General features: G+C 43.1%; 2 protein-coding genes across 8 annotated transcripts in view; one reads left to right on the top strand and one right to left on the bottom strand.

Annotated features, from left to right (window-relative positions):
• mgat3b (beta-1,4-mannosyl-glycoprotein 4-beta-N-acetylglucosaminyltransferase b) overlaps positions 1-14071 on the top strand; it is a 64585-nt gene extending 50514 nt beyond the window's left edge. For all 6 annotated transcript variants that reach the window (XM_080303189.1, XM_080303190.1, XM_080303188.1 and 3 more), the window contains 3 exons: positions 429-1066; positions 3219-3501; positions 3664-14071. In XM_080303189.1, the coding sequence (XP_080159315.1) occupies positions 429-1066; positions 3219-3501; positions 3664-4161 (1419 nt within the window). In that variant the 3' untranslated portion in view covers positions 4162-14071. The remainder of the gene's footprint in view (positions 1-428; positions 1067-3218; positions 3502-3663) is intronic.
• Positions 14072-43706: 29635 nt separating this feature from the next.
• Positions 43707-60172, bottom strand: c1qtnf6b (C1q and TNF related 6b). 2 transcript variants are annotated; one of them, XM_026171823.2, is made up of 3 exons: positions 59950-60172; positions 54593-54785; positions 43707-46097 (listed from the first exon to the last, which is right to left on the bottom strand). In XM_026171823.2, the coding sequence occupies exons 2-3, from the start codon at positions 54771-54773 to the stop codon at positions 45550-45552; spliced, it is 729 nt and encodes a 242-aa protein (XP_026027608.1). In that variant the 5' UTR covers positions 54774-54785; positions 59950-60172; the 3' UTR covers positions 43707-45549. The 2 variants fall into 2 exon arrangements, with proteins under 2 accessions (XP_026027608.1, XP_080159313.1); XM_080303187.1 differs by lacking the exon at positions 59950-60172 and adding an exon at positions 57149-57222.
• Positions 60173-61598: the final 1426 nt, after the last annotated feature.

Here is a 61598-nt window from a genome sequence, read left to right as displayed (position 1 = left end):
AGACTTTAAGACTTGGGTCTCTGAAGTTTAAATTGTACCTGCTGTTCCCAGGCACCTGGACACAAATGGTGCTGTCAAAAAAGAATGACTCATATTAGTCTTTGAGTTTTCCTAGATGCTATGGAGAGCATGTAATTCGGACTCACTATCACTGTGGATCTTTTTTGGTTGCCAAAATGGACAGACTGGGTGTAAATCAGGCAGGAAAACCTGAAATACACCGCACTACACAATTTGCGTAACCACCAAAATTAGAAGAAACTAATTAGTCTCCTGCTTGTACCTGACAGGACACGGGTTTGTCGTGTTTGTTAAATACAATTTCGCTTTAATGTGAATCTTACAGTGAAGAGTATAATGAGTAAAGCTGGTGTTTTTATTTCAAGGCAGAGTTGTGTAACTGTTTCCCGTTACTCTCTTTTATCCAGATTAGAGCTGAGGACCGCTTAAAGCGGTGGAATCCCGCCCACCCTGCACCGCCCGATAGGCTAGACCCTCCACAGGAACCAGCAAGAAAAGAGCATCATTTCAGGGATCCCATAGAATCCATGGGAGACCTCCATACTCGCACTTTCCAGCTTCAAGATGACAAAACCCCTTACTTTGTGCGCACCAAAGCTGGAGCCCTTTGCTTCAGGCAGGGGACAGAGGTAGCTACTCCTAAAGAGTACTATGGAAAATCAGGGGGGTCTGCGGCTAACGGAGCAGTTGGTCGGGCTGTTGCTGCCGGGCAACGGAAACCTCTGGAGCTCCAGCAGCAGCCCACCATTGTGCCAAAGGTCAAAGCTCGGGCCAAGGGCAACGGGAAGCGGCTGGTCAAGTGCGTTTGTCGGCCTGGGTGGCACGGACCTTACTGCGGGGTTCCCACAATGGTGTACCACTCCAATCTGCCAACTAAGGAGCGGCTGACGCCCAGAGAAACCCCGCGGAGGGTGATCAACGCCATCAACGTCAACCACGAGTTTGATCTGCTGCACGCACGCTTTCATGAGCTCTCAGAGGCCGTGGATTTGTTCCTCGTGTGCGAATCGAACTTCACCGCCTACGGAGAGAAACGGCCTCTCAGGTATGATTCAAAGTTGTTTTTTGGACAGGTGCATGTGAAGGGATTATAAAAACCGCCCAACCCCCCCGCGGTCAAGGTGTATTTGTGTGAGATGTGTAGTCCTCTGTGGCCTTCAGTTTATGACTCTGTAGTGCCCGACAGTACGCATTGTGAAATAAAGTGCAAACTCGGCAAACTTTAAACTGGATTAAGTCACAAGAACAGTGTGTATATGTTACAAAGGCCATGTTATGTCATCTTTATGTCTTTATAATGATAAATGAGCTCACATGAGGACACACTGCTAAACAATAGAAGCTCCATTTGTGCTCATTTTTTTTTTCTCCCAGCTGCTTGGTTACAAACACACACACACATACTTCCCCCTTTTTTTTTTCTCCTTTATCCAAGTTGTGACGGCGCCGTTTCAATGAGTCGTTATTGTTTGCAGCTTACCCTCTTTGTTTACAGCCAGCCCTACTCGTGCTCCTCGAGTATCCGCGTGCGGAATAACAATTACAGTTAGCTTCCTGTGGCGACGACATGAAACGCCTCGAGGGCAAATTTTACAGCAGATTATGACAAGAGCAGCATGATTGACTCTGCGTGTAGCCTTGAAGGGAGAGATCGGTGTGTTCAATCATCGGATGTGACACTGCATGAAAGCGGCTATGTTCTGCGATCGCCGTCTTTCGCTATGCATATCAACAGGTTAATTGAGTTGTTCTTCTGGACAGTTTGGCGTGAGGAGAACGGCTTTTCTCTGCTGAAAGGTGCCATTTGTCAAACAAGTGCCTTTCTGAACTGTTTCTTTATCTCTTCTGCCACATTTTGACAACCTTTTATAAATGGGCCACAGCTGGAATGTATTTTGTTGACCGTTTAATGCGATATTGGTTTGCAATTTTTTATTTTTTTTTTTCTTCAGAGGGGCAAAAAATTATAATTATAAGCCTTTTAAATTTGTGAAATCCATTACAGGGAACGTCACATTATGGATGCATGATACTGCAGTTCTGTTGGTGTGTTTCCCACCAGAAGGCATCGTGTAATAAATGCAGTGAATCAGTTTCCTTCATTAATTTTGTTTCTTGGCACAGTCACCTAATGCCACTCAGAGATGGGGAAACTCGGCACAACTGTAGACTGTGTCAGCAACATGCTAATACACAAATGATTAGTACCCCTATGAAATTTAAAGTTTTTGTCCAAATCTTCCCAAGACAGCATACTAAGTTTCTGTAGAGATCAAATTATTTCAGAAAAAAGACCAGAGTCATTATTAGAAACTGAAAAACTGTCTTTTTGTTTTTTTGTTTTTTTTTAGCTGTAGCATATTTATTTTTAATGTTCATAGCTTGTAAAATCTAAAACGGAGGACAACCTTACAATTTACAAACCGTGAAAACTCTTTAGCTGTCACTGGAGAAAGCATCACACTAAAAAAAACATCTGTTTAGAGTAGAGAATAACGGTTTTCAATCACAAAAACAGGAGATGGATATACAAATTTAAAATAGTGTTTCAAGTGTCAAGAACTGGAGTAAGAAGTATCATCAAGAAATTTAAAACTGCTATTCACTTCTCAGTTCAATAATAGTTTTAAAAGGGAAATTTTCACAGGGGGACTAATTGTTGAATAATTATTAATAATTCTAAATAATAAGCATTTGTGTTACCCTTTAACACAATCCTAACGTCACAGACGGACATGTCTTGTAACTTTTGCTGCTCTTGTTAATAACATTACCGACATTGTTAGCCTTATTAATATTAGCCATAGCTAATAATAGCTACCCTTATAATAGCAGATTGGCTAATGTGGCTAACGGGTAACTGCTAATAGTCAAGCTAACTTTGGTGTGCACTTGCTAGCTCAAAATGTAGAAAGTGTAAGTAGGTGTTATTGAAACTGAAAATTCTCAGTGTTCGAAGTTTAGGAAAACTAAAATTGCAAGTGGCAGCCTTACTTTGACAAGAAGAATCTACGCTCTTGCTAACTTATGTCTGCTACATGTCAGTAAAGGAAAGCAATGGCTGCCTGGAACAGTAGGTAAAATTAATCTAAATGCAACTGTGTTACTTAAAATGCTGAGCTTAAAAAAAAAATCCTGTTAATTTTCGTTTGGATCAAAGTATCCACGTAATTACATTTTTGTAATCCCTCCCTCAGTTTCCTGCGGCTCCTTCTAAACGGTACCTATGACTACATACGTCACAAGATCCTGTACGTGTTCCTCAACCACTTTCCGGATGGGGGTCGGCAGGATGGCTGGATCGCCGATGACTACCTGCGTACCTTCCTGACGCGCAATGGCATGTCCAGGGTGGTCGGTGCGCGATCAGACGATGTTTTCGTCATCAACGATGCCGACGAAATCCCAGCACACGAAGGACTACTTTTCCTCAAGCTGTTCGACGGGTGGACAGAGCCTTTCGCCATCCACATGCGCAAGGTAACAGAAGTATCTCAGCTTTCGTGTGTTTTCTACAAGCAGCCAGTTTGTTACGTGAAATTAAGATCTTTTTCACCATGTAAGATTAAGGGAAGAATAAATGTGGTAACAGTATCTCATTCTTCTTGCAATTCTCCTGTACTCTTTTCTCTGTGTGTGCAGTCGTTGTATGGCTTTTTCTGGAAGCAGTTCGGGTCTCTGGAGGTGGTGTCGGGCTGCACGTTGAGGATGCTGCACGACGTGTACGATGGCGACGGCATCAAACTGCGTCGTCGCGAATATTACACTATGCCGGGTTTCCGCAAATACGAGAATGACACCGGCCACATCCTGGTGCAGTGGTCGGTGGGAAGCCCGTTCCACTTCGCAGGGTGGCACTGCTCCTGGTGCTTCACACCCGAGGGGATCTACTTTAAGCTGGTGTCGGCGCAGAACGGAGACTTCCCGCGGTGGGGCGACTACGAGGACAAACGCGACCTCAACTACATCCGCGATCTCATCCGGACTGGCGGCTGGTTTGACGGCTCGCTGCAGGAGTATCCCCCAGTGGACCCCAAAGAGCACATGTACGCCCCCAAGTACATGCTGGAGAACTACGACAGGTATCGCTACCTCTTGGAAAACCCTTACAGAAAAGAGTCCAGAGCGAATGAAGGCTAGGTGTCAGGTGGCCAAAAAAATTTAAATGAAAAACATATGTGAAAAAAAAAAACAAAACGCTCGTAGGGCCCAAGTGATTTTGGGGGGTGGAACGATACTGATGAACTGCTTCTCTCATTGGAGTGAAACTAAATGTATCTCCACCAGGCAGCACTGATGCTGCTCTTTAAAGTCATTACATTGGGGTCAGAAAAAAGGGAACACTGAATCACATCCATGGATTTTGAGAGGGAGCTTTGAGATGAGAGGATAATAACCACTGAATCTTAGATTTCCTCATTCCTCCCCTTTTCCGGGAGGCCCCGCGCTATCTCTCTATTTGTCACCCGTCCTTCCTTTTGTCACCCACCGATTCGACGCGCCTGTTCTCTGAGAGAAAATGGCAGCAAGAAAAAGCCAGGGGTCTATCGCCGGCAGGTGAAACCCCTCCATGGATCTGACAAACTCTGAAGGGAAGGACCGTTTTGGTTTTGTCTGTGTTTACTGAAGTTTACAGATTGACCGATGTTCCCACTTCACTCTCCACCTCCAGATGTCTTCCTGTCATATTTGGTGACCTCCTTCCAGACATAAACTCCTGCTCAGATACTTTCATTGCTCCCGAGTGTCGGTAGGACATTACAGAAACCCCCCCCCCCCCCCCCTCTCACTGGAGCACCGACAGCCAAATGAAAGGGAATGACTCAGTAGAGATGTTTCAGCTCATACATATGCTCACGTTCATCTACATGCGCCTTAGAGTTGTCTGTGTGTGCTTGAAAAAGGAAGCGCGGGATTGGGGGTGGGCTATATGGGGTTTTTATTTGTATCATATTTTGAGAAAATGGAAAGGAAGAAAGAAACTGATGGGAACAGGAAAGGAGGATGAAACTGGGATGAGAACCTGAGAGAGAAGGCAGGAGAGAGTGTGAGGGGAGTATAATGAGTGAGGAGAGAGAGTGTGTGTGTGTGTGTGAGAGCGAGCAAGAGAGTGCGTTTCCCAGAGCTTACAGGCAGCTCTGAATAAATCATGCCCCGTCTATGGCATCTACGGCAGTTACTGCCATTATTGTTCGTCCAGTCCGATAGCAGCTGGAAGAATATCACCCTTCAGTTTTTCATCTCTCTCTCTCCCTCTCTTTCTCTCTCCATCTAGCGCCTCAGATAACTTTGTTTCCTTGGAAACTATGTGGAAAAGAGGAAATGGGGATGGGTGTTGTTAAGACGAGTGGGTGGGTTCATATCAGGCAAGGAGCTGCAGCATTCGGATGAGGTCGACCCCGACGTTGAGTCCCTTCGGTTAGATACTCAGCTTTCTGCTCAGCTGCCAATCACAGATCGTCTTTTTCTTTCACTTATCCTGATTTTTTTTTTTCCTCCCCCTCCTCAAGTCTGTGTTTTCAGCTTTCTCTATTTTGCAAAATCTCCCAAGTCATCCTCCAACACACACACACACACACACACACACACACACACACACACACACACACACACACACTGTGGATCCTATCTATTCTGTGTGTTTTCTGTTATCCTCACAGGAATGCACCATTTCAATAACAGGGGTCTGTTTATCTTCTCTCTGCCTCGTTTCTTTCCCTTTGTTTTGGGGCAGCAGTTGCCATGGCGATGCCTTTTCTGATGCCCTACAGATGATTATCATCATAAACATTTAGGCAGGAGCGCTCATGCCTCTTGCCTTCTTTCTGTCGTAAACAGCTGTCGATGTGGAATGGATGCCTAGATCACCCCCACCCCAACACACACAGACACAGACACCCACCCATCCGCCCAAGTTGTCTGGCAGAAGTTGATGATGATGTAGAGCCTTGGTATGAGTACATGGGTAGCCCAGTGGGACAAGGATTAGTTCTTGTTGAGGGCGTGGAAGTCGTAGCTGGAATATTTACCGTGCTGCGGAGCAGTTAAAGATGTGCGCCGGGCAGACGAGCAGCGATCAAGAAATTATGAGCACATTGATTTTTGTTTTAACTGCAGATTGACCATATCCACCATCTACTCTTCAAACCTGTCTGGGCTTTACTTTAGCTTCTGGCTTCTTTCGAGGTTAAGACCTCTAGAGGTATAAAAACCACTTTTCTTGTAGTAAACACCGCCTGTCGCTGACGCCGCCTGAGATCATATCAAACATTATTTTGTAGCTTTAATTTCATCAGACGCTGACACAGCCATGCATCGAATGCCTCAAATGCTTTTTGTCCCCATTATTTTCACCTCCAAACTCCTCAATCATTAAAACGCTGCTCTTCCCTTACAGTTCCAATGCCATTAATATGTTTTTGGGGACTTATTTCCATAAATTGGTTCCCTTCTCAGAGCTGGGAGACCACTTGGTGGGGAAAATTAGATTAGCCAGCAGGCCGCCGACAGTTGTGTCAGGGCCCGTGTCGCTGCCTCAATGGCAGCGCGGTCTGTGCCGGCATCTGTTAGGGTTTTGGTTTTGATGCTGGGAGCCAAATCCTGATCCAAACCCAGAGGGGCTGCGGCGAGAAAAAGAGCTTTAAGCAGGATTTGATGGGAGAGGAAGCGACGATAATGCGAGATTCAACGCCCTTTGTCTCAAAATGAGATTTATTTATTTTTATTTATTTTTTAAATAGAACGTGGGTAACATACTCATGGTACGACTCTAGGTCAAGTAATGAATGAGGTGTCACATTTTTGTACTAAAGCTCTCATTTTCTTCAGTCTTCTTGCAAAAAGCACTGACTGATGTTTTCATTTGAGACTAGATCTGACTAAAGTTTCTAATGTGACTCACTTTAAACAAACAAAACCTGCCAGCCTCTGATTTCAGGGCCTCAGACTGCACTCATAGGAAGACTCACTGCTGCAATCACTTTGCACATCTTGCATATCTGCGTGTCGGCTGACAGATAAGGATGTGTGGACTGCTGAAAGACGAGTCAGGTTTACCTCGCTTGGCCTGTTGAACTGTTATCACTTAGGTCGCCACGACACGCTCCTGAGATCTACAACAGGCTGAGGTCACCGGCCAAGATGGCCGGCCGGCCAGTGTAATAACAGGTGAGGGAATGCGCATGCAGTTTTCCCCTTAATTCCTCATGCAGAACCAGACGTGAGTAAGAAAGAAAAATGCAGAGCCTCTCATCACTCAATCCTTATCACTAAATGTCACAGCGCTGCAGAGCTGGGCACAGTGTCACACACACACACACACTCACCATTACCCAGCACACACCCGTGGGTTTTCTTTTATATCTTTTGTGTTTTCCCTGGTTCATCAAAGTATGCCAGTTTGCATGAGAGGCAGAAATGTCCCTAAATTAATCAGTTTGTGTTTTTTGTAAGTACAAGCCAGAGAAGAACCAAGAAGGGAAACATATTTCAGACTGAGCAGAAACAGGAAAATATAAAAAAGACAAAGAAACGAAGAAGCAGCAGCAGTGGGTTTTTCCCAGTATACAAAGTCGAAGCTTGATGAATGGAGACTGGAATCCAGAAAGAGACATTTTGGAAATAATCCTTCCGCTGCTGTTCCCAGTGACGGACTCATTGGATGAGTGCGGAGGAGGGAGGTAATACGCTTGACGGAACGGCTTCGGTTTTTCCACTTTGATGAGGGAGAGGGAGTCATCATGGCGATGAAATAAAAACCATTCCAAATGAAGGGAGCGCCTCATCCTCCCCGTAAAAAGACAAATCTATAAAGCAGTGACAGTTTAAGTGAAGATGAGGCTGACTGGCTCGTGTGTTGTCCACGCTGCCTCCCGGGACTTGCGGTGATTTTTAAAGAGGCTGGCAGGAGTGCCAAATAGGGGTGTCTTTCTTGCTCAAGGACACTTGATTGTGACCACTCAGCAGGCATTAAAGCACTGAGGCACTTATGTTTTTGGACAGCTCTGGCCTGTTGCTTTCTCTTGGGTTTTTTTAGACACCGTCAAACGTAAAGCCTTTAAAGCAGTAACAGCGGCTGTAGTTGAAGTGCAGACTCGTATAAAAGAACGGGCACAGCCATTGTGGCCTCAGCCTTTGACGTAGTGTGCTTTTGAAGCCATCTTTTTAGACATAGTTGTTACTTGGTTAGTTAAATAACTGCACAGCAAGCTTATTTCTCTGGAAATGACATTTAAAAATGTTCCCACAGAAACCTCCAATATAAATACAGTGGAGGTCCAGTTCACTGGCTTGGATTAGATGAGATGAAGCCCAGTCAGCACTCACCTTTCCACTCAAAGCAGCCACACTTAAAAGCCTTAATGATAAATTTATGTGTCACACTTGTTTATTTCGGCTCTAAAGTTTTTAACCCTCAACCCCTCCCTCAGTTTTTCTTTTTTTTCCTTTTCTATAAATGAGAGAACTGGATCCTTGCCATTTGTTTTTTCTTTTCCATTGTTGTTAGCTTGTTTTTGGCCCACAGGCTGCCCTTTTCCTGCCTTGGATGTTGTGCGCTTACGTTATTATTTTTGGAATAGCCGATCTATAACTCCCAATCTCGCCTGACCTTAAGAATGTGAACATTTTCAATATCTGTGACGGGCGTTTTACCAAAGATAAAAAGTTTGAATTTTACTCTGATCAGGTTTTTGTTTTTTGGCAGTCTGACAACAAATAACCTGCAGTAACACCGCAGCACTGTTCAGTCCGCTTTGGGGTTATTAGTAGGAGAGAGCTCGGTGTCATCTCTTTTTTTGCTTTCAGTTATTGATATTAATGACAGGAAATAACCACTGAGAAAAACTCTGTTTTGAACTGGAGAAGTCTGAACATTGGCTGTAAGTGCTGTCAGGGCTGTTTGCTGAGGGTGTGTGTGTGTGTGTGTGTGTGTGTGTGTGTGTGCTCTGCACTTCCACCGCTTCCTTTCCCGTACACACGACTGCTGTTGGAGGTGTTGAGATAGCCTCCAAGCTTACAGATCCTACATTTCCCATAACGCACCTCTGTGACTTCTTTTTGCTTCCATGTTAAATATTCATGTCTTTCACATTCAGTGCTGCCAGTTTACACCACAACCTTGTTAAAAGACATCTCCAAGGCCCGGGTTAAGAGAGGTGATGATCCTGTTACCGTGACATCGCCAGAGTAAACGTGTCGGCTCCGCCCTCTTTTCAGTGCATGTATGCTAATCATCCACATATGTTTTGTAGCATTTGGCTTTCGTGTGTATCGTGCACAGATGTGTTTCTGCACCACCCACACCCATCTGCTGTTGTGCTCACAGAGTAGCCGACCGACTGCCCGAACGGGCTAACATGCCATCATGGCTCTGGCCCCCCGCCAGGCCCGTGGCCCCCACCGATTGATGTTTTCCGAGAAACATTAGCAGGAAGTAGGCCAGAAAGAGAGGAGGGGTAAGTGGGGAAAGTAGTGCTCCTTTTAGAGAGGTCTTTTTTTTTTTTTTTTTTAAGTCAAACTTTATTCATGTCTCATTAATGCCTCCTACACAAATCTGGGAAGCATGGATGGAATGTATGGAAACACGTGTGCTCTGTAGAGAGAGGAACATGCCTGCCATCGAGCTGCTGTCGTCTCGGCTGTAAACACATAATTATTCTCCCCATGTAATAGACGGAAGCGTTCACATTCCACAAACTGAGCAATCGGATTCACTCTGGCAGCTGCACTTCGATGTGTCGCTAATTGGAAAGAACTCTGTGTTAAACCACAAGCGCTACAGGGAAACCAGTCTCTACCCCAGTGTTTCTGCAGTTAGCTTTGATTTGTCAGTGATGCACCAATTTGTAATCCAAACCAATAAATGGCCGGCTCACTCAAACAAGAAAAAAAGGAGCTTTTTCCACTTCTATGCGACGATGCTGTGTTTTAAATATGGTTTTATTTGCCCACATTTCGTGACGTGAGATTTCTGCCGCCCCCTTAATGCGGGATTAGCTGTGAACGGGATTTCATGTATCGTTTTTGGTGCTTACAGCATTTAAAGATTAGTGTCACTTCAGTTTTGCTTGGAAATACCAAAGAACCGGTCCTTACGACAACTATTGACAGTGAGTCCTGTGGATTAGCTGGAGCAAGCACTGATTTCTGATGGAGAATCAACAGCAATCTCTATTTTTACGATATCCCACACACGCAACGACAACGGAAACTAGTTGCAAGCAAGACTATTTCAGTGAACGAGTCCTTTAAAGCATTCGAACGTTGCATTCACTGTCAAGTAAAAGCTCCCTTTTTTTTGTTTACAGTTCATCAAGTGGACGCACTCGCTGCAGTTAAGCAGAGCAGCCGACTGGTGTAAAAGAAAATAAATTGCTCTGTCACACAATGTCACATCAACAAAGAAGCACATTAACATATTAACCAGCAGTTTAGAAGCTCTGTTGAATGTGAAATAGTGGAATTGGCTGGCAAATTCAACCTCTGTAAACATAACGGGCTTTATCAAAGGAATGTGCCTGGAATTTATAGGACAGGTGAGCGTGTCTGGGTGTGTGTATGTGCGGGTGCGCGAGTGTACATGCTTGTAAGTCAGGAGTCATAACACTTGTGAATATGTTCCAGGACAGATTGTTGGCAAGTCCAGGCGTCCATATGTTGTGACACTGCAGATCAAAAAGATGAAAGTCAGCGGAGCACCGCGGAGACAGATGGACGCGGTGACACATACTGTACGTGCGAGAAAAGTCGGGCAAGCAGACAGGCCGACACCTGGCTGCAGATCAAACGCCGTCAGAAACTGAGGCGGAGGTTGGCGCGTACGCGTTTGTGTGCCATTGACGACACTCTGTGGCCAAAAGTACGACGACATCCCCTCGTCAGTGCGTTTATGCGTTTATGCTTGCTGCTCGCAGGGAGGTTTTTCTCGCAGCCTGGTTTTGGAAATAAATAAATTAAATACCTGGGACTAGAATACTAAAATTAAAAGCACTATTTATTCCGAGTTTACAACAAAAATAACTCCGGGTTTGGTTTAACTGGAGTCCGTCTTAAAAGAGCCTCTTTGCTTTTCAGCAATGCTGCCACACTGAAAATGGCTGCAGTTCACCTCGAGGGCGCTCATGGGAGCTTTGGTGGAGTAGCGGTGTATGCCGCTAAAACAAGAACGAGGGAAAGAGAGAGCCTTACAATCAGACACATCATTTCCACATTAACACCCCCCCCCTCCCCCTTCATGTGAAGTCAATCAGTGTGTTTGTCCTTGTGGAGTTTTTGCTTTTTAAGTTCTTATATTGTTTTCGGGGGTTTTGTGAACATCTGAGAAATGCAGAGATGACGAGTGTCTCTGTTTTTCTATTTGACTTTGTTTTTGTACTTTTTTTTTTTGTAATTTCATCCTCTTGGCAGCTTGATATTTAATGTCTTTTAAAGGCTGTGTGTGTGTGTGTGCGTGTGTGTGTGTGTCTGCTCAATAGCACTGTCTTAGTCTACTGCTAGATTCTAGATTAACTTCCCTCTCAACCTCACAGATCTTTTACCTCTTTTGATGCCATAAAGGGGACGTCGCACTGTGGCGGCCATCTTTTTTTTGTTGTTGTTTTCTCTGGGATTGTTTATTTTTTGGGCTTTTTTAAAATTTTATGACATCATCCTTTCCTTGTGACAGCACAACATAACCACCTGATTCATGTATGTGTGTTTAAATCTTTTTTTCCTTACTATGTTGATTTATGTTCCCATAGTAGGACCGACACACTCGCACTCATTCACACACACTCACAGTCTACGTACATGCTCACAGAGACGCACACAGTCCAGCCTCTGTTTTTTTGTTGTATTCTTACTGTGCTCTGATTGTGTCCGAGTCCTCTGCTGGTCGAACAGTCAGACTACTGTAGGCGCTCTGTTTGTGCCCTCGCTTTTATGCGATCGCTATGAAGGCTCGCCATTGTGTGACCAAAAAGCATTTTTGTCGTTGCTCAGCCACTCAGAACCGGTTTGGGCCAGAGTCTTGACCCAAGAACAACCCAAATGCCATTTATCTCCTCATGTTTGGTGTTCCTGTGTCTGTCACACAGCAGTGTGGTGCTGATTTGATGCTTTCCTTCCTGCTTTGTGTGTGGTGTTTGCTTTTTTTTTTGCTTTTTTTTTGCTTTTTCCTTCAAACAGACAAAGATGTCAAAAATGATCAAAACATATTTGGAAAAATAGCTTTTTTAAATTTTGAATTGCATGCTGAAACACAGAGACTACTTCTGCCTACAAAACTATGAATTGCACCTTAACTGGAGGGATGTGTTTTTCTTTTAGGTGTTTTTTTGTTTTTTTGTTTTTTTTGTTTTTTTGCATACACACAAATAAATGCATGGGGGGGGGAGCGTGAACTGTTTGTGTACTTCTGAGATAAAACACGTAATTGTCAGCGTGTCAGGAAATCTGTATATCGTAAAACAGGGTTGTTTTGTTGTGCTTATCAATGCCAGATTTCACTGTAATTGATTCAGTCACCGGTGTTTGGGGCACGATGGCTTCAATAAGCAGCTTCAGAACATGCTTTTTTCAAACAAAACAATAATCAGTGCTTACGGGTTTTTATAAAAATTGATTTTATTCAAAAAAACAGACTGTATTTAAAAGATGATTCTTTTTGCTGCCAGATGGTTCGCCCCCTGCTGGCCATCAGAAGAAATGTGGCTATCCATCTTCTATATACAGTCAGTGGCCTAAAAACTTAACACAGCATTAATCCAACAAGTTATCAACAAAGTAACATCTGCATCTGCTTTCATTGGCCTGGCCTCACACGGTGACCGTTAAGAGGTTTTCTGCTCATCCCTGTCATAAAGCACATCTACCTGCCGTCCATCTTGTCCTTGTGAAAATTTAAAAATGACGCTAGCATACACAACACACACGTGCACATATCTACAGTGGAGCGTCAGCAGATGATTGGCACTCACCACGGCGTTGCCACCCGGCCTCGTGTCCCCAGGGGCAGAGTCATGTCTGCAGCCAATTAATCAACAGGGCAGTCAGCCACATCCATACCCATCTGATGCTCACCAACCTCCTGCCAGTGTGCCAGATTTAGCTTTCCCCTGTTTACACAGACTGCGTTTGGTTAATAAGAAAGGAATTTAAAACGCTACATGACAGGGATACTGAAAATGTTTTTGAGGGGTGTTTTTGTTGGAAAGATCCCAGTGAAATGTCTGGGTTTCAGCACTTTGTTTTGTTTTTTTGGGGTTTTTTTGTTTTGTTTCTTTTTTTTAATATTATTATTAGTCTTTTGCTAAATGATTGCATTGTTTAAGAACTCAAAACATGTTTGCAGAGACTGTAAGGTTTTTCTTTGTTGTGCAGTGGCATCATATGACTTTACCACCTGGGACGTATGTAATATAATTACAGAATTACTGCCGCCCCTGCCTCTTCCTGTCCCCGAGCACTGATGATTGTAAATGTTCACATAGTTTTATTTTTTATATCATTGTTGGGGCTTAAATTTAGTTTCTTCTTTTTATCTTTTTGTTTTAGAACAGTTAATGGGTGTCTGTGGGGAATGTGTGTGTGTGTGTGTGTGTGTGTGTGTGTGTGCGTGCGTGTAGTTACGTGTCTTACTGTATGCGTGCGAGGGATGATGCAGGGTGTACGTTGTTTCGTGGCTCCCGCTGCACATCGGCCCCTTTGCCCGTGTTCATCATCGTTCCAGTGTGTTCAGGTGTTCCCACGCCTCTGCGTCCATTCATCCAAAAGAAGAGCGAGGGAGAGAACAGGAGATGGAGGATGTGGAAGAGGAGAGTGCAGAGGGGCTTTTCCCCTCAGAAAGGGGGGGAAAAAACAACCAAGAGAACATACTTTTGAGAGAAAAAAAAAAGATATTTTTCTCCTCTGCTGGGTCACAATGAAGAGTGTAAATTTTTAAATTAACTGAAAATGATGAATAAAAAAAAAATCATTTGTTCTCTATATGAATGACTATGTTAACCATGAACAAAAAGTAATGACTTCTATGACAAAGACATATAATAAATTAATTTTAAAATTTTAACTCTGAGTTCTTCGAGGCTTTGGTTGAAGGTGTTTGGCTGATGGGAAGTGTGTTTAATAAATTACGGCGACTTGCATCATCTCACTAGAGGGCAGCACTGCAACACACATCATTACATCTCATTAGGATGCATCACTTTAGAGGCTCTGGACACATTTTAATAGCAAACTTTTAATGATGAGAAATTCTAAGTGCTGCAGACTGAACATTTGTGCACCTCTGCAACGATCATTAACAAATCTATCATTTAAAGTGTTCCGGTTACTTTTAACTATAAGTCTTAAATCACAAAGATTTTGACAGAGTAAACACTTTAGGGTTGGAGCTCAAGGAACAATGCAGGTTATTTGGCATCTTTAGTTTAAATGTGCAAATGATTGCATCATAACATGTAATAAATAGGGAGCTCTGATCAGACATAACATTATGACCACCTGCCTAATATTGTGTTGCCCCCCTTTTTTGCTGCCAAAACAGCCCGGACCTGCTGAAGACTCCGCTGGACCCCTGAAGGTGTGCTGTGGTATCTGCACCAAGACGCTAGCAGCAGATCCTATATGTAGTGGATGTTTTGAAGTGGGGCCTCCATGCATTGGAATTGTTTGTCCAGCACATCCCACAGATCCACAACTAGGTTGATATATGGGGAGTTTCACCAAGTCAACACCTCAAACTTGTTGTGATCCTCAAATGATTCCTGAACCTTTGTTTTGTTCAGCATTATCCTGCTGAAAGAGGCCACAGCCATCAGGGAATACGGTTTCCATGACAGGGAAAGCTGCAGGTTTGGAGATGACCCAGTCATCTAGCCATCACAGACTGGGTCATCATCAAACTAGCTGTTATCCTCATGCTTGCCCAGTTTTCTGCTTCTAACTCACCAACTTTAAAGACAAAACGTTCTCTTGTTCCCTAATATATCCCACCCACTAACAGGTGCCATGATGAAGAGATACTATTAGTACCTGACCGATGAAGTGTTCACTTCACCAAGTTATTGATGGGTTACTGCCAGCTCCCTTTTATAGCGGGGTGAGGGTCGTTTGCTAGTTTCTATAAATGCAGAGAGGCCTGACAGTTTTAAGGAGAGGGATTAACCTGTGCTACGCTGCAACATAGTCGTTTGGCACTATATTTATATTTGTATCACCTGTTGGTTCATTTTTGCTCCACTTCTAATAGTCTCACACCTCCACTGGGATTATGACCTGCTCCGAAAACAGAACAGAACCCACAAAACTCATTTTCATGTGTAAAAAGTTCAAAGTTATAAAACAAAAACAACAACAGCAATAAAAGGCTGGCAAACTACTCAAAGCCCTAAACCTCTACCACATCAGTTAAGGGTGTTCATTTTTGAAAACAAAAGAGACGAAAACAAAAAGCTTTGAGGTCACGATGCATTCAGCTGGACAGAGGGAGCCACTTTATGTCTAAATCTTTGGTTAATGTTGAGTTTAAGTGCCAGATCAGCCACAGTGGACCAGGGTGTAACGGCTCCCAGCCCAACCACACACACCAAGGAATGTACTGCTGCTGTTTTTCTCAATCTGAAGTGGAGGCAACCACAAACAAAAGGTCTTTAAATATCTGAAGACACTCACACACACGCAGGCACACTGACGCCAACAGCTGCAGGCACAGTACGGACATAAAATAAACATTAATACTTTCAGCCAGCAGGATGCATGAAAACACACACTGACATCAACAACCGTGGATGTGCTGCACGAGAGTAATCGAGAACAACAAATGTCACTGTAAAACAAATAGGACATTCAAATCAAAGGCACAAACCACTGGCTGTTACACAGCCTCCAAGAACATATCCACAGTTTCTAATATGGTGCTATGAACTTTTCCCTCCTTAAAGCTATATATATATATATATATATATATTGTAACGTTCACAAGAACCAGACGGTTGGGGTCTCAGTTTGTCCGTTTATTCGGCACATAAGCCAGCGGGTTGTTAACTCAGGGGGAAGCGCTCTCGAACTACACCTCTCTTCAGCCTGGCACACACACAGAACAACCAGGTCCCCCCACCCCTTCCTGTACACCACCCTCACTACTTCCTGCAGCCCAACCAAACATGAATCTTAAAGGAACAACAACAGTGTGCAGAGAAAACCAACATGTCACTGTCCAGTAACACTTAACCATCGTTACACTGCCCCCCCAGCAACAAGTTCCTCGTCCCCGAGGGAACGACACAGTCTCTGAGGCGGGGCGGTAGCCTACGTTCCCTCCTTGACCTCCTGAGCCCCTGAGGAGGACGCGGAGCTTCGGGGCTTTGGGGTGAAGAGTCCGAGGGGGGGGAACGCAGCCCCGGTCGGGGGCCCCTCTGAGCAGGGTCATGGACGCTCTGTACACGTCCCTCTGGAAAGGAGGGGAGGGACTGTCCTCTGTAGGGGGCCATCCGGTCTCTGTGCAGCGCTACTATCCTCCCCCTAGGAGGCAACTGCACCCTGTAAACAACCTCCCCCACTCGCTCTAGGACGCTGCAAGGCCCCACCCAGCTGCTATCCAGTTTAGGACACCGTCCCTTCTTCCTCTTTGGGCTGTAGACCCACACCAGCTCCCCAGCACGGAAGTGCCTCCCTTTAGTGGTGATGTCGTAATTCCTCTTTTGGCGCAGGCCTGCCTTCGCCAGCTGCTCTCGGGCGTAGGAATGTGCAGAATCCAGCCGGTCCTGCAGCTTCCTTGCGTAGTCCCGGCCCGGTGGTGCCTCTGGTGCGTCCGGGGGTTTCCCAAAAGCCAACTCTGCAGGAGTTCTCAGCTCTCTCCCTAACATGAGCAGGGCAGGCGTACATTGGGTGGAGTCCTGTACTGCCGACCTGTAGGCCATGAGGGTAAGGGGAAGATGGTAATCCCAGTCCCGTTGGTGTTCTGAGGTAAGGATGGCTAGCTGCTGGGCCAGCGTCCTGTTAAACCTTTCCACCAGCCCATCGCTTTGGGGGTGAAGTGGGGTGGTGCGGGTTTTCTTAGTCCCAAGGCGTTCACACATGGCAGCAAATACCTTGGACTCAAAGTTACGCCCCTGGTCACTGTGGAGGGTCTCTGCTGTTCCAAAGCGGCTGAACATCCCCTCCACTAATACATCAGCGACCGTCTCAGCCTCCTGATCTGGGATGGCGTATGCTTCCGGCCACTTGGTAAAATAGTCCATGGCCACAAGAACATAGCGGTTTCCTCTGTCTGTGCGAGGAAATGGGCCCATGACGTCCACAGCTACTCGCTCCATTGGGGCTCCTGCTGGTTGCTGCTGAAGCTGAGCCCGGGACTGGTCTTGTGGCCCTTTGTGTGAGGAACATGCATCACAGCTGCGGCAAAAGTCCTCCACATCCCTCCGCTGTTGACCCCAGTAATAGCCCTGGCGGAGGCGGCGAAGAGTCTTGGAGACCCCAAAGTGGCCAGAGCCAGTGCTCCCATGGCAGGCTTCCAGCACAGCTGACCTCAGCGACCTTGGCACCACAACCTGCCACCTCTCCTCCCCCGTGGCAGGATCCTTCCAGGCACGCTCCAACACCCCCTCCTTCAGCCTGAGAGCTGCAAACTTGGCCCACAGCCCCCTGGTACAGATGGAAAACCCAGTGACCTCATCCCAAAGGGGTTGCTCCCCCTTCTCCAGCCACTGCAGGACCGGCAGCAGGTCTGTGTCTTGTTCCTGCCGTGCCCTCCACTCCGCTGCATCCACCACCAGAAGAACCCTGCAGGCGAGCTGTGCTGCTCCGTCTATTGTCGTGAGTTCCCGCTCTATTTCCTCTCGCTTCTCACAGTAACGGCAGCCAGCTGCAGCACATGGGCAGCGAGAGAGGGCGTCTGCGTTAGAATGGTGCGTCCCTGCTCTGTGCTCCACGGTGAAATTGAAGGCTTGGAGCTCCTCCAGCCAGCGAGCCACCTGTCCCTCTGGCTCCCTGAAAGACATCAGCCACTGAAGGGCAGCATGATCAGTTCTGACAACAAATGCTGTGCCGCACAGGTAGTATTTAAAGTGTCTCACCCCCGCCACCACAGCCAACAGCTCTCGTCGTGTGACACAGTAGCGCCGCTCGCTCCTGTTCAGGACCCGGCTGAAGTACGCCACCACCTTCTCCCCTTCCGGTCCAACCTGCGACAACACCGCTCCCAGCCCCACATTACTTGCGTCAGTGTCCAGGACAAAAGGCAGGGCGGGGTCAGGGGGGGCAAGGACTGGGGACTCTGTCAGCGATCTGCGGAGGGTGTCGAACGCCTGCTGACAGTCCTGGGTCCAGATGAAGTCACGGTCCTTCTGCAGCAGGTGGAAGAGTGGTGCGGCTATGGAGGAAAAGCCCTTCACAAACCTCCTGTAATAAGACGCCAGTCCTAGGAAGCTTTTGAGCTGTTTCTGGTCTGCTGGTGTGGGCCACTCGGTAATGGTGTGAATTTTTTCCTCCAAAGTGCTGATGCCCTCACGACCCAGCTTGTGGCCCAGAAACTCCACCTCCCTCCTCATGAAGTGGCACTTGTCGGGATGCAGCTTCAGGCCTGCAGCCGCCACCCTCTCCAACACTTGTCTCAGGGCATCCAGGGCAGCATCAAAGGAGCTCCCGTGCACTAGAAGATCATCCAGGTAAACCAGACACCGTTGCCGTGGGACGCCAGCCAGCACACTGTCCATGAGCCTCTCGAAGGTCGCAGGAGCGTTGCAAAGGCCAAAACTCAGGACTTTGAACTGCCATAGTCCCCTGTTAGTGCAGAAGGCTGTCTTCGGTCTGGATTCCGGGGACAGTGGCACCTGCCAGTAGCCACTCCGCAGGTCCAGGGTGGAAAACCAGGAGGACCCGGCTACTAAGTCGAGGGACTCATCAATCCTGGGAAGGGGGTAAGAGTCTTTCTTCGTCACTTTGTTGAGTGGTCTGTAGTCCACACAGAAACGCATCCTAGGACTTTTTTTCTTAGGCACCATCACCACCGCGGAGGCCCACGGGCTATCAGATGGTTCTATGATGCCCGCCTTCATCATTTCACACAGCTCCCTGTCTGCAGCCTCCTGATGAGCCAGGGGCAGGCGGCGGGGGCGCACTTTAATAGGCTGGGCATCCCCGGTCTCAATGACGTGCTCTACCAAGTGTGTCAAGCCAACATCACTTTCTTTCAGGGCAAAAATGTCACTAAACTCTTTTAGTACCTGCCATAGACTCTCTTGCTGCTGTGGAGTCAGCCCCTCACAGTTCTTTGACCAGATACTCCTCACTGCTGAGAGCCTCTCCTCCTCCTCCTCCGCTCGCTGTTCTGCTGGCGGGTCTGCAGGGGTCTCTGCGGTGGAGGTGGACGCCGCGGCAGATGCTGTGCAGACCGGGGGAGGAATAAGCGGCACCTTCTTCCCATCAGGGAGTACGAGGAGGCCTTTGCCTAAGTCCAGTACACCACCAATGGCTCGTAAAAAATCCAGCCCAAGGATGCAGGCGTCCTGCACGTCAGCCACCCAGGCAGCATAAGACACACCGAGGTCCCCCACCTTGAACTGGAACACTCCCTTCCCTCTCATTGGGGCCAGATCACCGGTCACAGTCTTAAGTTGCACGTTAGTCGGTTGTACAGCAGCTCCGGTTGGGACAATATCGGGTCGGACCAGCGTTGCATTGGATCCCGTGTCCAGCAGGGCCGTACAGGACACCCCCGCAATCGTCACTGGAACATGGCAAAAGCCGCCAACCTGGGTCCAGCCCACAGTGATGGCCGCACCGGGTGGAGGTGGCGGTGGTGTGGGGATGTCGTTCTCCCAGGCCCGTGTACTCCCGCCTACACGGGCCCGTGGGCGTTTCCCTGAACCGCTGCAAGCTTGGGGCACTGCCTGATGAGGTGTCCGACTTGTCCACATCCCCAGCAGCTCTGAGGTCGGCGGTGTGGGCCAGCCCGAGGGGAAGGCGACTGCAGCGAAGCTGTCTGCACCAAACTGCACAGGCCCGCTGGCGTCTCCATCTGTTCCACAGGTGCTGACACAGCCCTCACCACGTGTGCGTCGTCAGCGCCCCCAGAGGATCCTGCAAGCATCTCCCTCTCCAACGCTAGCTCCAGGGCTGCACTGAGTGTGGCCGGCCGAGCAAGCTGAGTTTGCATGCGGAGCTCTTTAGGGCTCAGGGCCTGCAGGAACTGGTCCCGAGCTAACTCCGTCTGCACTGATGGTGGCATGCTGTCATACGCCCTCCGGCAAAGGCACTCGACTTCATGGGCCAAAATGCGGAGGGGCTCACCTGGCAATCTGCGTCTGTTGTGGAACTCCGACCTCAGCAGCACTGGTTGGTTATACTGCCCGAAGCGCCTCTGAAGTGCTCCGACCAGAGCATTATAATCTCCCCTCTGCTCCTCGGTCAGCAGCAGCAGGCATGCAGCTGCATCCTCACACAGGCACAAAGCCAATTGGAGAGCTTTATGTTCCTCAGACCAGCCAGCTGCAACAGCTAACAGCTCGAACTGTGCGATAAACACTTCCCATGGCGTCTTGCCGCTGAACTTAGGCGTTTTTATATTCGCTGCAGCTTGCTGGGCGCCGCCATGTTTGTTTACATCACGTGACGGCGCGCCAAGCGAGGTCGACTCCTTCCCGCCGGAATCGCGGCCGCTGTGCGAACAGTTCCCGAGCCTAGTCAAACCTGGAGAAAATCCAGCCTCGGCAGACAGCCGCAGCGCCGTTTCCCTCACTCCATGGGCGGGCGAGCGCGGACGAACCTCCCTCTCCTCCCTCTCCTCCGTCTCCTTCTTAATCCTGCCCGGCAACATCCTCGTCTCGTAACGGCAAGCGTCGCCGGCAACAGGGTCTCGGGCGTTCTGGGGTTCTTTTTTCTTTCTTCACTTCTGACACCAATGTAACGTTCACAAGAACCAGACGGTTGGGGTCTCAGTTTGTCCGTTTATTCGGCACATAAGCCAGCGGGTTGTTAACTCAGGGGGAAGCGCTCTCGAACTACACCTCTCTTCAGCCTGGCACACACACAGAACAACCAGGTCCCCCCACCCCTTCCTGTACACCACCCTCACTACTTCCTGCAGCCCAACCAAACATGAATCTTAAAGGAACAACAACAGTGTGCAGAGAAAACCAACATGTCACTGTCCAGTAACACTTAACCATCGTTACAATATATATATATATATATATATATATATATATATATATATACAGTGGGGCAAAAAAGTATTTAGTCAGCCACCGATTGTGCAAGTTCCCCCACTTAAAATGATGACAGAGGTCAGTAATTTGCACCAGAGCTACACTCCAACTGTGAGAGACAGAATGTGAAAAAAAAATCCATGAATTCACATGGTAGGATTTGTAAAGAATTTATTCGTAAATCAGGGTGGAAAATAAGTATTTGGTCACCTCAAACAAGGAAAATCTCTGGCTCTCACAGACCTGTAACGTCTTCTGTAAGAAGCTTTTCTGTCCCCCACTCGTTACCTGTATGAATGGCACCTGTTTGAACTCATCATCTGTATAAAAGACACCTGTCCACAGCCTCAAACAGTCAGACTCCAAACTCCGCCATGGCCAAGACCAAAGCTTTCGAAGGACACCAGGAAAAGTATTGTAGACCTGCACCAGACTGGGAAGAGTGCATCTACAATAGGCAAGCAGCTTGGTGTGAAAAAATCAACTGTGGGAGCAATCATCAGAAAATGGAAGACATACAAGACCACTGATAATCTCCCTCGATCTGGGGCTCCACGCAAGATCTCATCCCGTGGGGTCAAAATGATCATGAGAACGGTGAGCAAAGATCCCAGAACCACACGGGGGGACCTGGTGAATGACCTGCAGAGAGCTGGGACCAAAGTAACAAAGGTCACCATCAGTAACACACTACAACGGCAGGGAATCAAATCCCGCAGTGCCAGACGTGTTCCGCTGCTGAAGCCAGTGCATGTCCAGGCCCGTCTGAAGTTTGCCAGAGAGCACATGGATGATACAGCAGAGGATTGGGAGAATGTCATGTGGTCAGATGAAACCAAAGTAGAACTTTTTGGTATAAACTCAACTCGTCGTGTTTGGAGGAAGAAGAATACTGAGTTGCATCCCAAGAACACCATACCTACTGTGAAGCATGGGGGTGGAAACATCATGCTATGGGGCTGTTTTTCTGCCAAGGGGACAGGACGACTGATCCGTGTTAAGGACAGAATGAATGGGGCCATGTATGGTGAGATTTTGAGCCAAAACCTCCTTCCATCAGTGAGAACTTTGAAGATGAAACGAAGCTGGGTCTTCCAACATGACAATGATCCAAAACACACCGCCCGGGCAACAAAGGAGTGGCTCCGTAAGAAGCATTTGAAAGTCCTGGAGTGGCCTAGCCAGTCTCCAGACCTCAACCCCATAGAAAATCTGTGGCGGGAGTTGAAAGTCCGTGTTGCTCGGCGACAGCCCCAAAACATCACTGCTCTCGAGAAGATCTGCATGGAGGAATGGGCCAAAATACCAGCTACTGTGTGTGCAAACCTGGTAAAGACCTATAGTAAACGTTTGACCTCTGTTATTGTCAACAAAGGTAATGTTACAAAGTATTGAGTTGTATTTTTGTTATTGACCAAATACTTATTTTCCACCCTGATTTATGAATAAATTCTTTACAAATCCTACCATGTGGATTCATGGATTTTTTTTTCACATTCTGTCTCTCACAGTTGAAGTGTACCTCTGGTGCAAATTACTGACCTCTGTCATCATTTTAGGTGGGGGAACTTGCACAATCGGTGGCTGACTAAATACTTTTTTGCCCCACTGTATATATATATATATATATGTATATATATATATATATATATATATATATATATATATATATATATATATATATACTGTGAGGTAAAGGCCCTACAATAATAATAAGCAAGCACTTGACAACAGTGGAAAGGAAAAACTCTCGTTTAACAGGAAGAAATCTCTGGCAGAACCAGGGTTGGGGGTAAATATGTGATTTTTTTTATGTGTAATATGATAGAAGTCAGAGGATGAGTCAGCTTTGTGTTTCTCTTTCAGCTTTCTGAAGCACTTTGGGGCCAGAACAGCCGCTGATCTATCAGCTATTATATTTATCATGTTAATGTGGACGAGACACAGAGGTGAAAGGGCAGCACATGCTGGCCTTACTTTTTTCATCTGGACTTTAAACAGTTTACTTGATGTCTAGTGTTGTGTTTGCAGCGTGTTTCCACTAAAACATTACCTAAACTGTTTGTAGTAGTATTATCTTATACCAACAGTATTCTCTGCATCCCAAATGAATACATCAGTTCAAAGCTGAAGAAGGTAACATATTTTTCTGTATTATTACACATTCAGAACTGTCAGCGTGTTGTATTTAAAGTGGTCTGACAGAAGCTGACCTCACCAGGGATTTTTCCAGTCCCAATGAGCTGATCAGGAATCTCTATAGATAGGTATCTGTATATGAATATGCAGCATTATTCAGAAAGCTTTCCTATTTCCACTGTAGCCCTGAAAATTCAAAATATCAAGTGATTCAAACACTTTCTTGATGTTACCAAGATTTACACTTTCAGACAAACGTTCTGACAACCTGAACTTTCCTAGCAGTCTGTGAAGGAACAAATGAGGGAACAGATTCATGAAGCACAAACTCAAAGCCATCAGCTATCAGTTGACAAGGACTTTTATTAGGTTTATAGAGAAAAACATTTTTTTAAGCAGCACAGGATACAAATATCTGTTAGGGTGTATAATAATTTTCTGAGTCATCACCCAAAACATCCGTCCGAGATCGCCAGTTTTACTGTAGCCAGAGTTTAGGTACCTGTATGCAGGGTTGGTTGAACACTGTATAAGCTTGATGGCGGTGTTTGGCTCAAATCACGAAAAACTGCACTTGCACTCACATAAGTTATATTACAACTGTACACGCACAGCACACTCAGTGCCCTGGATTTTCATATGCGTATGTTTATTTCTTGACCTGTTGTTTCAAGTGAAGCAAAATGATTGTAAAATAACTCAATTTAGACATACATAGCTGTGCCTTTATCATTTATTACTACAATGCAACTTAAAAATGGAACTCGAATCATAGTAAACTCCTGAATATGACTTGGTCCACAAAAATCTCATACTGGGAAAGTAAAATAATTTCACATAGAAGTTGGAATATGGTCCAGTGAGGAACCAAAAGTCAGCAGGGAGTTTAATTTTTTTTTAATCCATTTAAGAGGCATATAGCATGGTTTGCTTAGTGGGCGGGGCTAAGAACTGCAGGAGAGGCAGACCCAGGCTTTCCTGGATTTTTGCCTGCTGTAGGCCTAAGTGATGAAGATCAAAAAGATGCACGATGAGACACAGAGCTCAGCCTCAGGGGAGTCACAAGCTACTGTGATAACACTCAGAGCCCAGATAAATAAGAGGAGCGCCAAATCAAATATGTGAATCCATCCACTGTGGTGAGCCCTAAGAAATAAGGGAGCCCTACCTGGGTCAACACAACTGATGAAACCTTCATTTTTATTTCATTTTTTAACAATCTTCTCAATTAAGATTTGGTATTTGATTAGAAGTCCGAGTTTTCTCTTTACTTCTGCACTTAACAGATCTCTGTTTGTGCAGCATGTCAGGTGTACTGTATAAACAAAAGTCAGATTGCAGTCTTTAAATCTAAGCTGGGCCTTTATTGTGAAACCCCCTCCTCCACATCTGGTCTCCTGACAGACATGGTCATCGGTCCAAAGCTATAATCCATCTTCCATTATTGATACGGGCTACATGCTGAGGTGGTGTTCCTGTCAGGGGAGAACTTCTCTGCGGTTTCCTTCACAGGTTGCATTTGAATAATAGCAGAAATCAGCAGAGGTACATTATTAAAATTGAAATCTGAATAATAACTCACAGAGGTAATTCACATCTGAATAGCCATAGGCACAGCGCTGTGTCATAACTCACACAAAGCACAGCTCTGCTCCCATTTTGCCTTCAAATCATTAGTGATCCACAGTTAAAGCTCTTAATCTTTGACTATCAGAGAGAAACAATGGACGCCACACTTCACTAAACATAAAAACACAGGATTTGAGTCATATCCTTACAAGGTTTGCGTTTCTGTTTATTGGTCCTTTGTTGTCTTTATTTACCACATCCCTCATTTTCCAAGCGATAAAGTTCCACTCATCATCTTGTAATATCCTTTTGTGTTTTCCCTAATTGCTAATGACTTGCACTTCTGTCCCAGCACTTAATGACCTTTCAATTAAATAGCTCTTTCTCCAGAATTACAGTAGACACGCTATATATCTGGAGCCAAGATGGATAATTAAATGTCCTGTAGTGCGAAAATGAATTATGAAGCAGGAAATGCACGGCCCCAAGTGCAAGAAAAAAGAAGGTAAAAAAATCAACAGGAAAAACGGTGATTTTTCCCACAGAAACGATGAAGCAGAACAGCAAATATTTAAAAGCCTTGTTAGATTCTACATCGTTTATCTGTTATGTGTGTTTTGCTTTGCAATACCAAGCACCGGATAATCACAGAAATGAACGTTTTAAAGGAATGAAAACAATTTGCAAGGAAATGTATTATGACTCAAGTCTGCTGCCTCACAGTGTTTACATGTAGAGAATAGGAAAGAAAAAAATGACACATAGAAACCAGCTTTGCTGAAAACAATACAGAATTATAACCAGGATACTTAAAACTAGAGTACGTGCACATGTTCTGCTTAATAATCAGGCTGCTTCATAGGCTCTATTGTTTAGTGGCAATTGCACATTGCCTTTGTTCTACTTAAGGACCAAAGCACAAACAGTGTAAGTACACACGGTTAGACACCACACAATTACCAAAAAGTAATATGTCAAAATATGCAGAAAACACGATGAATATTTCAATCATATTTCTTGCAAAAGAAACTCAAGACATGCCTGAAAAGAGTAGCTGAGTAACTGAAGATATTTGCAGGAACAGCAGAAGAAAAGCCCCACTAGCAGAGGTGGGAAGTAACTGTAATCCGATGACTTTTTTCAAGTAACGAGTAAAGTAAGCGATTACTGATGCAAAAAAGTAATTAGATTACTGTTACTTTCCCGTAAGCACGCTGCGTTACTGTGTTACTAAACAGTCATGTTGTTTGTGAGAGTGTCTCATGACAATTGATGTACGAGCTGATCAATTCTGTAAAAAGTGACTAAAACATTAGCGTCCACTGTTCACTCTGTATGGGAAACAACTTCTTTCCACAGCGAAAATTACACTTCAAATCTGAAATTCACAGAGAAACCCCCGGAGCCCCCCACTGACATGACTGCTGTGGCAAACCTCCACCCGCCCCACTCCTGCTAAACAGGTAAAAATAGATTTAAGAGCGACAGGACTCTTTGATTTTATTTATTTTTTGTTGTGTTTTACTTGCAACTATTTGAAAGAGTGAGTGTAAACACTAAAAAAATGTTTTATTTGATATGCTGGAATAGGCGGAAACTAGGTTTAAATGTTAAATAATTTTTTTCAAGTCAAAGACTGTTGCACTTTTGCTTAATGCAATGTGCATAAAGTTAAAAGATTAAAACTAATAAACTAAATAAGTGAGGCAACTAATCCTAACTCCAGTTCAGTTGTGGTTTTAGAACAGAATCTGAACAGAATCTCAAAAAGCTCCCTATTGTTCACATCTTACTGCAGATCAGGTGCAGGAACAAGTTTATCATGATCCCACAAATTGTACGCGAGCAGGACCAAAGTGTGCTTGACTGGCAAAGCTCACTGTGCAAGTGACTCCAAGCAAATCCCCACTTGTCCAGATTCTGCAGTTCTACCCATAAAAACCAAAACCCTGATTTGTTCACATCTTCACCTCACTTGCAACATTCACAGAGCTCCTGATTCATTTCCGAAGGACTTTGGGATTCCATACAGTTTTTGTGGTTTTCAGCAACTCTCAAAAATGTATCAACAATATCAACAATCGATCTCTTCACAGTCACCTTTGGGATGATTTCTCTGTGTGGAACCCCATAAATGCTTAGAAAGCACCTGGTTAGACTCCTGACCTGATGTGCTGCTTTTCAAACTTGGACTGAGTGAACTTGTTGACTAGTCGTCTCTTTTTTTTGCTTTATGGGTGGATCTTCAGGAATCTAATATTTCTTGTTTTTTTCTAACAACAAAGCACAAATTCCTTTTGAAATTTTAGTTTTTCACCAAGTTAAAATTAGAACAAATATTTCTGTTGCTTCAATATATCACTCAGCCACAGTTTCACTTGTTGCTAGGTTTAGAAACATGTAGTATGTATCCCTTCAGCGATGGACCCACACACACATCCTCCACAGCATTCAGCGGGTTACATTTAGTGTATATTATGTAGTCCCTCAGTCCTGCAGTACTTTTCCTGAAATTCTCGACAGTGTACTACATTAAGTGGAAAAGTCACAATAATTACAGGAAAATCAAGCAGACTAGAGCCAGAGGGCCCTGTGCGTGTCAGCATTTATGACAGTAACTTCTATAAACCTCCTGCAGATGGAAGACTCTAGATAGCTGCTGCAGCACCGGATGACAGAAATTACAGAAGGCCTGAGGCTGAATGAATCTGTATTGCGCCTGTATTGCATGGTGGTGGCAGTGGAGGCATGTTTGTGTGTGTGTGTGTGTGTGTGTGTGTGTGTGTGTGTGTGTGTGTGTGTGTGTGTGTGTGTGTGTGTGTGTGTGTGCAGCTTCTCAGAAAAGAACAGGGTGGAGTCAGGCAAGTAGGGCAAGCGAAAGTCTTTAATTCGGAACCCAAAACTGAAGCCAGACAGCCCGTCATTTTGTGTGAGCGTGTGTGTGTGTGTGTGTGAGTGCGCGCACGTGCATGACTGAAGGAGTACCTGCAGACTACTGTGTATACGTGTACTGTATGTGTTTGTGTCTTTGCTGACTTCGTATGCAGCTGTTGTTATGGTTGTTTAGGTTTGTAAGATAATGAGGACATTTTGAGCACATTATTAGGTTTTCAGAGAAACTTTGCATGATTTCTAAAGAGCGTCTTACTAACTTTAACTATAAAAACTACAGGTTGTAAAGAAAACGTGTGAAAAGAAGAAAAAGGCTTTGTGCTCAGCAACTTCCATCCATCCTTTTTTATCCAATTCAGGATCAGGTGGGGGCCTATCGCAGCTGCTATTAGAGAAGAGGCTGGATACATCATGGATAGGTCAGTCATACAGCAAACTAGAGAGACAGACATCCATTCACAATCACTTTTACACCTACTGGTAATCTGGAATCCCCAATTAACCTAGCTCTGCTAACTCCATGTCCTTGGAAGGTGGGAGGAATCAGAGTACCTCGAGAGAGTCAATACAGACACATGCAGAACAAGGCTTAGGGTCAGCCTTGCGTACAACTCAACAACAGGATAGATGTACGGTGGCTCTGAAAGGTCAAATGAACTGCATCTTAAGAAAACACTGGGAAAATGGGGGGGAAAAGCACACAAAGCACAACTGAAGTTGAAAAAAACAAAATCGCACAAAACGTGATGCAGCACGTGATGCTGCGGAAATAATGTGGAGATTTCATGAGTGTTTTGAGGCAGACAACGATGCAGGTTAGTGTCCGTGTTAATCACCTTTGTAGCTATTTTTTATTTGCTGGTGTTTTCTTGAGCTGATAGTGCTATCTGTCTTCTAGGGCAGGTCTACAGTTGATCCTTCTTTGTGTGTCTGTGTTTCTGTTCATCTGTGTTTTTGTTTAGCAATTCAGAGCAACAAATAACATTTATTTCATTGTTCACATAACTGTATCTGTATCATGGCGAAATCAGAAATCTGGTAGTTGTCAGCACGTCGCTGACTGATCTCTACACTTCTGTAAATGAGGACTACAAAAGCAAACAAACTTTATCTAAAATGCACATGTAATTGCAGGTGGTGCTGCAGAAAGAAGGAGCTACAACGGCAGCTGCAGCCACAAAACCTATTTAAAAACAACAACAACGTAAAATGGTAGTTAAGACTGCACTACTGACATGTTTTAAATGTTGGTATAAAAATAAACTATTACTGAAGATGCCAAGTCTGTTTTGGTAAGCTGATCCAGTATCTGGGAGGTGAAGCTGTCAGTACTGATGGAGACCTTGGGAAAAACCAGGTGTCATCTTACAGATGACAAGTTCCAACTACAAACTGCCTTTAAAGTTTGCATCATAACTTTAAAATCAAAGCAGCTGTTGGGGCGTGTCTCAGGCATCAAGGATTTATGGCCAAAGTCAGACATTGATATTGTGTCGTCGGTTTTAAGCTGTTCTTTATACTCCACACCAGCCTCCAGCCCTCAAGCAACAGCAGCAGGGAGATGGTTTGTTAGCGGCCTGTCATGGTTGCAAATTGCTCGGCTGCGATCGACATGTAGCCGCCTGAGGCTCACTGGGCTACCTGAAAGAGAAAAGCTGCTTATTATTGTTTTTACTATGAAACCTTTAGTTTGCATTCAGTATTTAGATGAATGCACACGAGAGTAATCAACACAGAAACTTAACGAGTAGCCTATTTTAAAGCAGAACCTGAGATTTCATTTGACTTACCTCTAATAAAGACTGTTTATATTTACCCCCTCGTTACAGCTATGAACCAAACTGTTTATTGCTGCAGAAATAGCATTCAGGAGAAGCTGCTCTATTGCTCCTTCATGTATAGCCTGCTGAGACAGTTCAGGCATCTGATCATTCCTTTAAACGTAGGGGAAGACCCAAAACATGCCAGGGCCTCAGAAGACCTCAGGATGTTCTCAGATGAATAAAATCTGTGATTGAAAGGGAGTTCTTGACTTCAAATGAACACCTGGTTAAGACCTTCCTGTGCAAAGCATTCTTTTAGTCTTTGACAAATGAGACATATCTTCTTTTCAAGCATAGATAACCTTTACATGCACTGGAGCTCTTTGGCAGCGCAACATACACATACCTCCCAAATGCACTGACACAGAAGTATCTATACTGACCCAGAGAATCTGTTTTCTCTTTCCCAGCTCAACACCAGACACTGTGTAGGTAGCAGATAAGAGCTCTGACCTGGGGCAGATGTTTAGGACAAGAGAGATGGATCTGGATCAGAGGGGGAACCTTATCTGTCGCCTCTAGGATCCCCCTGTCAGTTGGCTTCCCTGGCTTAGACAACCAAACGATTAAATTAGCCTCTGATAAAAAGATGAGTCAAACACAGACGCACTTTTTTCTGCCTCTACAAATGCAGCAGAGAAAGCACCGTTGGTTTTACTGGGATGATATTTTACAAACTTCAGAAACTCAGAGTGTGGGATTGTGAAAAAGTAAAAGATTTTTAGTAGAACTCATACTTGTAGGATCATACCCTAACATACAAAAAAGTATTTACATAAATATGTTTTAAAAAAATCCATGTATGTCTTAAAAACTACAGCTGCTGAATGCGTTTTGTTGTCAGAGGACACAAAACATTTTAGCACGTTGTGACTGAACAACGTGTGAGGCTTTAGAGCATCAAGCCTACAATCACAGGCCTTTTGAATCCCACATGACGTTAGCATTGATCAATATCTAGCAATGTCTATGCACCTCCAGGAGGTTTTTTTGCAACACTTTATAACTCAGGGTGTAATTCCACTATAATTAAATTGAGAGAGATAGATGAGATGAGATAGCCTTTATTAGCAGTTGCAGGTCTTTTGCCCACAACTGTGATGACAGACCTTGCCGACAGTACATACAATACACAAACATCACATTGGGGAGACAGGTCAGGCTAGGTAGTGAGGAAAAAAACATCGAAATGTGCAACACAGAAGGATAATACAGGAATGCACAGATATCATCACACCATAACACAATAAACACAGACAGCAACATGGGAAAGTGTTCCAGTGTGTACATCTGATCTGGGACCGCTGCAATCTTTCGACTGCGCCTCCAGCTGACCCGGTGTCCACATCAGAGGGGAGGTAAGCGTTGGAGGTGGCGTTGGATCCGGGGTAGGGAGGGTGATGCGTCAGTGAGTGCTTATCAGTATCAGTATATGTATGTGTGTGCGTGTCCATAGTTCAGCTGAGACAGTGTCCTTCGCCCTGCCAGGCTAAGTAAACAGTCTCCCAGCCAACCCAGGTGGCCTTGCATGGAATGGGAAGGAACAGACTCAACACAGTCGTTATCAGGGAGTTTTTGTTCGGCTCCGGCCTTGAGCTCACAGCTGGCGCCGAAGGGGTAGCCGCATTATGATGGTGATTTTTCTTTTACAAACAACTCATGAGAATTTCAAGCTGTTTTTAACACTCCGACAGCGACACTGGTCTCTCAATCTCCTGTTAACAGCTGCGAGTCTCTCCATGATGTTATTTACCTTCAATTCTGTGGTCTTTTCAGGCTTTTGCTCACAGAGCAGATTCTGAGACCTCACGACCGCAGCCAACTGATCCGCGATGTAATCCAGCTTCCGCCCAGAGGCGTTGCTCCGAGTGGATTCTTTCCTGATGTAATCCAACATACATACGCTCAGAGGTGTTATTCTGAGCATTCACTGCAGTTGTAAGCGCCTCCAAGCTCTTAACCATGCTGCCTTCAGTGAGCCCTTTCTGAGAAGTCGCACTTGTCGTTCCAATCCCAGCGGGCAGCCTTGTGGGGGGTTGAACAGCCGGTTCTGCTCTCTTAATTCTCCGATAAGCCAGGGCCAAGCCAGCTCCGATCAGCAAGAACCCTGTTATCATGGTTCCGAATGGGTAGATATCTTCAGAGTCCTCGATCGACAATCCCGCCAGGCACACGATCCTCTGCCACCCGTCCATCGTGTATCCGGCAGGGAAAGTCCCTCCAGGACGCTTGGGCTCTCCCGAGCCCAGACTTCTCGTTAAAGGGTGTCAATAGCATTCAGAGACCAGTTGATCAAATCCATAATTCTCTTTTAGGTTTTAGACACAGACTGTGAGAGACTGTTCCAGGGAAAGCAATACAAAAAAGACACGAGACTAGACAAGGACAGAAGAACTAAGCAGGGAAGATAAGGGAGAGGAGAAAAAGTGCGTCCACCTCCTCCGAGAGCCAAAGAAAGAAGTGTTTATTTTGAGTTTATTTTAAGTTACAATGTAATTATATTTACTTACAAATTCAGCAAGAAGGTCCTGAGTTCAATTCCACCATCAGGCTGAGGTCTTGCTATGTGGAGTTTGCCTGTTCTCCATGTGTGGGTACTCCGACTTCCTCCCACAGTCCAACGACATGTGGTTAGTGGGGTAAGTCTAAATTGGTGTGAATGTCTGTCTCTATGTGTTGGCCCTGCGACAGACTGGTGACCTGTCCAGGGTGTACCGTACCCTGCCTCTCGCCCTAAGACAGCTGGATCCTTGAAAGTTATTTCTAAAACCTCGCCACATACCAAGGTTTGTGAGGTAATGAAAAAACTAATATTTTTGCATACAAAATACAATAAAGGTATAGAATTTCAGACAAACTCTAGAGTTCTACCTGGTGAAGCATTTTCTTTGGCACTGATCAGTGTTGCCTTTTTAGCTATAACACTTTACTTCCTAGTAAATGTTCAAAGGAAAACATTAAAATTTACAAGGACTGAAAACAAATGTTATTTCAGCTCCGGTACTGTGCTCTTCCTGATGATACCATTAGTATTCTACACATGCAACCCACCAGCAGTTGGAAAAGGGAACTTACAGAAGCCTATTTTCATCAACAAAAACATGCACACAGTCAAATGGCTCTGTTGACTTCCTTGCAATCTTTCTGCTAAATGTCCCCCACATGAACCGAATGGCACCAACTTCTCAGACTTAAACTGAGTGTGCATAGACGCTGGAGTTTGTCATTAAAAGTTTAAATGGCGTTTTGAAGAACTCCTGCTGCCGCTGTCCTCACTTGACTCGCCAGCTCAGTTGAACAAGACTTTACCTCATTTGCACAGACCTGAATCTGCTTGTCTTTGCTCAACTCATGACCTTCACAGCAAGATAAAATAAAGCCAGCGGAGCCTGTCTGGCAGTGCCATATACCCCCCTCCCCTGTCTCGTATCTGACTCATGCAGCAGCGCTCTGGCAGTGCTCTCCTAAGAGCCATTACCCAATTATTAAGAAGTGATGCTTTTACAAGCTGAATGGAGAGGAGTGAGGGATGATGGAAGGACAGACAGAAAATATATAATGGAGACAGCGAGACGGCAGTTAGAGCCTGAAAAACTTTAGTCAGTCTTGCGTCTTAATGGCTAAATTCACTTTAAGTTAAATGTAAGTGGACGCTTGTTTGATTAGTCAGAAACAATAATGCAGTTTGACTGCAGTCTTTCTTTTAAACAAAACCAATAAACTACAGAAAGAGGCCATCTTTAAAAGACTAGAGAATCAGTGGAACTGTAGCCTCTACAGTCATTTCCTATAACGCTTGAACGGTTAATGTTTATTCCCGACAACACTTGGAAAATCCCAACATCAACTAATATTCCAAACTTTACCTTAACTGTGTAAGAATCCAGACTCTGTAGCTGACTGGAGCAATTTCGCATGCATTATGCATGGAGTATAATGCACATCAAGAGTTTCTGTGAACCCTCACGGTGCACTGTGGTGTCTCTTGATAACAATCAAGTATGATCAACATCCATAAAAGTTTGAAACCATGAGCTCAAGCATCACTCAACCCACTACCTTAAAGCGTCTTTAATATTTTCACATAAAAGGTTACAAGGTGCTTGAGCTTCCAGACTTCCACTTTTAATGCTTTTGTTTTCAAGGCTCTGAATTTTATTGTGGTTTTACTACCAGTAAACACTGTGATGGTCTTATCCTTCTCTGTCATACAATAACACAAGAAGCCAAGTCATAGCAGTGAATAACAAACTGGGAACCACTGAAAGGAAGCAAATACATGACAGTAAGGCTTAAACATTAGGCTAGTGACAGATGATCTTCTTTATTATTCTTTCTGAATATGTTACCATGTGTTATTGTCACAGTACAGTGTTCTGCCTCCATGTTTAGTCTAGTTGGTTCCCAAGACTAACTGTCCTGTCATTACAGGCCCTGTCGCTCCCACCCTCCTCGCTAGTAACATCACGTGGGGCACATTGAGTCTGAAACCTCAGGGCAATTTGTTGCATTTTACAGTCGAACAGCATATTTCCAAGAAACTGTGTCCATTAGGGTTTGAAATGCATTTTCTCTCATTTGGCAGGTATGTCAGAAGAGTTATCCTGTCTGCAGTGATGTGTATATAAGCCCTGCTGTATTAAAAAGCCAGTGCACTCAATAAATGAGCTGTCAGAGGGGTGAGCCTTGGTTAACACAACTGGGTGTGCAATACGTCACTGTTTCTATTTTTGAAGGGGGAAAAAATCTGCTATATTTTACTGCAGCTGAGCAAAGCAACGATCCTTCTCCATTCAGCTGCATCCATCACTCTCAATTTCTTGCCAACATTTTTCCCTTTACTCTCACTACTTTCTTGATTTGAGATTTTATGGAGTTTCTCAGAAGTTAGCTGACAGTATTTAGGTCTGTGCTGTAGAGAGCAATACATTTGAGAATTGTGGAAGCTTTCTGCTAGATCAACACTGAGCAGGCCACTTGCAAACAATTGCACTTTTAAGTCTTGCTCAGACTGCGGCTCTATGAGGATGACTGTCATCTCATTCCAGGGTGTTGAATACTGTTCTGGGAGATCAGTCATCAGTTTCAATCACTGACAAGTTTTCTTGTCATTGGCTGCTTGGCTGGGTTTAAGTACCTCAGCTGGTTAAGGTTAGGGAGAGATGATTTTAGTTAAAATACACTACATCATTAACTTTCTGTATTTTAGGACTCTAGAATCCCAGAGATCCCACTTGCACGCATGCTTTTTCCTTCTTGTCTTTGTGTAATGGGGAAGTCTTTAGGACCCAGGGGACCCAATGGAGGGTATAAAAGAGGAAGTAGCAGCAGGTGCTCTTCATTTCCACTGACGAGCGGCTGTGAACAATGGTTGTGTGAGTAGGTGAAGAGCCTGAGAAGTTTTAATTGTCTGCTACACAAACAGTTGTTTTAAACCTCTACAGCAGAGGTTTGAGGTACAGGCTGTTTTTCTTTTAGTGTTTTTTTTAAATTTGTTGAAATGTATTTGATGTTTATTGTATTTTATGTTTTAGTAGTGATTTTTACAAGATAAGCCAAGATAAGCCAGGTGTGCAGCAAACACAGTTGTCTGCTGGAGGGCAGGCTGCACATGTGAATTTGTCACTGTTTTCTCCTCCTTCTCCTTGTTGTTGTGTTTTTGGTTTTGGTAGGGTCACCTTTTAAAACTGTTTTTTTTTATGCCGGGTTTGTTTTTATTTCTACTGGGCTGGTGCAATATTAGTCGGGCAATGTGCAATCCCTGAGTGGGGCTCTTACCTTAGGGGAATTAGGATCTTTAGAGGTGCTCTGTGTGGATTTGCAGTGAATAAGTTTTTATTAAGAGTGATTTTTAGTGCCACCGATTATTGCCTGAACTAGCACTTAGTGCATGCGATAAGTGTTCTGTTGGGCTCGTATTTATTTGGGGTGGATTTGTTTCTTTTAAAGCAACGAGCATCTGGGACCGCCAAGGGAGAGCAAGCCCTCAGGTGATAGTTGCATTGCTGGCAGGTTGCACCAATAACACTATCTTGTGGTCGTTAGTGACCTTTACCATTTTGATGTTTTAGGCCTTTTGCAAACCCTTTGTGTTCTTTTAAAATAATAAATTTTAACATATCTGACTGATATTGACCCTCTTGTCCTGTTTATTCTGGGCTCGTTCCTGTGAGAGCTTTGGGCCTGAAAGTTTGCACAAGTAGTATAGAGGCCCTTAGCGGTTACTCGGTGGCTTTCGCACGCTACATTTGTGACGGTGTGTGTTCGAGGTACTTAAACTTCTAGCTTGTGCCGCAGAAAAGTGAGAACATTCAGTGTAATTTTATAGAAATGCGAGGCAAATTCAATGTTTCAAGTAGCTCAATATAAATGGCACACAAACCATATCCTGTGCCACTGGGCACAACATTTCTTTGCTAGTTAAGGATATTGCGGCTGTATGTCCCTAAAAAAGGGAATTCTGCTCTCTGAGATGTCTAACGATGTAAAAAGAGGAAGATGAGAGTATTTTTCTAAGGTAGATGCTCATCATGTGCCATCAGATAAACTAGAAAATTAAAGCGTACATTCGTATTGTGCCGCTAGAGGTGAAATTCTTGGACCGGCGCAAGACGGACGAAAGCGAAAGCATTTGCCAAGAATGTTTTCATTAATCAAGTTCGGCGCAAGACGAACTTAATTAATGTTCGTGTTAATTATTTGATTTGAAATCTGCTCTGGTGGTTGCCAAAGTTGGAACAAAAGTTGGTGAAATGACTCCTGTTTCCATGTACACGCCCCGCAAATCTGGGGCGATCGTGGCTCAAGAGTTGGGAGTTTGCCTTGTAATCGGAAGGTTGCTTGTTCGAGCCCCGGCTCGGACAGTCTTCGTCATTGTGTCCTTGGGCAAGACACTTCACCTACCGCCTACTGGTGTTGGCCAGAAGGGCCAATGACGCGATATGGCAGCCTTGCTTCTGTCAGTCTGCCCCAGGGCAGCTGTGGCTACAACTGTAGCTTGCCTCTACCTGTGGGTGGATGACTGAGTGTGTAAAGCGCTTTGGGGGACTAGTAAAAGCGCTAAACAAATACAGGTCATTTACATGTAATGTTAAAAATTCATTTTAGAGTAAAAATTGGATCTATGTATGACTGCTTACTGAAGTGTCGTGCATGGTGAGAAGAGGGAAGGAGATTGGACCCAAAATCCAGACTCATCAGGCAGAACTGAACTAAAAACTCAGCTTTAGTGATGGATGGAGGAATAGAAAACTACACTGGGAATACTAACTAAGACTAGAAACACTGGATGAACACAAGAGTGTAAGCAAACTAAACTGGGAAATGTAAGATACACAGAGAACAAAATGAAGACAAGACACCAAAACACAGTAAACACAAAACACTGGAACCCTGACATGAAGTCATCTCAGTGTTTACATTAAAAATTATAAAATGTTTTTGAAAGCAATTTTGACAGCAAATTAAACCGCATGTTATTCAAAGGTTGCAGTGTTGTGGTTCAGTTTCCTGATTTCTTATTTTTTTGTATGTTTTTCACAGATCATCAAACAAACGTAAATATTCAACAAACAATAACACAAGTAAACACAAAATGCAGTTTCTAACTGAAGGTGTTTATTATTAATGTGGTGTATCGCATCTTTGGAAAGCTGAGTTCAATTTCTGCAGCCACATCCCGGACTGATTACTGCCACACCTGTTCTCAGTCAAGAAATCACTTAAATGCAACCTGCCTGACAAAGTAGAGTAGACCAAAAGATCCTCCAAAGCCAGACATCATGCCGTCAGCCAAGGAAATTCAGGTACAAATGAGAAAGAAGGTAATTGAGATCTCTGTCTGGAAAAGGTTATAGAGCCATTTCTAAAGCTGTGGGACTCCAGCGAACCACCGTGAGAGACATTACCACAAAGAAAACATGGAACAGTCTCCCATGGGCAGGAGTGGCTGGCCGACTGAAATTACCCCAAAAGCCCAGCCATGACTCACCGAAGAGGTCACAAAAGACCCCAGAACAACAGCCAAAGAGCTGCAAATCTCATTTGTCTCTTCATGACTCCACCATAAGAAAGAGACTCGGCTAAGATGGCCTGTATCCAAGATGAAAACCACTGCTGAGCAAGAGGAACATGAAGGCTCGTGGACTGATGTGACAAAAGTTTAATTTCTTTGAAAGGTTGATGTGTCCCATTGCATCTGGCACAAAACTACCGCAGCATTTCAGAATAGAGACATGATACCAACAGTAAAACATGGTTGTGGTAGTGTGATGGTCCGGGGCTGTTTTGCTGCCTCGAGACCAGGATGACTTGCTGTGGTCAATGGAACCGTGAATTCTGCTGTTTACCAAAACATCCTGAAGGAAAATGTTCGGCTACCTGTTTGTGACCTCAAGCTGAAGTGCATTTGGGTTCTGCAGCAGGACAAAGATCTAAAACACGCCAGCAAGGCCACCTCTGAATGGCTTAAGGAAAACAAAATGAAGCTTTGGAGATGCTGTGGCATGACAAAAGGTGGTTCATGCTTGAAAACCCTAACATTTTGAAAAGATAAGTGCGACAAATTCCTCCACTGCACTCTAAAAGACTAATTGCCAGTTACTGCAAACGCTCGATTGCAGTTGTTGCTGCAGAATCAGTTTTTAGGTCTAGAGGCCAATTGCTTTTTTACACAGGGCCATGTAGGTTTGGATTTTTTCCCCCTTATATAATAATAAATACCTTCATTTAGAAACTGCATTTTGTGTTTACCTTATCTTTGTCAAATTTTTTTTAAATAAATTACATTTCTTTGATGACCTGAAACATTTAAGTGTGAAAAACATACATACAGTGTTTTTCACATATGGACTGTTATACCCTGGGTCACTGCTAGCTTAGGTCCTAGGTCAGGGGTGGGCAACTCCAGGCCTCGAGGGCTGGTGTCCTGCAGGTTTTAGATCTCACCCTGGGTCAACACACCTGAATTAAACGATTAGTTCATTACCAGGCCTCTGGAGAACTACAAGGCATGTTGAGGAGGTAATTTAGCCATTTAAATCAGCTGTGTTGGATCAAGGACACATCTAAACCCTGCAGGACACCGGCCCTCGAGCCCAACCCTGACCTAGGTAGAAGTCGAAACCTTTAAAAGAGAGATATGGCACTCATTCAACAGAAATGTATGAGAATTTTAGATGAAACAATAGTGGAGAAACTTTTAAAATCATCTTTGTGTGCAAAGCCAATAAACTTTGGCAGAATATTCTGTACATAAAGTTTTTACATCCTGTTGGTCTTTGAAATGAAAGACAATTTATATAATGCTTCAAAAATAATTGTAACTATAAATGCTCAGATGCTTTTCAATATCACAGGATCTCCTTCTAGAAGATGTGATTAGTTTTCATTTAAAATTGTGTTGTTTAGTAACAGCTGCCAAATGTTTGCTTCACACTGATGTGGAGTTGGGATGAAACCATAATTACAAATGCAAAATGTAGCTGACTGCACTGCCCTGCTACATCTGAAATCCCACTTTACACACTGGCCACACCTGCTGACGACGAGGTCAATAAAGTGCATTCGATTAGCAGCGTCTGGCTGCTACTTTCTGTATTTTTGATTTCATTTCTGAGGTCGTGTTTACCTCATTTTAAACCTGCCAAGGACCAGGCTATTGTCATCAACTCCTGATAGGTAAAACCTTGTAAGTGAAAGAGAGTAAACTTCTTTTTTACCATAACTATTAAAATAAACTCTTGTAGGTTACACTAATATAAAAAGATCTGCTTTTGAAATCCAAGAAGAAATGAAGAACTGATGGGAATAAATACCAAAACAAATCGGAACAAAACAACAAATTAGCAAGAAGATTATTATAATCCAGTAAACAACAGACTACTGTCAGCCTGAATATGCAACGAGTATGCAGAGCTCCTGACAGCAGTGCAAAATCACGCCGATAAGCGTTCAGCGAGATACAAACATTCAGTTACTGTTAATTATAGCGTCATCCTCAGGTCCAAATTTCTACTTTATTCAATGCTTCTGAGATGTTTGAGATTAAACATTAAACAGGATGATTTGCTGTAAAAGTAGCTCTATAACAGTACAGATGTAAAACAGTTTGTCAGTATGTTGGTTATCTGCCTGCAGGAGGACTGACAGCCCTCTAACTTAAGCCATCACAGCTGGTACTGTGGTCTAAACCTGTACTTTGGAGAAAGCAGAAGTACAGACTTTTTATTTGACCTTTAACTTTCACCTTAACAGAATTAGCTACATTTCCAAATAATCTCATGTTTTTTTGTTTATTTCAGTGAACATACCTAAACCTTTCATGCTAGTGTTGACGTTATTGCAACTCTGATCAAACTGTTATGGGCAGAAAGCTGTCAAGCATTTGTAATGTCCTACATAATTTTATATGTTGCACTTCCCCCCCCTTTTTGCAGTCTTTGTACATTATTATTGAAAAAAAAGTTTCCTCCCTATGACTGTAACCATGACTGTAAAGCAAAACAAGCACAAACCAGCTAGCAAACAGTGGAAAGTTTGTAAATTATTGTTTCTTTCTGTATTTATTCTCACGTGTTTATGCTAAAGCCCACCAACATAAACCTGCTGAGGCACTTGTTTTTTGGGTGATTCCTTTACTTCCATCTGTCAGTAACAAAAAGCAAATGCAGCTGCAGACTGTTGCCAACATGAGACTCTGAATGACCTCAATGTGTCTCCGTTAAGGAGCACACGCACACACTGACACTGTGTAGCTCACTGGTATTGCATGCACACTCCATCTACAAGCGGCATAACTCTCGGCCACTCTGAAATTATGTTGCTTACTTTGGAGTGAGTATAAAAGGGCAGTTGGCTCTGTCAGCATGCCTTCCTGTCTGCTCTATTTATGCTGCAGTGGTGGATTGTAGAGCTAGAAATTCTACATTTTCGAGATTTATATCCTGGGGTTTTCTGTTTCAGTGAGCTGTAATTTTGTGATTTCAAGAATCTGTCAGGAACTGGGCTGTCTTTTGATCCATACTTATTTTTTTTTTCAACGTCCAGTTAATTATTATTATTTTCTTTCCATGAGGCTCCTTGCTTCTGCCTTGTTTCCTTTTCCTCCTTCCAGCTCCTCTTTCTTTCCCATCTCCTTGTGACAGATGAGTGTGGTCAGAGGTCATGTGTTTGTAATTAGGTGAGCCCTGCCTCAGCACTCGGCCCTGTTTCCTGTTTCTAATCTACAGGGGGAACAGACTGCAGTTCAATCAGCCCTGAAAACAGCTGTTAGCCTCAGGCTCAGCCTTCAAATGCCACAACTTAAATAAAACTGTCTTTAACCTGTCTTCACAGTCTCATAACATTTATCAAAACCTTGTCCTCCACCACACCGGCTCCACACACTGACTTCCTTTTGCTTTGCCTGTTACATAACTGCAGAACGACTAAGACACAGGAATGCTCAAGGCTTCAGAAATGATACACTCATACTGATAACAAGCCCCATTTTTTATGTCCTTTGCTTCTTTTTTTAATAGATTAACTATTTCCAGCATCTTTGGGCCTGTTTCCAACTCACTTTGCTCTTCAGGTGGTTCTTATTACGCTGGTTTAGTCTTTGTGGATTTTTCCAGCCTTCAGTGGTTTATTTCTTCTAAGTCTGTCAGCATAAAAAAACGTTTAATCTAGGGAACCAACATCAGCCGTGACAGAAGCAGTTCATCAACGGATTTACGTTATATGGGAATTTTTTTCTTTTTGATTATTATTTGAGCGCAAACAAATAAAAATGGACGACGATATCTAATGAGTAGCTCTCTTCTTTGTCTTTTTTTACAACTTTACACAAAATGGTACTATTTTCCTCTCCACTGAGGACTGGTGTAATTCTTGTATGCAATAAATGAAGTCATTGATGTCATTAAATGACTCAAATTGAGCTGAAGCAGTTAGCATCATCTACAACTGCCAAAACACACAAAGGGTGTTTTTAGCATCATCTGTTTATTTTGAATGTCTCTCATGGTACCAGCAAATTCAGCCCAAGGTCAGGCTGTGCAGTGCTCACAGAAACTGAAAAAACAAACAAACCAAGAGTTACGTCTCAGCTCTACGCTCTTTAGTTTGCAAAGTTCTTCTAGAAGAACAATGTCTTTTGCATGTCTCCACTTTGGACATTTGGACCAAGTGGCGATATTTGGCCATAATGCACACACTTGATGAAATCTAAACACCACAGATCAACGCAAACACCTCACACCAACTATCAGCACAATGGTGGAGAGGTGATGGTTTGGGCTTGTTTTGCAGTCACAGGACCTGGGCACCTTGGAGTCACTGAGTCAACCAAAAACTCTGTTTACAAAAAAATGTAGAATTGCATCATCGTCTGGGCCGGCAGGTTGAATTTCTTCAGCTGCCTCAGGAAGTACATCCTCTGCTGGGCTTTCTTTATGACAGAGGTGATGGTGGGCTCCCACTTCAGGTCCTGTGTGATGGTGGTACCATGGAAGTGGAATGAGTCCACAGTGGTGATGAGGGTGGCAGTCAGGATGATGGGGGGGGGGGAGTGGGGCTGCGTGCTTCCTGAAGTCCACAGTAATCTCCACTGTCTTCTGGGCATTCAGCACACCAGACGTTCAGCCTCCATCCTGTTGGGCCACAGGTGTCGAACTCCAGGCCTCGAGAGCTGGTGTCCTGCAGCTTTTAGTTGTGTCCTTGATCCAACACAGCTGATTTAAATGGCTAAATTACCTCCTCAACATGTCCTGAAGTTCCCCAGAGGCCTGGTAATGAACTAATCATTTGATTCAGGTGTGTTGACCCAGGGTGACATCTAAAACCAGCAGGACGCCAGCCCTCGAGGCCTGGAGTTTGACACCCCTGCTGTGGGCAGACTCAACCCCGTCCGAGATGAGTCCGATAACTGGTTAGTTTGTAATAGTCTTCAGGTGCTTCAAAGAGCAGGGGGTAAAGTGGAGTTTGTACTGTGTGCGATGATTATTATAGATCATCTAAATGAATCTGTAGCCCACCTTTCTACCTGAAGAATGCTGCCAGACGCAAAATGAGAATTTCATCACTGCAGTGATAGCTGGTGTTTTTCACTCATCGGGGATAATTGGAAGGAAAATGTGTCTCAGTTGCTTGTTCATTGTTTAAGTTTAATGGGATTAGTTGAAACAGCCTGAACCGGACGGTTGTTTTCATGAATCCTGTAAACTTGAAGTTAATTGAGCTTATCGCTTTAACCGACTGTGAGAGTATTTATTTTAAGTGCTGTTGTTGTTAATGGGCAACATAGTGAGCCAGTTTACACACTATGTGTAAAGCTTTTCCCATTAGACTTCTTATTGCCAATAGTTTTGCTGGTTTTGCCACTGGTTCACTGCTGATTTATTTCTCTCTCTAATGGTGCATTTAATTGCCTTTGATGTAAAGAGTATCTTTTACTCAAATATATATTTTAACCCATTTATTTGCACGTAAATATTCTGTCTGTAATGGCAAAACATAGTAGGAAAAGCTAAACCAAACCAAATTAAACCCCTAAAGTACTCATTTGAACTAACAGCTTGCCTGCTGTGCATGTTGGAACAGCCTCCACTAGTCTGGGCTGATGATCCAGGAAAGCTGTCCTGCTTTGTTTCCCATCACAGTTTTCAGATCTCCATCGAAGGCTTAAAGTATTTACAGTGCTGCAGTCTGCCTTTCCTCCCCGAGCCTCCCTGAGGACGGCATTACAGCTAATGGGAGATATATGGCCAAACAGATGGAGCTGGCATGCTGTGGACTCATCCGCTGTCTCTCAGAGTTTGAGATGGGTTTTTGTTTGCTAGTTTGTTTGTTTATTTTAGAAATCTGGCCAGTTTTCAGACTTGATCACAAGTGTCATTCCCCTCATAAGGTTGAGTGGCCAAGCACTAATCTGGAGGGTGCAACATGAAGAGAATTAGACAGGTGAGGAAAATCTTCCAGAATTGTTAACACACAAAAAAGCTCTTTTGAATCTTGACACAGTATAGAGCTCTTCATTTGATATAAAACTACAAGCCCTTTTGTTGCTCACTAATACAAATGAGGAGAGACTTGGTTTGTGAAGGGAATACTGTTTTTATATGTTATATAAACAAACACACGTAGACATACACAGTCCAGACCCAACAGCTTAAGTGGTAAAACATATTAAAGCTATTATAGAAAGCTCATTTACAGACATTTACATAAACTGCTCTGCAGCCTCAAGTCCCTAAAACAATAAACAATAACTGTCAAATACATTCCTGAATTTGATAAAAGCACCGTATGTATTTTCATATGCTGGGAAAGTGGTCAGCTCACCAAAATTACAAAAAGACAATAATGTAAATCCAGTTGTGCAATATTTTCCTGCCACGTCACTGCAAATATAAGCACTCGAGTTGGATTATGATTTTCGTTATGTATGAGAGCAGATGCTCACAGCCATTGTGATCCACTTGAAAAAAAAAACGGGCTGGAGCTCACTAGCAAAGAAGAAATGTGAAGGAGTGAGAATGAGAATGACTCGACCTCAACGATCTCACTGCCGTTAAGTATTTGTAGGTAAATATAATTACAACTGCTTGTTTTGTTTTGACAAACAAATTATGATGTATGCAAATATTTATCTGTATTATTTTTCTTCTTCTTTTGAGATTGAACGACCCACTCTGATTTCTTTTGTATTTGTTTTATTATTGCTCATCTTCCTGTGCCTTGTCCCCGATGTTCGTATTTTGCATTCTCATGCATGACCTCTGAACTGCTCCATGAGCTTTGCCTTTTCCCTGCACCTCATTTGGATCGTTTGCTGTGCTGTCTGATTCTGACAGTGTGATCTCTGACAGTGTTTTGCATTAAAGATTGGGATGTTTGGACTTTTACCTGATGTCTTGTGTTTGGGTGCATCCCTGTAGAATTTGTTCCACAAGAATTCTGCAAATATTTGGTAGCATTTTTGTAATAAAACTCACAACTAAGGGTGTAATTCAATGTATTTTATATGAAATTACAATGTAATTATATTTACCGGCAGGTACATAAGAGGGTAACAAGTCAGGCTTTTGCAAGAAACCTGTAAAGTAATTTTAAGTATTCGGTTACTTGCAGTGAGTAAATTATACTTTGAGTAAATTACAGTATAATGTGTAAAGCCTGGAAGTCAAATGTGTTTAAGTCCCTCCATAACGTAATAATTTCCTGTAAAGCACCTGAGGATATGCAATGCTTAAAATCGACCCTGTTGTCTGTTAGCTGGTGTTTCGTGGAGTTGCATAATGTGTATGCAATCATTTTATATTAGGACAGTGGATCTTTTAGATTCAGCATTTCCATTTCTGCATGGCTCCATACAGATGGTGGAATGGTGGCGGCTGTGGGACATTTTTGTAATTTGGATGAACTGACATTTTAAATTGCTTCTGTGAAAGAGGACATTTGTTTAATGAATAGCCGACTGCCACAATACATTTCACTCTGACAGATTCTATGTTGCTAAGAGGCATCGCACCATAAATGTCACATAAAACTGATTGCACAGATTTTAAACTCCTGAAAAATTGGTGTGACGTCTGATTAAAAAGTACCTGAAAGCAGGTGATCATGGGAAATGGCACAAAAAGTAAGATCTTTGTACGATAAAGTATTTCTAGTACAAAGTAATTATTTAAACTTTTTTCCCCTATGCTGTACCAGTTGTGCCTCCTATTTCCTTTTTCTTTTTAAGGTTTAGATTTAAGCATTTTGGGCAGTCTTTATTTAACAAAACAGCATTTTCCTCTCTGGGTTGAAAGGAATATTTAAGCACCTAAATTGTTTTGTGCGCTAATAAGTACCTGTTTCTTGGCACAAAGTAATATCCCTGGGAAAAAGACTTAGTAATTGGACCCACACAGCCTCTCCATCCTGCCTTCTCCTCACTGGATGCTGGGAGCCACCAGGTATCCGTTGAAGGTGATGTAAACATCCACGTCGTCGCTGTAAATGGCGTTGTCCCGCTCCCTTTTGTAGAGCCGCACCCAGACCTCGTCATTCAGAGCCAGATCCAGCATGACGCTCTGACTCTGCATGATGGACCGCTCGCTGGGCTGAGCGTACAGGATCACCTGCTCCTTGTCGTTGTGCATCAGGTGGAGGTATGTCTCCTTAAAGTTCCACGTGTGGATATTGACGTTGAAGAAGTAGATCCCGGGCACGTAGCAGTAGAACTTGCCTTTGAACATGTTAAAGTGCTCGTAGAGGTTGACAAACACAGTGTCAAACACCAGCGCCTGGTAGTAGTCCAGGCTGTGCAGGGATTTGCGGCGTCCCACAGAGAAAGAAGAGTGAGGGATCTTGCAGGCGTCTCCGGGTGCACCTGCTTGGCCTTTGCTGCCTTTAGGGCCCATGGGGCCTCGGTAGCCAGGAGCGCCCTCCAGACCTGGTTTTCCGGGTGTACCTTTGTCTCCTTTGTCTCCTTTATCACCTAAAGGGACAAAATGAAACATGAACAGGGAGGAAGACAGAAAACCCACACGCGTGACTTGCATGTTTGAATATTTTAACCCTTTAAAGCCTGAACCATGAAATTATTGCCAGAAAATTCTATATTCTTGAAAATATAGTGTTTAGTAAACCTTCTGATGAAATCTTTCATTTTTAAATTTCATAAATGATTTTATATGAGTAGAAGTCTCAAAAACTCACAGGCTCAACACATGTATCAAATGTGATACACTTGGCTTAACAGGGTTAAAAGTAAAGCTCTTAACAGACATTTTAATAAAGAAGAGGTTAGCTTTTGCAAAGTGAGATATACTACTGCTCACTGTACCCATTAATAGCAAAGGCATGTCAAGACCACATTAATTTATTCCCAGCTGGCTGCACCAGATGTTTCTTTCTTCCAAGAACTCAAAGTGATCTTGCCATTTAGCAAAGTGCAGCATTTAGTTGGATTCAAAGATTTTCTCTCAACTCTTCCATTTTCAGGTCTCCGTTTTATTGTGCGCACAGTACCTGCCTGAACTTTTTCATAGTGGCTACAAATCTAGAAGCAGCAACAAATTCCAGTAAACCTTTTATATCTGACATTTCAAATCCTGCTTATAAATCTAAAGGAACTCTTTCATTCAAAGTAGTGCTTATTTTAAACTTGACCTCCTCGTGGACTTTAAGACGAAATGTTCGGGTAGACCTTGTGAGGACAGCATGTCTGTAAAAAGCAGTTTGTTTCCAGAATCTACTGCCTCATTAAATTTGAAGTAATCACAGCCAAAGACCAGAAGGAACTGTAATCATTTCAGTTAAACACATTTATTTCTCCTTTTTCTGCTGCTGTTCTAGGCATCTGAAGGTGAACTACTACTGCTGACACCCTGAGACAGCACATGAGCTCTACTGGAGGAATGAGCATCATTCTTCTAAAACTGACTTGGAGCTTTCGTGATGACGCACTGTTTCATAAAATCTCCCTTAAAAGAACAAGTAGGGGTTGGTGCAATCCAAAGGTATCAAAATGGTCATCTAGCCTTGCTTCCTTCAAATTGCCTCCCTTTTGGCCATACAAACTGATTGGTGTATGAATTAAATGCACCAATCAGTCATAACATAACAACACCACCTGTCTAATATTGTGTTGGCCCCCCTTTTGCTGCTAAATCTTCCCTGACCCATCAAGGCACGGACTCCACTAGACTCCTGAAGGTGTGCTGTGGTATCTTGCGCCAAAATGTTAGCAGCAGACACTTTATGTCCTGGAAGTTGCTAGGTGCGACCTCCGTGGATTGGCCTTGTTTGTCCAGCACATCACACAGTCGCTCAATTAAATTGAGATCTGGGGAATTTGGAGTTCAAGCCAACACCCCAAACTCGTTGTTGTGCTCCTCAAACCATTCATGAAGAACTTTTGCTTTGTGGCAGGGAGCATTATCCTGCTGGATGAGCCTCCAGTCATCAGGGAACACCATTTCCATGAAAGGGTGTACATGGTCTGTAGCAGTGCTTAGGTAGGTGGTACAAGGTTTCTCAGCAGAACATTGCCCATCACACTGCCTCTGCCAGCTTGTCTTCTTCCCATAGTGCATCACTCTCACACTGCCATCTGCTTGATTTAAAAGAAAACGTGATTCATGAGACCAGGTCATCTTCTTCCATTGCTCTGGTATCCAGTTCTGTTACTCACATACCCATTGTTTCCAGGAGTCAGCATGGTCACCCTGATTGGTGGCTGTACAGTCTTCTACATAACAGCCTGCGATGCACTGACATCTTTCTATCAAAAACAGCATTACATTTTTAAGCTACAGTAGCTCATCGGTTGGATTGGACCAAAAGGACCAGCCTTCGCTCCCCACGTGCATCAGTGAGCCTTGGCTGCCCACGACCGTGTCGCTGGTTCACTACTAGAACACTTTTGATAGATTGATAGACTGACCACTGCAGACCAGGAACACCACACAAGAGCTGCAATTTTGAAGATGCTCTGACCAAGTCATCGCAGTATGGCCCTTCTATCAAGCACATGAACTGTGAGAACACAATGTTTTCTTGCTCCCTAATATATCCCAGCCACTAGCAGGTGAAAAGATAATCAGTTTTATTCACTTCATCACTTTACCTGATTGGTGCATGTTCAGCTTAAAATATGTTTTTAAAAAAATTACTTGGATATTATTTTCCTAGTTTTTATTTGCTCTTTTCTTGTTTATATCTGTCTTCCCTGGATTCTGCTAAGCTGCCACCACACGCCACCAAAACGTCCTCTTGATTTTAAATTTAAATGCGATGTGACAACAAGCTCTAAAAATGATTAATGCAATTTTGTGACTACTGACTGAAATGTCTCTATTTAAGCGAACATTTTGAGTGGTGCTATTATTCCCGAAACACAAGAGAATACTTTTGAGCTGATTGTACATTTGCATGTCAAGTGACACTGCTTATTCGGTAAGCCTTCCTACATGCCATCACCATATCGCTGTGGAACAGCTGTAAAAAGATGTGAGCCAAGAAAAGGCTCAGGCATACATAAACAGAAGCTAATTTAGGAGCAGTGCAGCTTACTGAAATTATGGGATGAAAAGTGGGTGACCATTTTCACTTTCAGCTGACAGCAGAGTTGGCTCAAATCTATCTATCATCAAGGATCTACGTGAAACTTTATTACAGCAATATTCTAGGCCAATTCGAAGATGGCTTGACAAGCCTAAAGGCAAGCACTTGTGCTCCCTATTTTCTGCCATACATACTGACTGGCCGCTTCATTACACCTATTCAACTGCTCGTTAATGCAAATATCTAATCAGCCTGTCACATGGAGGAAGCCTAGTGCATTTAGGAATGTAGACGTGGTCGAGACAACCTGCTGAGTTTAAAACTGAGAATCAGAATGGAGAAGAAAGATGATTTACGTGACTCTAAAACTGGCATTAGTTCTAGATGGGCTGATTATTGCAGAAACTGATGATCTTCTGGGATTTTCCAAAACAACCATCTGTAGGGTTTACAGAGAATGGTCCAAAACAGAGAAAATATCCAGTGAACAGCAGTTCTCTGGGTGAAACTGACTTGTTAATGTCAGAGGTCAGCGGGAAATGGCCACACAGCTTTGAGCTGATAAGAAGGCAACAGTAACTCAAAAAAACATTAATCACAACCAAGGAATGCAGAGATGCTTCTCTGAATGCACAACAGACATGTTGTGCATTCCCTTGCAGCAGAATGGCTACAGCAGCAAAGGAGCACAGTGTGGGCTTTTGGCTACAATTTTTGACACAGGCTCACCAAAATCGGTCAATAGAAGATTGAAAAAATGTTGCCTGGTCTGATGAATCTCAATCTCAATTTCTGATGCAACTTTCAGATGGTCAGAACTTGGCGTAAACAACATGAAACTATGGCTCCATCCTGCCTTGTACTGTCCCAATCAAAAATTTAAGACCACTTAAAAAATGGCAGAAAATCATATTTTGCATTGTTGGATCTTGACAAGGTTCCAAGCAGAGCTTCAACATGCAACAAGAAGAAATGGGAGTGAGACAAAACATATTTTGAGCATGCAATTTATTAGAAACAACGTTTAAACGGAAACAGGCTGTTTATCAAAAGTTTAGGACCACATGCCAAGAGTTCATGATCAAGAGTTCAGGCTAGTGGTGTTAACTGTTTGGAAGATACTGGGGATCATATTATTGGTTGGGTTTTCTCCTAAATACTGTAGTGCCTGTACAAAGAGATTACACTATAGCTTTTAGAAAAAAAACTGGTGTATGATAGTTTCGTCAGTTTTGAGAGGCTCTGAGGTTATAGGGTGATAAAAAGAAACCTGTAAATATGACTTTCTTGCGAAGTCTTGCTGAGCTTGCTCTGCATTATTTTAGGCAACTAAAACTTCAGTTATGAGTTAAACACCTCTGGGATCGCTAAACCCCACAGGAAGAAGCCACAGTGCTTCCCTCTTTAACCATGACCAACACTTCCTGTAGAGGTAAGCACTGCTCATCCTCTCCACAGAGCCACAGTGACGTCTCCAGCTGTGACCAGCGTCCAAGCAAAAAAGTCCCGAGCAGAGTTACAGCAGTTTCCACAAACAGTAGCTTAGCAGCACATCTGGTCACAATGACCTACAGTGAGTGACTTATCCGGCAATAATACACAGTTACTGTTACATGTTGCAAAATACTTAGATGAGAAAAAACCCATTGTTTCTTTGGTTTGGAAACCTTTACATGTTTTTTAACCTATTTTTAACAAAAAATAAAAATATAAAAAAATATAATGGCAAACAAGGAAATGGTTCTAAGTGTGAAATATACACGTTTACGTCATGGGTTTTAATTTAATTACTAACTTTCATGTGCTCATTTTAATACATACACTATATACAACATAGAATAGTATTTTAAATATCACTAAGACTTGCTGTTGCTCTTCTTGTAGGCAAATATAGGTCTATGACACTGTAGGTTTAGGATATTACGATCAGATGGTTATGAGTCACTGAATGTCTGGAAAAAGATCACAGACGTTGCTCCTTTCCCAGGCCCGAGGCCTCAAAAGTAGTATACATGGCGGTATGGGCGGAGATTGTAACAGCAGTTACAAGTGGAAAGTTGAAGAGATGAGAATTGCTGCACAGATTCAGGAATGACTGCAACAATAAACTTGTTATCAAAGAGAGTCACATGCACTTAAAAAAGCACCAATTAGCCAATGGTATTGTTGCTTTTCTTTACAACTATGCAGCTGGAATGTGGACACTGCTGTTCCATGTATCAAGTACATCAAGCAACACTTCTTTTTATTTGCTTTTGATTTACTTGGGATGAATCTAGAGTCCGAAAGTGGATCAAGACCCACAAGTTGAGCAACTTAAAAGATAAATTTTAGATAAACATGTTAATTTGGGAACTGAAAGTACACTGACACTGAAAGCAGCAAACGTTAAACTGCAGGGTTTCATAGAAACAAACATAAGATCCTATTACTAAAATTAAGCAACATTGCACGACACCAAGACTTAACTCCAAAGTCATGCATTTTGGAATCAACTTGACAGAAAGGCAGACATGAAAGGTCAGAGGTCAAATGTGACCTGATAATTGGATGGAAACTATAACGTGTATTTAAACAATACCTAAATGTTGCAAATACAAACTAAGGCAACAGATTTTTAAGCATACTTTTAGAGATAAAAGACATTTTATGAAAGTTTGGTCTTATTTGACCTTGAAGAAGCCGTCAGAGGCACAAAGTAATTATTATGATGGCTAATATGTTAGGATGAGTGACAAGCCCTGATCAGAAGACCTGTGAGTCCTGCTGGTGACATATGGATACAAACGTTTGCTAATATAGGTGGGCGATTCACCATGCACAGCCCTAAAGGTGAACAACAGAACTTTTTCCCCGAGTGCAGTCAACTGACACTGAAGAAATCACCTGAATGTTGCATTTTCAGTCAGTCATCCAGGTGATTTCTTCAGTGTCAGTTGACTGCAGGTTTCCCCAACCTTATAAAAAGTACATTATAGGCCGTGAGTTCAGTATTATGATCATTAATATACAAATTGTCATGACCTTTGATGAATGGCCATGAGTACCATTCACAGAGAGCTGGTTAAATGCTGCAGTTGTAAGATGTTTCAAAATGCACCATTAGGCCCCCTACTTGTTTCTACCAATAAAAACACAATGTCCAGATGAACAGAATCAGGTTTCTGGGATTTTGAGGATGGATCAAGACACCAAATTAACTTTTCAATGTAATGCTACTAAAGGAAAATGTGTGGGTGTAAATTCTGATTTGCCCGTGACTGAAGGTTCGTGTTTCTTTTGAGAAATTTGGCAAACTGAGATTGACTTACTGACTATGGTTACACTGTTTGAGTAAAACCAACAGCACATACTGCTGCATTTTTGATCATGCACTTAGTTCAGTTTGCTTGCTGTGCAACGCAAAGTTGCTTCACATTTTGACTTCCCACTGAGTCCATGAAATTACAGTTGGACTTCGATGAGGAAAGTTGTGACATGGCACAAAAACACTTGAACTGTGTTTGCATGTGAGAAGCTTAATGATAGACCAGCAGAGACATTTTTGTGGTTCAATGGTTGGACTGGTTTACGGGCTGATCGTGGGTCAGAACAGACTTGGCACGTCCGGTAATCAAAGAACCAACAGATAAAACAACAGAGTGATGACACATCATCTGGATCGCTCTGGCTGAGTTGGCTGACTGACTTATCATATTAAACACACATGTTCTTGCAAATCCCTCTCCAACTCGATCTCTTGCATTGGGAAATCCCACTGATTCCCACTTTTTAACCCCACTGATTCTCTCACAACACTTCCCCCTCTTTCTCTTACCTTCATTGTGTGTGTGTATATATATATATATATATATATATATATATATATATATATATATATATATATATATACACTAGTATGTGCACGCACAGATAAAGCCACACAGATGCACAAACACTGACACTCAAAGTCTTCACTGTTGGCCTTCCTCACTGCCTGCAGTAACAGTAACTCAAACAAGCTGTCATGGATTTGACTGTGTAATCAGGTGTAGTAAGCACAGGATCCACAGTGTTTATAGGACGGCAGATTAAGGAGTCAAACTGGACCACTTCCAAGTTTTATTTAATCTGCTTCTTTTTAATTTAAAGTGGGCCTGAGGTTAGTAGGACATGTTTTGTTGGTCCTTTTCCCCCACGTTCTGCTTGATGTGTGTCTATAGCTGTGTAACCGAGCCCACGTTTACTGGTGTTAATTTGTGGTTATTGAAGTAACCACGGTTTTGGTTTTTTAAAGAAAATACACAATGTAGGAACAATTTGCTCGGAAATATTTGTGATGTTGAAAGTGGGTTGTGACAAAGAGCTTTAAGATCAGGTAAGCTTTAAGGTTTCTCACATTTATTTTAATATTGCCCTGTAATTGGTAAGTATTAGTAGAAGCTAGTGCAACAAGACAACCTAGGACTTTTTGGACCACTGAAAATCTGGGACACCAAAGTAACTGCCTGCTTATTTGGCAATGCAGTCTAGAGCCTGGTGAATTATACTGTGGCAAGCATTGTTTTTCTCTCTCTAAATGGGTCATTTTGTAGTGTAATTATCTTTGAGTTTAGTTTAGACCAAGTCTGAGTATCCTGCAGCCCGTTTCAAATGAAGTTGCCCATTCTCTTAAAACTCATTGCACGAATATCAGGTTCAGGTTAGATGCAGTCCAGAATTGGATGTATGGTCAACCTGCCATTGGTTCAAACTCTGAACCCCATGAAGACTCTTAGTAACCTCCAGTAACACAGTACCATGTAAGTCAGAGGTAACAGACAGGGAACAGTCTGTTTATGTAGACTCCAAGTTAAAATGTCTTTACTGCAGAAACAAACATGTTTAGAGGAAGATACATAAAAAATACTAGCAGCCACCAGTGCTGGTCCTCAGTAGATACGAAGTCGGGTGTTCATGCTACCCACCCATCCAGCTGGCACGTTGGCAACAATACCCCTCGGTCTGTTTAAATCAGTGAACTGGACCTCTTTGATGTTTGTGGCGTTGGTGCTTTTATTAAATATTTGCAACTGTATTAAAAGTAATATTATTTGCCCAGTTACCGAACAGAATATCCAAGAAGTCTGTGATGGCCAGTATGTTGCCTGGATTCCTGACTATCTATCAGAGAGGCCTCTATGTGGCAGAAGACAGGAGACTTTACTATACAGTTTATAGCTGTATATATTATTGTGACGTGCTTTTTAACAAACTGCAAACTTCCCTCGTTTGGCCTTTGAGCTTTGGCTTGTTGACTGATGCATTTATTATAACAAAATGTCATTCCACCTTAATGAAATCCTTGCATACATTCATATTTTGATGCTGATATACATTTCCTACCACAGATACTGTGAAAAGCCACCATTGTCACTAGTATTTGGCTGCCTGCTGCTTTACAAAATGTTAAAAAGCGGCTGATTTTTGAAGTGGTTCCAGATTCCTTCTGTTGCGCGAGTATCTAATTTCCTTTTCACTGACAATCTCTCATTTTACTCTCAGTTCCACTTAGCCATCACTGCATGGCTACACTTAGTAGCTCTATTCCATTATTATAGATATGTGATTACTCTCCTGATTAAGGAGTACACACACACACACACACACACACACACACACACACACACACACACACACACACACACACACACACACACACACACACACACACACCTGGAAAAGGAAAAGCGCAGACTTTGTAAATGCAGCTTAAAATAGAGCCCTCGTAGTACACACTTTAAAGAGTGAATGATTTTTTTTTAGTAAATTAACAAGCAACGATTCTCCAGTCATGGTATCATTTGCATGATTGACCATCAAAGTGAAGCTGCAATTATCAACTGAACGCAGTCTGTAATCAGCAGTGTTTCAGAGCTTAACAGATGCTTTTCAAGTCCCTGGTACCTTTGAGGATGGTCATGTTAATGACAGTTCGGACTTCAGGCATTTGATACTGAGCCGTGGCTGCGGGAGAATCTTGCTGGTCGCAGCATCGTCTGCAGAGTCTGGAAGGAGACCTGGAGGGGGAGGGGACACAGCAAACCAAGGGAAGGAGCAACAGCAGCCCAAAACACCCCGACAACATGGCTGTCTCAACCTGAGGATGGAAGGAAAGAAAAGAAATAAGCAATCAAAATAATGGTAATGCTCCAGGACAATGTTAAACTGTATGTCCATATGAGGCCACAGTGATGGCAGATGTTTACAGATGCATGCAACTTTATGGCTCATATAATAATAATGGTGTTTTTACTCTCTGATAAAGAGGAATTTGAAAGTGAAAAACGATCAGCCCCCAAACCAACATTTTTTGGTTAGTTATGTTGTTTGTTGGTGTGCCGTATTTTTCACATTCCTGTGGAAATCTGGTCTATAAATCTGGACTGTAACTGCATCTTCTCAGGAGACAATGATATTGACAGTATTTCTCAGGTTTCTCTTGCAGCCCTTATTAGCCATTGTGCACCTACATTTAGTGATCTATACAAGATGTAATATACTACAATGCAATTTTACCATGACATTGTGGTTTTAGAGTTGCAGCAAGAAGTATTCAAAAACAAAGGCTTGAAAAAACCGTACTACTTCTTAAAAGTATGTTTGGCATTTTGAAATGTAAGAACTTAAGGTCAACTTGACAGACCAGATTATGTTATTTTAGGATTATCGTATAGTATCCAGAGGATCAAGAAGTGAAATATAAGCCTTTCTATAGACTAAAAACAAGAGTGAGAAAGTTTTCTGAGGCTGGAACTTTGATCACAATATAAAACAAAATTAATATTTTGGTTGAGAATCTTTTCAAAGCTGTTCACTACAAATGAAACTTGACTACATAATTGAAGGTTATGAAGAAAAAGACCCAAATGTGTCCATCATTATGTGCCTGTGTAACAGTAACCATAGCACAGACAATATGACACTTGATTGATGCTTTACCCAGAGTGCTTTATGGTAACGTGAGTACATATGTTTCCAAGATGCACAACCCAGAGTCAGCCAGACCCTCCCACCCCGAAACTGTAACCACTGAGAAACACAAGACCATAAAATCCATCTGGTTAAAAGGGGAATGCTACAATCTTTTCCTTTGAGCTTCCTTACACAACTAGAGACACAAACTTTGATGTTATATTAAATAAAAATCTCAAGATTAGTCTACATTGGGTTCTACAGTGAGCCCTAAGGAGCAGGGGATGTAACACTGACCAACTGACTGGTGGACAGTGAGCACCCCTCATGATGGATCTCAGCACATTTTGTTTTCTGCTGCCCTCAGCCTGGTTCTGCTCAAGGTTTCTTCCTGTTAAAAGGGAGATTTTCCTTCCCACCATCACCAAGTGCTAGCTCATAGGGGGTCATCTGGCTTTTGTCTTTATTATTGTATTATCTTTGCTTTGCTCGAGGCAGCTGTTGTTGTGATTTGGCACTATAAAAAATTAAATTGAACTGGAAACAATTGCCCAGTTTGTTGTTAACTACATATTGGCGCCTGTGGCTCAGGAATTAGAGCAGGCCATCTACATACTTAAAGGTTGGTTGATTGATCCCTGGCTGTTCCAGTCTGCATGCCAAAGTATCCTTGATACTGAACCCTGATTTGCTTCTGAATGACACATGTTGTATAAAGTGCTTTGAGTGCTCGTTTTCCCTAACATGACCAGCAACAGAAAATAGTCCATCAACAATTAATCAATAAAAATCTGAATATTGATCTAATATTTTTCCATTTACATGTGTTGTAATTTTCTGTTTTCTCAGAGAAGCATCTAAGTCTCTGAAAAAAGTCTTAATAAAAAACTTTATTTGATAGAATTAGAGGCCTGCTGCTGCAGGAAATGAAGCCCATGAGAGTTGTATTCTTAGGCCATAAAAACAAAACTGCATGTGCTTGTCTGGTCTGCATTTTTCACCTTTTCCTCTCATTCGCTCTTATCTATTTCATTTTCATCCTCAAACGCAACGCCTCTGAAAAGGAAAAGCATAACAGAACGAGAGGAAATGTTTGTGTGAGAAAGGAGAAAACTGAGGAAATGAAATAAACAGGGAAGAGACAGATGAGAGATTCCCTGAGGTTTTTACAGTGATGGATGAATGTTAAAAGGATTTGAGATGACAGATGGCGCATGACTGTGAGAAAAATGAAATAACTGGAGCGCTGCCCCAACGTTTTTATCTGACTACTGATAGTAAAATATAACAGTTATTATCTGCCTCGCTATTACAGCCTGTCAGATGTCACGCAACGCATCTCTGCTCTGTTCTCCAACATGTCTGAAAAATTAGGCTCAGATTTATCATATGAATTTGTATTTCTGTCATTTTGGCAATATTCTGCGGCAAATGCAACAAGAAATGGCCTTCGGTTCCTTTTAAAGACAATCCAGACTAAAGCTGTATTTCTGTCACAAAGCAGTAACCATAAGAAGAGGATGAGTGGTGCAGCTTGAAAGTGCTTACGTTGGAACGTTGAGCTGGTGTGGAAAATCCAAGTGATTATTTGGATTTTTTTCTTGGAAAGCTGTCAACTGTGGATTCACTGCAGTTGACACACAAAAAATATATATTTTGCAGACTTCAAAGAATCCCACATGCTACTGTATATTTGCTCTCCAGTTACCAGAGTGTCCCTGAATGGGTGGCTTATTTTTACAGTGTCACAGGAACGCAGTGCACAGGACAGGGAAGCACTCAGCAGGCACTCTGCTTGACTGACTGGCAACCTGTCAGCTTATAAAAAGCCAACCCTTAGTGACAGGAAGTAATATTTCTACAGTCCCAAGATAGGAAACACTTGTTGAAATTATAGGTTTTGGTCAGTGGAGGCAGTGCCCAGCCGCTGTGCACCGAGATGAAGAAAAGATGCATCTTCTTGGGTTTTCTGAAGCAGCTTTTGCACCTCAACCTTAGATATTGAGAAGAATCGTGTCATTCTGATGTCCTTTCTCTCATGTGGCGTGCAGAAGGAAACATATGTGTTCTCACTAATGTAGGACTGAACACAGAGACAAGGACACTCACTCACACCTATGGCTCATTCAGAAGCATGAGCTGATATCTCTGTGTTGGTGTTGCTCTTATATTATGACACTAGCACTGGTCAAGGATCAACTGGCAGCAGCCAAGAAGTTAGCTAACGTACTTAAAAACTATCGCTAGCAAACCTACATTTGGCCAACAACAAAGCAAACTAAATAAAATATTTGTTCGTTGTATAAATGAATGAAGAAAATGCTTAAAATGTTGACCATTTGTTCTTAAAGAGAGTTTTATATAAAACTCAAAGTTATGACATTACAAAAATTACAATTACAATGTTGATCCTGGACCAACATTATTATGATGGGAACAACACCAACACGGGGATATCAGATACATCCATTTAGAATTAGCATTTCACCTGTAACAAGCATGTGTTTGCACTGTGAGCGAAAACCAAAGTTACCAGAAAGGACCAACACAGGCAGGAGGAGAACGTGTGTACCTCTGTCTTAACAAGTCCTAAAACAGTTCAGGGCTCCAGCGTGTTCATGAAAACAGCCTGAACAGGTCAAAACTTCAGCAATATTTGTGCCATATAAAAATACTGTACAAATGCCTACATGCATATCAGCGAACCAACTAGAGGGACTATCATGGTGTGTGTCCTACGTAGCGCCTATGCATAGCTTTTCAGACCATGTCCACATATTGTAGCTATTAACTATCACCAGGGGGCAGTGTCTGTGGGGCTCACTATTAAACCAATCAGCTTTTGACCCATGTATGCCATCCTCACCTTCAGGCCAGCACTGTTGCTTTTTGTAGGACTGCATGCAACCACATACGTATAGGATGCATATCTCACATCCTTCACCCTGATAGCTGAATATCAACACAAATGAACACCAACAAGGTTATATCAATTCTGCTTCAAAGGATGGGTTGGAAATGTGATCATGTGGCTTCAGGCCAATCATTGTAAATGGCAAAGGTGAGGGTCGAGCATGGGTAGCAACATTATTTGATGCATGAGTGCATTTAAAGGTATTGTTTAGGATTTGCCCCTAAAAGTACCACTTGAGGTCCTCCACGTTGGTCTAACTTGGTATATCTCATCCACTACTCACCCGATTGGCAAGAATATTTATTTATTTACTGATTGATTGATTTTTAATAATTAATATCATGGTCTCCAAAAAATGAAGTGACATTTCCTCCAGCACCATGTGTTATCCTTTTGTGGCTTTTGGTAACACGTCTTGGCATGACCGTAACATTTGTCACAGATCTCCGTGGCAGAGGATGCAGCCAGTTCTTACTAAATTGCTTGTTGCAGTTTCAGAATCAAATCTCCACCTGTCTTTAATAAGTTCTACATTTACATGCTTAGGTTTTTGAAAACTAATGACCACATTAATGACCTGCCTTACTGAAGACTATGTGGTAACCTTCCATTCAGTGTGTTTCTGCATTTTGGCAAAATTTGAAAATACTGCAGAAATGTTAAGGGGGATAAACAGAAACATGAGTTACACTTGAAGATTTCGGGCAAACACACAGCAGGCTGACACACCCTTGGCCTTATTTTATTATGCAACATGCTGTCAAATTGATTAGGCCACACGTTCAGCTTGCTTTAAGGCAGGAAAAGAAAGTGTGCAACAGACGTTTTAAAGTTACTGAAAGCTTTGCAACTACAAAGGCAATAACAATTAGTCAGATTTTATAGCTGGTTTAATATCATCAAACGGGAACAAAAATTAATCTCTTACATCATACTCTACCAACAAACATCACCCCAATGCGTGCCTGCGTGTGTGTGCGCGCGTGTGTGTCTGTGAATCATAACAAGTAACAACCACTAATCAGCTGATCAACACACACTGCACTCATGCAGCTGTTATAATGAATTGGTTTAAGAAGCCACGTCTACAACGCCAGAGCATCAACTTGGCATGCATCTGCACTCCGGATAAAGCACATACGCGCGCACACGCACTCAATGTCGGGCAGTAGGCCGGCGCGTGAGAGCGTGCGCGGTGATATAGCTGCCGGGGTAAGTTTGCAAAAGAAAAAAAAAGCTACTGCTGAGTTGGCGACTTGTGAATAACTTCTTCAGCCTCTGCACGTCTCTGCAAGCGCACCGCCGGCTGCTTTTTTCTTTACCTTCATTCACCGTTTCTTTTCCTTTTTTTTTGTACAGCATTACGATGCAGAGTCGGTCGATTGTCATAAAGTCGCTGCCACATCTTGTCAGAGTGTCTGGTCGCTTTTCTTACCTGCAGGAGTCTCAGACGAGGAGGAAAAGCAGACTGCTGGTGTCAGACTGAGAGGAGGAACAACTGAGAAGAAACCTCTCTCACTCTCTCTCCTATACACACACATTCCTCCCTCCCACTCCTGTATATAACCTACCCTCACACACACACAGCACAACAAATCCTCCTCTTTCATCAAATAACATAAAGTCAGTGTTACTCCCTTCTCCCTGGTGTGTTCATTTCCTGCAGCCCCTCCTCCACACAATCTCTCTCTCCTTAAACTCCAGATCCATCATTCTTACTTAACAGAGAGTCAAGATAGCTGCGTTTCCATCCAGGAGTTTTATAACAGGGAGCTCAAAGTGGCACGAGGAGCTGTCACCACCCAAACTCTAATATAGGTCATCGCTCTCCTCTGTTCAGGCAGCGCAGATGCCCATGACTCAGATTCTGGACTGCAGCAACATACTTTCATTTAATTTGTTCCATTTCAAAACTATCACCGTCATAAAGTCCTGCTGTAGCTGCTGTTAAGACTGTGAAAATGCATAACCAGCATTTTCTTTTCTAAAACATGTGCTGCAGAATATCAGAATGAATTCAGCAGGCATGGGAGTATCTATCATCTGGGTGTCCTGGTGGTCCAAGCGCATGTGTGCACAAAATAAATAATTTAGCCAATTTAGATTCTGTTTATTTTGTTTTATTGGTATATCAAATTGTTCTAGTTCTTAACAAAAATGTTATTGACATTTTCTTGGTGTCTTTAAAAAACAACATTACTAAAAGTGGCAGGCAGCCATGAAAATCATAGGTCAGACAGCTCATCAAAGACCTCAGTCCCTTTATGGATAGTGTGTTACAATAAGCCTGGGGAATTTCGTGTGACCCAACTCACATCCTGTTCTCACAATATGAACTTTGTACTTTCTGGCAGAAGATACAAAGTTCCACACTGTAAGTTTGACAGACTGAAAGTCATCAGTTGCTTGTTCAATTGATGCTCTGAACAGCACTGTGTAGTGTGGAGGTCATTGGGTGAGAGCAACCTATCAGTTACACGTACAATTATTGTTCATGTTGATTAGTGTTATTAAAATGTGATTTGTTGTGATTGGTATTCTTGGTAGTTTTAAAGGCTGTACTGTAAACTTGGATTTGAAGTCCAAAAGTCCAAAACTCCTCCTTAGGGATCATAAAGTAAACACATTCTGAAACACCAAATGGGTGGCTTCCATGCCCAGTGAGAAACCACTGTTCTCAGAGGTTTCAGTCAGCTGATATTGCAGTGCAAAGACTGAAAAAGAGCTGATAGCAGTGAAAGTGAGCTCTTAACTAAGCAGCAACCCGAATGGCAGAAAAATGAAGCCAGTGCAGACCTACCAAAAATTATGGTTCCTCCAAAAGCCAGCTGAGGCCGGCTGCACACACAGGACTCTGTCCCCATCTCACGTCTTTAGCTATGAAAATAACGTATTTACATCCTGGTACAAAATGCTGGTCTCTGTAGTTCAAATCGCTATTGCTATCATCAGCTAATAATTTAGCTCTTCACCTGTACAAACAAGGTCATTCCTGTTTCTCAAAAGAACATTTTGCTCATGCTGAGGCCTGGATGGTGTTGTGTAGATTTCTACAAACTGAGAGCTAAGTTCATTGGATGCCAA

Source organism: Astatotilapia calliptera, chromosome 6, assembly GCF_964374335.1.
Source record: "Astatotilapia calliptera chromosome 6, fAstCal68.1, whole genome shotgun sequence".
NCBI lineage: Eukaryota > Metazoa > Chordata > Actinopteri > Cichliformes > Cichlidae > Astatotilapia > Astatotilapia calliptera.
Note: the sequence above shows the minus strand (reverse complement) of the source record. Positions and strands in the feature narration are given on the sequence as shown.

Coding starts and splice junctions, on each gene's coding strand:
- c1qtnf6b (XM_026171823.2), bottom strand. CDS start 54,773: ATGTTGTCGGGGTGTTTTGGGCTGCTGTTGCTCCTTCCCTTGGTTTGC. Junction 46,098..54,592: donor TAACATGACCATCCTCAAAG/GTACCAGGGACT, acceptor TTGTCCCTTTAG/GTGATAAAGGAGACAAAGGA.